At 37.1% G+C, this 67,956-nt stretch overlaps 2 protein-coding genes and 1 long non-coding RNA gene across 4 annotated transcripts in view; 2 read left to right on the top strand and 1 right to left on the bottom strand.

Moving 5' to 3' along the window:
* Positions 1-7,818: 7,818 nt before the first annotated feature.
* On the bottom strand, positions 7,819-27,100 carry LOC135197463 (collagen alpha-5(IV) chain-like). The gene is made up of 2 exons (XM_064224529.1): positions 26,851-27,100; positions 7,819-8,960 (listed from the first exon to the last, which is right to left on the bottom strand). The coding sequence occupies exons 1-2, from the start codon at positions 27,098-27,100 to the stop codon at positions 7,819-7,821; spliced, it is 1,392 nt and encodes a 463-aa protein (XP_064080599.1).
* A 9,481-nt stretch (positions 27,101-36,581) lies between these two features.
* LOC135197594 (uncharacterized) lies at positions 36,582-39,907 on the top strand. Its single transcript, XR_010310620.1, has 3 exons — positions 36,582-36,755; positions 38,524-38,627; positions 39,806-39,907. It is a non-coding gene; the product is annotated as an uncharacterized LOC135197594 (long non-coding RNA).
* An 11,096-nt stretch (positions 39,908-51,003) lies between these two features.
* Positions 51,004-67,956, top strand: part of LOC135197593 (uncharacterized) — a 100,522-nt gene continuing 83,569 nt past the window's right edge. Inside the window, exon 1 of one of the 2 annotated variants that reach the window (XM_064224629.1) lies at positions 51,004-51,516. The gene's annotated coding sequence lies outside the window, so the exon portion shown is untranslated. The remainder of the gene's footprint in view (positions 51,517-67,956) is intronic. The other variant, XM_064224630.1, reaches the window with a different exon arrangement.

Raw genomic sequence — 67,956 nt, 5'->3', positions numbered from 1 at the left:
CACAGTTCCAGACAACCACCTATAGCCAATTGAAACGGCCTTTTTCAATGGTTAAAACAAGGGGAAAATTTGCCTGGGCGGTCCAACGTTCTATTTTGCGCTCATACTTATTCTCTGCATCCTAAGCTACACGATTACGTTCGCGATGAATAAAAAAAAAACATCCCCAGCACGAGTCCTTCGCCAGCAAAGTAGAGTTGAATATCCTTCGGGTCGTAATTGTCGGAAGTATGTCCCTTTTTGTAGTCGATTCCGACAGCCGCCGGAGCGTTCCGCATTAAAACGAGATTAACGACGAGATACGGTGTCGGTCGAAGAAGTCCATGAAATTCCTTTCACATTGTAGGCGGTTGTTACTTGACTGTAGTCATCCGCAGCGACGAACGATTTTTTGAAGTTGCTATGTGAAACTCTCATACTGCAGGATACTGTAACCAGGTTCCATTAATCAGCCTGCAAGTGAAATTATACTTGTCACAAGGGCAAAGTAAATTCAGACGACATCCAAATACAGGGGAGGGGAGAGAGCCATTTAGACCAGACTTAACCCACATGAATTCGCTGATATTTTGGAATTCAAAAGAGTCCGCTGTACAAACTTTTTTATCCATGGCATTAACAATGAGTGAACCTATCCAGGTCTATGATGACTCGTAAAAATATCCATAATTATAAAAAATAAATAGATATCAATACGAATCTCAAAGAAAATTCGATATTACTGGTAGTAAGTTACTAGACAAAGAAGTGGAAAATGGAGCTATTTGTAAGATTGCCAGGCAACATAAGAGTCAAAGAGAAGATTAATCATGATTCTATGTGCCCTAACAAAAGTTTCATATTCAATTTTCTCGTGCGCATCCTCTGAGGTTAACTTTTAAAACATTATTAATAGGTAGGAGATGCAACGAAAAACCCACTATGTAACTAATTTCTATATAAACTTTGGGTTTTTCAAGAAAATGTGACATTTTCCCATGAATGTTTTACTTGAATTGTAATAGGCTAATGTTGCAAGTAAATATTTCATATATACATATCTTGATACTTCTAAATGTCTATGAGGTTCAGAAAAAAAAAATTAATTCATTCTGTTGTTATAGAAATTCTATTCGCTTATATTATTCATCAATTTTAAAATGATTACAAGTCCTTAACTAATTGCATTACACACACGGATAAGAATATGTTATGTGGCCTGTCATGTGACCTATGAACCACATGTGAAGTTCATGAACTAAGCATTCCTCCTTTCTCCAGTCAATCTGCTTTTGCAAGCAGAGATGACACACAGATGAAGCCTGTGTAAGCAGATTATTGAGGTTAAAAGGAACAAATGCTGATACGGCAATGATGACGTCGTCACTTGGCAGGAGATTGCTCTCAGCCAGCTAAGAGTTACGTTACTTGCTGTAAGAGATACGACTTTAGTATTTTCAAATGATATTTTAGTGTTTTAATTCTCCACCCGCATGAGAAGAATGTCTGAAAAAAAAAAACAACAGTACCAAAATTGAACAATATATTAGTTTCATGTTGGCATTATGTTAAATAAATATTCCTTATTCAAACTATATGAAAAAGGTTTCCATACAAATTCTAGATATATATTAGCCCTGTATAAGATTCATATAGGATTATTCCATAGATAACATTTTCACTTCTAGACTTCCTGACTTTAAAATCTCTTTTATTTTATTTTATTTATTTTATTTATTATTAGTTTATTTATTTATTTATTTATTTAATTTTTTTTTCATTGACTACGAATATAAATCACCGGGACAGACAATATGTCAGTAGATTTTGGATATGTGTTTGAACTTTTAGCTTATTTGTCATTACTAAAGCGTTAAGTTAGAGTTCAAATCTTTACGCATATATATTTGGATATTTAATTATCTATGGTTACGTTTTGCTTATTGATCTTATCGTGATTCCTTTTTTATTATAATTTGTAACCCTTCCGACTTCTTACGGAGTGTATTATATTGACTCCACTTGTATCCATATTTATTTTATTTTTTTATATTTATTTATATATATTTTTTTATATATTTGATAAATTAATGGTTGGCTTGAATATGTGGAAAAGTGTTCTAGCGGCGTACCGTATAAGGCTACTTGCGGCATCAATTCTATAGATACAAAGTATATGATGAAAGGTATTTAAAACCGCGAGAACCGCTATAATCCGGTCGGATCCAATATCACGAGTTGTAACTCGTAAGACATTGACACTTCCTATTTAATTATCCGTTATTCTACCAAACCGATTGACTCTGGGTGATCAAATATATTATTGGTTTTTCTTAATGGAAAGGAATTCACACAACGTGTTAAGGAGATTATTATTGATTTACACCACCCGAGTCACAGATTATTATGTGTTGAATTCATATTTACTGATTTAGCACTCATAAATATTCCTAACGCACTCAATTGCGGTGTTTGTTTTTAGTGCTATTAATTCTATATAACGTGTCAAGGAACTATTAACACTAAGAAGTGTTTATTCCCTCTGTCAGCTCGTAATTCTGTTAATAATTCTACGTATATTCTTTCAAGGATTGATTTGGCACAGGATAGGCCCCCTAAACTGACAGGTGTCTTAGTGTATCCCTTGTTTTCATGACACGTGTTACAATTAGTTATGTGCTTTTATATCTGTAAGCATTGTAGGCCAGAAAACAGTGATTTGGCTTTCTGTGAAAAAGGAGGGAACCCTGGATGACGGAATGCAACCAGTTTATGACGATTGGTATGAGAAAGATTATTACTACTACCTGGTCGTTAGTCATCTGCTGTGTTCTTCGGGTTTTCCTCGTCACAGACCTACATAATAATTACATTTGATTACATTATTTTGATACACATACTTTAAATGTACTTTTGCTTTAGGGTTTCTGCTCGAAGTGTTTTATTGTTTTTGCCTAGCCACTGACCCTGTTTCCGTTTTCGAATGTTTAATTGTTTGGTGTTTTATTGCTGCTGACTCTGTTTCCGTTCGAAGTGTTTATTGTTTGGGTTATGTCTGTTGACGCTTGCTTTGTTCAGTTTGTAACAGTTCTGCGCTCCGACCCAGATATTCAATGCTCGCGATCTCTTGGGTTAAGGAATTTTCTTGTTTAGATACGGTTTTAACAATAGGTACGGATGTTTCTATATCTTTTAGTCTAATTAATGGTTCTTTGCAGTATGATGCGGGATTGCGGGATAATGCGTCAGCTATGATAATTGCTTTCCCAGGTAGATATCTTAACTTGGCTCCAAAGACCTGAATGATCATTGTCACCGAGTTTCTTTTGGACTGTGATTAAAGCCTTTGAAAAACTCGGTAAAGGACTCATGTTCAGTAAGGACTTTATCAGGATAGCCATAGATTATGAACTTAAAATGTACTAGTGTTTAAAGATACCTAGCCCTTCCTTGCCTATTACTGCATATTTACTTTCAGAGGGCTTTAGTTTACGTGAATAAAAAGCTATAGGGAAGAACTGTTTATCATATGACTGAAGTAATACCCCTCTTACCCCTTGGTCTGAGGCGTCTGTTGTAATAAAAAAAAATTCCTTATTTAAATCAGGGATTTTTAAGTTAGGTAAGCTGCATTATTTCCGCTTTTAAGATATCGAACGCCTGTTTTGATGCTTTTCAGACCATAATAAATCTACGCTCTTCTTCGTAAGATCTGTTAAAGGAGGTGTCATGATTGAAGAGTTACATATTTACATACGATTGTAATACCCACACTACAGCGCAAAAGTGCTGTATCCCCCTTTTACGTTAATAAGTACCGGAAAGTTATGAATAGCCGACACCTTACCATGGACTACTTTTAAGACCTTGAACCAGACACATAACAAAACCTAGATAAACATGTTCGGTTTTTTAAAAACTAACATTTAGATATTTTACTCTGAGATTATTTGTCTTTGTCTCTGTAGCACTAGCTCTACTTTATGTGAATGTACTTCTAAGGTATTAGAAAAGATTACAAGATCATCCATATAGGCATGTAGGGTATCCCCTAAAAATCTCCAAACACTATATTGTAATTGGGGTGCAACGTAAGCCGGAGGCATACGTAAAAATTGATAATGTCCCCTGAGTGTGCTGAAAAAACGGTGTATGAGGTACAATCACTTAGGTAATGGTATCAGGTAAAAGCCTTTAAGTAAGTCCAAGTTGGTGAAAAAAATTTATTCTAACCTAACAGAGATAAGATGTCGTCGGTACATCACACTGGAAACTATCGGAAGTCGTTTCCTTGTTTAAGCGGACAGAATCTATGCAGATACGCCAAGTCCGATCTTTTATGGCATGACATTTGAGGGAAAAATTATATGGGCTTATTTGATTTCCTAATGGCTCCTATTACTAACATTTTTCAACTTCGTCATTTATCTCTATTTTGAAATTTCATTGAGAGTCTACACGAAGGTACGTAATATAGCTTTATGTTGTCCTTAGACCGTATTTTGTGTTAAATTACATCGTTTTTTCCAGAGATCACTCGCCAGTGGAGAAACTTCCTGGTATGCAGGTAAAAGATAAAAAAAAATTGCTGCTGAATCACCTCTGCTTGAATGACTTTACGGATATTACTTTAGATAGAATTATCAGAGAGATTCATCCACGACTGGTTGGGCGTGATTAAAAATTAGCAACAATAAAAAATGCGATATTTATAACTTCGTAAGCCACGAATATGTATACTTTTAGGGCTTTGTTCGCGGAAATCGTTATATTTCAGTGTCGGGAAGGATTAAAATTTCATTTCCCAGCAAAGTCTTTTTACACGCACTAAGACATTCGAGGGTGCATGCTTCTCGAGATTTTGCGTGCAAAGTACGACTGCGGTTGTGGGAGAATTCTGTTGGGTCATTTGAACAATGTTACGATTTATGAGACAAATGTATAGTTCCTTTATATAAGTTATTATTTGATTAACTGTCTCATTTTTGTTCAAACGGATTTTACTATGTTTGAAGGTTTATAGGATTTTCCTTTGATAAACACGCCTTATTTGCAGGATGTAAGATAATATTTTGTATACCCCTAGATGGATCTTACAATTACACTACATACAGATCAATGTTTTTATAACTATAGAGGTATCTGTAAGCGCTCGCTTATCCGGACTTCTCATTAGGGAAGTTCGAACAACAGACGGTGAGTCCGTAAATACAAGATATTACGTGTATTAAAGAAATAAACAAGATATTCTAATTTTTACGGCGCGTACAGTTGGGCTTAGTCCACCAGTATTTATTATAACTTAATGTATTAAAATTAAAACGAAAAACCTGCTCTGATTACTTATACGGTCGTGTGTTTCATAGGAAAAAATCCTTTTTAATTCAAAAGATATTGTATGAACCAACATCGCTTTTCCCCACTCTGCTAGAGTCGCTTATTGCGTGGAATTTGCTTTGCTTTGAAAACTCGGCAGATTTAACTAACCTTGACCGCTTGACTAGGTGACACAGTAACCGAGTTTGCTTGTTTGATTCTGAAAGGCTACTGTTTCTATTTCTTTTTGTAATAATTAGGATCCTTCTCTTTATTACCATCGGCAACGTATTGTGTGTTTTTAGCTTATGTTGCTGGTTACGTATACAGCAATGATGACGAACTATTAGGAACTGAGCGATTACTAATAAGACAAGTTATCTCTACTGTATTCAATATTAACTGTTTGTACTTCATTCTTTGCTAAAATTTGAAATAGTGAGGGATCCTGGTCAGCGCATTTAGCCTGACGAAAGTTTTTACAGACATGTTATTCCTTGCAATCCAGCCGTATTTTTAAAGTTAAGTTGAGTCATTGAGGTTCGATATTTATATAACTCAAAAAACTCAAGGCTAAAACTGCGATCGGGACTTGCAAACGGAGCATTTATTGTCATGACCCGAAATAGTGTTACCTCTAATTTATATAGATTTGTACGGGTGTTCCACTTGTTTTTTTGTGTGTTTTCTAATCACTACGGTGGCTTAACGACCCTATCCATGCATCTGTATAAATACAGACGTCCACTGCGTAAACGCCATATTCCACTGTTTAATATGATTTGTTACGTAAGGGATTAATAATCACCCAAATGATAAAATTAACATAGTATATGATTATGTATTTCAGTAGAACTTCTGGAAACAGACACTCAAAGATAAAACTCGCAGTAGCGAAATCTCAATGATATAGATAATTTCTGTAAAAAAGTAAGATTAAGAATGTCTCGTAACTTCAGCCACAGGAATAACGAAATTCGACCTGCCAAAGGAACACTCAAGTTACTCCAAATGAAGAAAAAATTGTACTTAGCTTGCTTTTGTGGGAAGTCACGGTGTTCCGATAACGACACACGGCCTTGGTCCTCCTTCTCTATTTAGCGGACGACCTGGTTTGGCTTCAGTTTCCCCCAGTGCGCGTTGTTTCGATGATTCGAGCCCTTTAAAAATCCGATGCTGCAGACGCGTTCGGTTTGTTTCTTGCAGTGCCGGAAACGCTCACTAACGATGTTTTCTTGAATGATTCTAATGAGAGACGAAGCTTCCGTTGCCGTAGGAAAAGGACACGTCGGTTTGTTTCTTGAAGTTATTCACTAACGATGATACTAAGTTGCTTGACGAATCTTGTTGTTTTCTGAAGTCGCTCACTAATGATGATACTAGGTTGCTTGAAGAATCTTGCTGCTTTCGTCGTCGTTGACTTCATGATTTATTATTCTGTTTTTTTTCTTCGTAGGACGTTTTGTTTAGAGTTCTTCTGGTCCGCTGGCCACCAAATATTAGGGCTTGTGCCTTGTATGATAAGGCGCCCTATGAGGTAATGTTAGACTTGCGATAATCTATACGCTAAGTCGGTTGGTATTGCACTTCCATCTTCAATGGAGTGTCTGGGGTTTTGTAGATCACTTACGAAGTCGGTATTATCTTTACGACGATGTGTTAAACTCATGGTTCGGTGAGGTTCTTGTAGAAAACACAAGGTATAAAAATAGTATATTCTTCTGAAGTTTTACATGATGAAGATCAGGTATGATCGTACAAGTCTTCTATGACGATAGCTTGATCGCTTCTGCCAATGATGATGGCTAATCCTATTCCTCTACATGATAAAGCTTAGGTAAAGAGGTACAGGTCTTCTAATGACGATAGCTAACTCTGTTCTGCCTGTCTACCATCTCCGTTACAAGTTATGAAGGAACAGACAGTAGTTCGAACATATGAACATACATACAATGACATAGTTTCATACGAACACACAATCAAATGAGACACGCTACAGATCACGTAGGCGGTAGTTGTCTCAAGCAGGGAGCTTGGACTAATGTTTATAAACAATTGAATGACTACAGGTGACGGCATGTTATCTTAGCCTACTTTTATTGTATACGTCATCTTTAGCGTCTCTAGTCTGATCACATTCCTGCAAGCAATCTGGTTGACCTCTTTAGTTTTAGACTTTTATATATATGGACTAACATTCCATATTTTTATTATGTAAACACTTACAAATAAGAAGTGGGTATTCCCTTATTCCCTCTGCACGTAACATACTTCAGATGTTCAGATATGGATTCCAGTTTGAAGAAAATGTGGCCTCACGAACAGTGATCAGATCTTGTAAATTGAAGAGAAAGTTTTTTATTATCTTGCTTTGTTAATTATTGAAGGATATTGAAATAGTACGAGAATAAATATGATCAAATGTTTCCCAGTCGTTTTATTCATTCCTGGAAGCCCCAGAAAGATGGCAGAAAAACAGAATATCCTAAGAAGGTGACAGGAATCAGGAACCCGAGGAAAACCTTAGGATTTGTGGGAGCTCCAGGAGCAGTCTGAGGAATCAGTGGCATATTCCCGACCTAAAGTTAGGCAGAAGTGTTGAGTGCATAGAAGCACCTCCGAAGGATGCTCTCTCTCTCTTTCTTTCTCTCTCCCAGGCAGGCCCACCAGGGGTCCAGGGACGGTAGGACATGTCCGCCAAGGGTCCCAGGACGGCGTGGTAAATCCGCCACGGGTCTGGGGTGGCGGGGCAGTGCCGGCCTGCCACGGGTTCAGGGTGGCGGGGTGGGGCAGGTCAGGCCCGCCAGGGGTCCCGGGATGGCGTGGCAGGCGCCCGCCAGGGGTCCCGGGATGGCGTGGCAGGCGCCCGCCAGGGGTCCCAGGATGGCATGGCAGGCGCCCGCCAGGGGTCCCGGGATGGCGTGGCAGGCGCCCGCCAGGGGTCCCGGAATGGCGTGGCAGGCGCCCACCAGGGGTCCACACCATCCGGGACCACTGGCAGGCGCCTGCCACCCGCCAGGGGTCCTGGGACAGCATGGCAGACGTCTGCCAGGGGTCCTGGGATGGCATTGCAGGCCTGCCAGGGGTCCCGGGACGGCGTGGCAGGGCAGGCCCACCAGGGGTTCCAGGGACGGTAGGGCAGGCCCACCACGGGTCACAGGATGGCAGGGCAGGCCCACCAGGGTTCCCTGGACGGAATGGCGCCTGCCAGGGGTCCCAAGACCCCTGACAGGCGCCTGCCACACCATCCCAGAACCCCTGGCAGACGCCTGCCGCCTGCCAGGGGTCCTGGGACGGCGTGGCAGGCGTCTGCCAGGGGTCCCGGGATGGCATTGCAGGCCCGCCCGGAGTCCCGGGACGGCGTGGTGGGGCAGGCCCACCAGTGGTCCCGGGACGGCGTGGCGGGGCAGGCCCACCAGGGGTCCCCGGACGGCGTGGCGGGGCAGGCCCACCAGGGGTCCCGGGACGGCAGGGCAGGCCCGCCAGGGTTCCCTGGACGGTGGGGCAGGCCCACCACGGGTCACAGGATGGCAGGGCTAGCCTGCCAGGGGTTCCAGGACAGCGGGACAGGCCCGCCAGGGTTCCCTTGGCGGAATGGCAGGCCTGCCAGGGGTCCCGGGACAGTGTGGCAGGCCAGCCAAGGGTCCCGGGATGGTGGGGCAGGCCTGCCACGGATCCCGGGACGACAGGGCAGGCTCTCTACGGGTCCGGGGAGGGGGGGGGGGGGCAGGCCTGCCACGGGTCCTGGGACACCGGCGCAGGCCCGCCACGGGTCCTGGGACACCGGCGCAGGCCCGCCACGGGTCTGGGGACGGCTGGGCAGTCCTGCCATGTGTCCGATGACTATTACAATTTCATATATATATATATATATATATATATATATATATATAATAACTTGAAACAAACACTGCTTACCCAGGTGTCAATGACCGTTGCAGTCGTGACGTGTGACGTCAGATAACTCTCAATCATTCATACCCCTTACCTTCCTTTATTTTTCAGATCTTTTCAGTTCTTCATCGTTTTAATGGACCAACTTACCTTACACATTCCAGACGGTCACTTTAATTTTTTGCGAATTTTTGTTGGACATGACATGTAATTAAGTTCTTTATACTTCATGCGTCCTGTCAGTGCACTTCTTACGGTGCACTGTAGGCATTTCTTGAGGTTATATGCAACGCACCTTCGGCCCTTACATGCAACCCCTTTCATTCTCTTGTCTGTACCTCCATTCATATACTCCTTCTTCCATCTTAATTTCCATCCTCTCCTAACAATTGTTTCATAGTACAACCGCGAGATTTTCGTCCTGTTACACCTTTCAGTCCTTTATACTCTCAATTTCCCTTTCAGCGCTGATTGACCTTATGGGTCCCAGCTCTTGGCTTTCGTCCTAAATTTTATATTCTATTCCGCTATACTTCATCACATACGAAAGATACACAGGAATATACGTAGCAATTCGGGTGTAAGCCGACTGTATAAGTTATTTATAGGTAGAGCTTTTACCTTTCATCGGTTATTTTGCTGATGCAAGGTTGCCAATTACACATGACAGTGAAATTTCATAAAGAATTAAAATGTCGTTGTTCAGGTCAAACTGCTATAGCGGAAAAGATCATTGTAATCGTCATCTTGCATGACTTTAATTTCAAGTCCAAAGAATGTTAGCAAGCTTAATGAATGTAATTGTCATGACGCCAGTCATTTTGTTGATGGAAGCTACAAGCTACTGGTTGTTAGGAAATCGATCGGTTCACAAGTTGCTTGTGAAATAACATAGTAAGAAAGCTGGGAGAGGAATCATCACATCTGGAACGTAGTGGAATGGAATGGAATATAGAATTTAGACCAAAGTCCAAGCGCTGAGACCTATGAGGTCATTCAGCGCTGAAAGGTAAATTCAGAGTAAGAAGGTTTGAAAGGTGTACAGGAGGAAAACCTCCCAGTTGTACTAAGAAACAATATTGTTAAGAGTGGATAGAAAGCAAGATGGAAGAAAGATAATATGAGCGGAGTTGCAGTTACAAGAATGAAAAGGGTTGCAGCTAAGTACCGAAGGGACGCCACAAAGAATCTGAAGTCAAGCTTACAGTGCACCGCATGAGGTGTACAGACGGCACAACTACCATACGGACATACTTCTGTGTTGTGACATCGGTCATTTCTTTTGCCTCCACGTCCTCTACTTTATCTTTGTACCTCTTCATTGCAACAAGCTTTGTACTAGAAATATTTTCCCGATTATTTCAGCTCCTTACACTGTCTCCTTTGGAGACTGGGACAGCCCAAGATACGAGAACATCAGTTACATGGTCACCGTCAGCTTAATGCTTAGTGTAACCGTATTGCCACAATCAGCGTCAAGAGTTTGTTACGGCGAAGCGCCAACCAAAGTCTTTGTCTCCTTTAAACCGAAATTCATAATTGATGTCTCGTCCTTCTCTCGATCTTAATCGATTTCGTCGCGTGTTTAGTGCTGTAAGAAATTACCTTCAACTATTTTATGACTAGGATATCTCGAAGGCTTAGCATAAAGTTTGTACACCATTTCAAGGCTCGGGTTCTTAAACATATTCCTTTACACATGTTGCTTATCTAATTCCCTGTCTGTAAATGTATGTGTGCATTTCAGCAAACTTCTGTAAAGCCATACATTTATCCTAATATGCAGAGCATATATCAGATATAAAGAACTTACATGCCTAATTTGAACCTAATTCTTTTATTTTTTAAGCGTAAAGAATATTGACTTCTCCATCGATTTCAACAACTCAAATGGCAGCGTGTAATCAGTTCGTCACAAACGTCAGTAAGCTATTTATAGTCACTCAATTGTACTACATCTCAATATTCTTTAAGGTTATGTCGTCATGTCATGACGACCTAATAATTGTTTTATTTTTAAACTCACTTTATTGCATTTCGCTTTTTTTTTTTTCAATTAAATCCACTTAGATTCCAAGGCAATACAAGCCTTCCAGAAATATTTAAGCTCATTAAATTTGTTTTGTCCAGTCACCGTAGGGGGATAGTGCCGTTGGGACACCTCACGCGGTGCACTGTAGGCATTACTTAAGAAGCTTCTTTGCAGTATGCCCTCGACTCCCAGCTAAAACCTCTTACATTCCTTTTACTATATCTCCATTTATAATCTCTTTCTTCCATCTGACTCTCCACCCTCTCCCAACAATTGCTCCCACATTCTTGTCAGCGCTGAATAACGTTATTGGTCTCAGCTCTCGGCCTTTGGCCCTAATTTTACAATCCAATTCCGAGATTTTTCAGTTACATTTACAACCTTTAATTGGTGTATAACTGTAAATTATGTGTTGTTAGGGTATTTCTAGCGATAATTTGCTGGTTCAGCTTTAATGAAGTAGAGTCAGGGTTCACAGATCGTACAATATCTTAACATTTGATCTGGAACTTTGTTACTGGTTTTGTGATTGGTATATTTTAAGCCAAAGGCCAAGCGCCGGACCTTGAGGTCATTCAGCGCTGAAAGAGAAGCTGAAAATACAAAAGGTTTGAAAGGTATAACTTGAGAAAAACCACGCAGTTGCACTATGGAACTATCGTTAGAAGAGGGTGGTAAGTAAGATGGAAGAAAGAGAATATGGACGGAGGTACACTAAAAGGAATGAAGAGGGTTGGTGCCAGGGGCCGAAGGGAAACTGCAAAGAACCCCAAGTAAAACGTACAGCTCACCGCGTGAACGCACTGATGGCACTACCCCTCTACGGGGTATACTGTTTTTGTCTCATCGCTAAGATTTCCTATTGATATCAAGCATGGATGAAACAATACGTATTACTGATGTAAAATGCTACAAGCATGTAAATACGCCTTTGAGTTATATCAAGGCCACTATATGCAACTTATAGTATGTTTGATCGAATGTAAATTCTTTGTTTAAAAAAAATGGTAAAATGATAGCTATACTCTAAATTGACTTTCCACCAGAATAGTATTACGGTGCGCGGGTGTAAATGTGTATTAAACTTAGCGATGAATACAAATAGTTTCATGAATTTATAAGTAGAACACTCACTTCTAGTGTCAGTCTGGGTATTCTGGTTAACGCTGTCTAAAATATTTTATCACGCGTGTAAAAATTAGATGTGGTATCTCAAGGTTTCATTTTTAATATTCATTTTAGACGTTGTTTTATCTCAAGCTTTCTTTTTTAATAATATGCTTCCTAAACGTTAAATCGTTATGTTGCCCATATCCTTCAATGCTAGGAATAATTTTCCTGTATATAATTTTTCATTTTTTTGTTTATGTTCACGATACGATCGAATCGAAAGATATTCGTCTAATCAGTGACTGTCTTACTTTTTATCTAGGTAATTTTCTCTCCACCTCGTTGGACTAGTGGATTTTGCGCTCGGCCACCAATCCGGTGGTCTGAAGCAGAGTCTGGTCAGAAATTCGATTCTCGGCTCGGTGAACGCGGAATCAGAGGAATTTATTTCTGGTGATAGAAATTCGTTTCTCGATATAATGTGGTACGGATCCCACAATAAGCTGTAGGTCCCGTTGCTAGGTAACCAATTGGTTCCTAGCCACGTAAAAATGTTTAATCCTTCGGGCCAGCTCTAGGAGAGCTGTTAATCAGCTCAGGGGTCTGGTAAAACTAAGTTATTCTTACTTTTTTCTCTCCACCTAAGGATCTCTTATGTCTCTTTCTGTGGACACTGTTTTATCCCCCTGTATGAGAGTTCCTCCTCCTCCTCCTCCTCCTCTTAGGCAACATCGTCACACACGTCAGGTTATCACTTCCCTCATTTACTCAGTGGTCATCAGCGGCGTCTCAGCCACTCTACTGTCAAGCTTTAGAATGGTCATTTAGTTTCCGTTGTCCCTTAATCATATAATATTTCGCCCTTCAGTGCCAGTATAGAATGGGCTATATAGAATTGAGGCCAAGGGCTGGAACTTGTGTGGTCATTCAGCATTGAAAGGGGGATTAAGAGTAGGAAATTTGTAAAGGAGTAACTATGAAATAATTGACAGGAGCGGGTGGAAAGAAGGTTGGAAAAAAAGTGACTGTGAGCAGGGGCGCACTAAAAGAAATGAAAGGGGTTGCAGATAGGATCTCTGTCCAGTCGACCCCAGCGTTGAAAAATTAGTATGTAACTTAATGTTGACACAAACTTCCTTTTATAATCAGTATTTTGATACTTCTTTATTTGTAAATGACTTCGAGTACGCTTTGTTGAAGTACCAACTAAATCTTCTAAATCGGTTCTATTCCTTCCAAATGATCCAGAATACAAATATGCAGCATTCATTTCTTTCTTTTTTAACAGGTGTTTCACATAAGGTACCCCGCCCAGTCATTCCCGCCTTATCGTATAGTAAATCACGCTCATTTGCAATAACCTAACTTACCATCGTGGCTAAAAAAAAAGGAAAAAAAAAGAGGAAATAAGTTGACAAACTATTAGCAGGCTTCCCGACGGCCGAGGAAGGGCAATTACCTCGTACGCTCTCGGAAATCACGGAAATTATAAATGAGAATGTTAGGGACAGATGTGATTCATGAGAGATTATCTTCTGTCCTGACTCTCTGTAATTTTGGCCCATAAGTGTGATGGATAAAGCCTTTCATTTTTCGTAATTGTTAGCTATACAAATTAATGCTTTTCCCGTTGGTTCAAGCATGGGCCGGCTTGCAAAGTTTTGCTCTTTGTAAAATGGCATGGTTGTATTTTTTTCACTCAGTGTATGTCTTCGTCTCCTTAATAAAACCTTTGGCCATTAAAATTTTAACGATTCACGTCCCATTCTGTTTCTGTTTCATCTTATACTGCATGCTCCCGAACATGCACACATATATATATATATGTATATATATAATATATATATATACACATACACATACATATACAAGCACTCATATATATATATATATATATATATATAATATATATATATATATAATATTATATGTGTGTATATATGTATACTAAATATATTATGTATATACTATATGTATGTATAAACATATACATCACAGGAACATGTAAAGTTTAAATGTAAAACCCCATCAAGTATGATGAAACTAAGGGTATGATCCTGACCAGTTTGCACTATTCGATATATTTTTCGAAAGCCTGGTAATAAAAGGAATTCACTTTATTCATGTGAGGGTGAAAGTAGAGTGCATACGACTGTATAAACATTTAAAAATGAGGATGCAGCATTATTCGTAAAGAATCTTGTAGTCGCAGGACACCGGATATGCATTATTTATAAACCGCTTGTCGACCAATCCATAACTTAATTAAAATCACCTGTATACTCGAATATGAACGGTGTTATAGTCGATTCACATCAACCGTGCATTTAATGTCTAGGCCAGTCCCTTACGACGCTCCTGATTGGCTGTTGGTAAACCGATCACAGGGCTGGAAACTCTCAGTCTCTCTCGAGAGTTCACATGGGTAGGATGTATTTTCCACCTCTCCTGATGGATACGTTTTTCAAAAGTACCCCTCAGGAGAGGTGGAAGATACATCCTGCCTATGTGAACTCTCGATAGAGGCTGAGAGTTTCCAGTCCTGTGATTGGCTTATCAACAGCCAATCAGGAGCGTCGTAAGGGAACGGCCTAAACATCAAATGTACTGTTGATGTGAATCTACTATAGTAAAACTTGGGGATATGGGAAAGACATAATATTGCATTTTTACTACACCTTTTTTATAAGAGGTTTTTAGCTCATATTTGTAAATCACTTTATGACCGGAGGATTGTAAGGCACGAAGAAAACAATAAACTTGCATTTTTGGATATACTTGTGTCCCGTAACGAGCAGGGCTTCTGTACTTCTATTTCTAGAAAGAAAACATTTACTGGCTTAGGTCAAATTTTTATAGCAGTTGTCATTTTAATTTTAAATTGAATTCCTTAAGTACTCTCTTCCACAGGGCCAATACTTTATCCTCCACTGGGATTGGTTTCCACCAAGAAATCTCATTTCTCCAGAAGTATTTTTTAGAAAATTGGTACTCATCCAAGCTTTTTTTAAAACAATTGTATAATTTTCTTAATCGTAAGTTTGTTTCTGTTTTTAATATTCCTTCTGTACCCAAGTTGGCATTTTACTTCAGTATTCATTTTATTCATGATAGTCCTTTTATGTTCAGTTAAATGACCTTATTCACCGACACCTTCCGGCAGTTAACAGTAGAGTTATACCAAAGAACCCGTTAACCATTGCTTCTCTTTTTAAACATAAAGACAAACTACTATGAGATTCAGGGCCTCTGTAACACGGTTTTTTTGCAATAACTTTTTATCTATGCATTTCATAAATATAACGCTTATTCAGAATACATATTATATCAACACATAAATTTTGAGTGTATTCTGCACTACGTAGGTTGAATAAATTTGGTACTTATAATGTAAAAGTGACCTTTTTTGAAGACGGGCCAATTTACTCAGAGAAAAGGTTTCGAACGCACTCGTTACGTAACTTATGACAGCATTTCTTCCCTCTTTCTCGATGGATGATTGGAACCTCTCCACTGATAATTGTCATAATGAACAAACCAACAAAATATGTTAATAAATACAAAAACACTTCGATTATTAGTCTAACTCCCAAAATAAGTTTCCAAAGAAATTACAGTCTACTTTATAGGTCACAATCAGATTGACAAGATGTAGGGAATAGTTGGTAATTATCAAAAACATAGTAGACAAGCTTGATTTGATAACTGCTATATCCAATGTCAAGCAATTTTTATTTATTGGCTATCTACCTATTTACTGAAAAAAATAGCCGGTTCCGTATATTGGCTTTTTTAAACCTTCACCAATAATTATCGTCAGAATGGTGACTTCATGAGGCTCCACCCACTTTCGCCTCGTTATAATTCAGGATAACACTGAAGGCTACCATGGGCATTGTTGGATTAGAAAATTTAACTTCTGGCTATAAAAACTAATTTCTCGAGTAGTTGTAAGAAGTGCTAAATGATCCTCAAGAATCCCAGCAGTTGGCCTAAACGTTTAATTCATGTATATTACTGCTATACTGTTGTGGCACTACTGCTACAGAGTATTACTACGCTAGCACTGATACCCCACCCACATCTATGTATCGTTCCGCCATTCATAAAGTCTTTGGGTTTCAGAGCCGATGGAATTTCTGTCTGGAGGATGGGCGGGGCAACATTTAGTCAAAAGGCGTTTGTTTACCTTGCTTACGTAATGAATGCTTTTCGACTCTTGGCTCGTAAACATTGGCCATGGCGTCGGCTAAATCATTTTTACTCTATAAAAATTAAAACTATCGGGTTTAGGTTATTGATAATGCTGACAAAATTTGTGTGTGGTTGTAAAATATACATATGTCAACTTTCAGCTACATCCAATGCTTTGACAAGGAGCAAAGTCCAAAAAACCGTGTTACAGAGACCCTGAATCTCATAGTAAGCTCCTTGGTGTCTTCCAATATCGTTTATTTATATACACTTGCCCCAAATGTAAGGTGAGGAAATATGTGGGGGCTTCTCGTCGCCTACTAAAAGTCAGAATTGATTGTCATCGGGGAGTTAGTTACTGAACAGGCAATAAATTAACTAATCCTGAATTTTCTAATGTACGTGATCATGCCGAAAAATGTAAACAACATATTGAATATAAACATTTTAAAATTCTCTCCAGAGCCACTTCACCTCATCAATTAGCAATAACTGAATCTTTATATATTAAGAAGCTTGTTCCCTCTTTAAACAATGAAACTACCTCCACAACACTGTACCTGTCTTGAGTGTGCCCCTGTCTCTGTTTTTGATGTCATTAGGTCCTTGGTTCCCCTCCTGAAAGGTAGCGGTCTGTTTCTTTCATTCTGTCTGTTGAATATTAGTTTTTTTAATTTTTTAATTTTTGCTTAGAGTTTTAATATTTTTTAATTTGTAAATTTCTTATTTCTTAAGTCTTTGTAATATTTTTATATATTATAATTGCGTTTTTCAGCTTTGAAAATGAGGCTGTGTCCTCGAAACGTCAGCATGTGTAATAAACGGACAATTATTACTAGTACATGACGTCTCCTTCAGCTCCTTGTTGTATGTTGGTTGATAGCAACGCTTCCCATATTCATACATATATATATATATATATATATATATATATATATATATATATATATATATATATATATGTGTGTGTGTGTGTGTGTGTGTGTGTGTGTGTGTGTGTGTGTGTGTGTGTGTGTAACCGAAAGAGTAAGATATTCGCAATGTCATACACAAATACCAATTAGAATACCTCAACAGTGTCATCGCCAGCTTGCATCATTAAATGAGGAAATTACGGAACCATCTGGCTTCATTAATGTTCCTCATGAATGTACGTTTAAGTGCCTGTCATTATGTGACTATGAAGAGTAATGACCATTTTCTGTAATAGTTTGGAGATGCCATACCGAAGAAAATTACGTTCTAATTAAAACTAACGCTTTTATAATTTGAAGGAAAATTAATTTAGCAGTTAAAACGTAGTTACAAACTGTAGTAAAATACATAATGAGAAGCGAATGCTTTTTGACTTCATATAATAGAAAATAATCGCAGTCGGAGTAAGAAAATTATTGAAGAAACTTAATGTCACCGCATAGTACTCTTCCACTGCGTCTTCGATTAGTAAATACCTGTTTCATAATTCAGCCTCTACGTGAGAGCCTAGGAATTTGCATTCATTACCACTGGTACAAATTCTCCCTCTTCATGAAGTCATGGTGTTGTGTAGTATTTCAGTGATGAGAGTAAAACTAGCAAAAATTTCGATCCCGTATTATTTTACGAATGTGCCGGTATTTGCATCATCCCTTCGGCCAGCAACTCCACCCAGATTTTAGCCTTTTACTCTACCTCCATTCCCACTCCCATTTTTCAGTCTTGCTGTCCATCCTCTCGAACGACTCACCCCGTACCGCAACTATTGGGGTTTCTCCCAGTCTCACGTTTAAATTCTTGCTCTCAGTCCACTTTGTTTTCTGGATTTCTTTTGCTGTCCAACCTCTCCAACTCCCTCTCTTCAATGTCTGAAGCCCTGAATGCCCGGAAGTGCACAAGTGCTTGATTTTACTGCCTGAATTTCATAAAATCAAACAGTTCGCAGAAACAAGAGCGAACCGAGCACTAAAGGGCGGATGACAATTATATATACTTCCTTATTAAATTTCTCTGTGTCATGGATTATTTCGCGTGTCGTGCTAAGCCTGAGCTCAGCTTCGCATAATGCGTCATTTACGTAATAACTTAATATAGGTAACCAACCAGAGAAAAAAAAATAACTAGGTTAGCGTTCCTCCAGTGTTAATTCTGTGCTATTTGTTGGACTTTTTATCTTGTGATAATGTTAAAATCACACAAACAAACAAATTGCAGTAATTGTCGTTAGGACAATTTCTATCCAAATATAGACTCATTTTGGTTTGTTACAACATAACTGTCAACTGTAGGCTTTAAGTGTATTTCGTGTTTGGTTCTGCAATTAGACTTGTAGATTATGCTGCGTTTGGTTAGTTTGTCTGATGATAAGAGAATTAGAGAGAAAAACTCTCTCTCTCTCTCTCTCTCTCTCTCTCTCAAAACGACGATTACTGCCCAAAGAAGCGAGGTATACCGAAACTGTCCCGTTATGGTCAAGTTGTACCCTAGTTATCATCAATGCGCATCCTTGGTGGCGGTTTGCGGTCTGAACGCTTTTGTTGTAAGCGTCAAGGCAAAAATGTTCCTCAGCTCAACGCCCTTTTGGACAACACCGAAGGTGGCGATTGATATGATTTAGTTTCGTTGAGTAGAAACACTGTCCGTAGTAAGCCTATTGAAAAAAAAATATATCTTACCTAAGATTTTATTTTTATTCCATCCGTTTATTTGTCTCATTGTTAGCGGGAAGACTCGAAAGGTTATATTTACATTCTCACGAAAATCTGACCTGAGGTCGGCATTGGACTGATATTTATATCTACAGTAGAGAAGGGTCAGTTTACTGCTCAGCATCGGCGGATATTTGTGGTGTCTGCACGCTCCTCTTTCCCAAGTCTGATTAATAACCACATCCTCCATGTTCTTTTTTTTAATTAATAAACACATCCACCAGTGAATCATTGGGGTAATCGAGTAGCGCACACTTCAGTCTTAATTTAACGACATAATCTTGCATTATTATCGTATTAAGTAAAGAACCAGCTTGTCAGAACTGTAGGCGTTTGGAGAGGAAGCCTAATAATTACCGGAACTTTAAGGTTGGTAGCTGTAGGGAGGCAAATGTTTCATTAAACTTACATTGAATTAATTAGTCTCAAGACCTGATTTAGCCACTTTCTGTCCATGAATAGAATAACTTACACCACTCGATGCTCCATAGTTAGTGCATCAGAAGAAATAAATATTTGCTTTCTTTCACTCTTTTTCATAATTCCATCAAAAAAATCTTACTTGTCGCAACAGAAGCAATGTTTTGTTATTAGTCTCGTACTGACAAAGCTACATGGCAAATAGTTTATCTCCTTCTTAGCCAGTATGTCCTTCCTGTTTGTCCGTCTGCCTGTCCATCCATAAGCCGTCTGTCGACTTGTCTGCCTCGCTTACCCTTTCATCACAACTGTTACCAGGTTGAGAGGATTCCCGTCCAACTTTGACGATTGAGTGTAGAAGGGAGGTCGTCCCATTTGCCTGTCTTTCTAGGTGTTGCTCTCATCTTGTCAATTCAACTCTTTCAACTTGGATTTCCATAAAGTCGGTAACGGTTAGACATCGCGTGTGTATGTGTATATATATTTAATTATGTACATATATATATATATATATATATATATATATATATATACTATATATATATATATATATATATAAAGATAAATGCCACGAAGGAAAAAATAAACGAAGGAGGTCTACAAGATCTTTCGACTTTAAAAGTCCTTTACTGAGCAGATACTGACATAAATACGAGAAAAGACAATACAAGAAGGTTCGTATAACTGACAGATAGGGATTATAAAGGAATTAGTACCTAGAATCCGACACACCTGGAAGATAAGAAACCTTCCCAAACAAGCATAAACAATGGGTGCAATTAAAGGTTTAAGACAATCATCTCAGATACAATTTCCAGACAATTAAAGGATTATAGGTGACAGCTATTCGGAACTTGGTAAACAAAACCATATTCAACAATACATGACAGACATACATTACAACAAAATTTAATAACTCTAAGGCAACTGATTTTTTATTTAAGTCAGTAATTATATCTTTGAGGTCATTCTTAAACATGTTACAGATACAAGGGTCTAAATGTGATTCAGTAATACACACACACACACACACACACACACACACACACACATATATATATATATATATATATATATATATATATATATATATATATATATATATATATATATATATATATATATATATATATATATATATATATATATATATATATATAACCTTAAACGGACATGTATTTGGGGATCGGTAACGTCAGTCCATGATTCTCTCTCTCTCTCTCTCTTCTCTCTCTCTCTCGTCTCTCCTCTCTCTCTCTCTCTCTCTATATATATATATATAAATATATATATATATATATATATATATATATTATATATATATATATATATATATATATATATATATATATATGAATAACTTTGATACCCGAAATATATAAAACGTGATGCTAGGTATAAATAAAGGTAATGCCACGGAGGAAAATGAAAAACGAGAACTGCCGAGATCTTTCGGTTTAACGACCCTTTACTAGAGGCAATACTTGCCTAAATATATACATATATATATATATATATATATACTATATATATATATATGAGAGGAGAGAGAGAGAGAGAGAGAGAGAGACGAGAGAGAGAGAGATAGAGAGAGAGGAGAGAGAGAGAGAGAGAGAGAGAGAGAGAGAGAGAAAGAAAACGCTGTTTGTGATTAAAGTATCTCCCCAGTCATACTCATGACTAGAAATAATACTATAAATTAAAAACTAAAGAAGGTTATGTTTAATGAAGGTTCTATGAAATATCCCTCCGAATATGGGCTTAAATCACTCATCTATGTTCACTAATAATATTACGAATTTCGCTTTACTTTTGTCCTACATATCATAATTGTAAAAGTACATAAAATGTAAAAATGCCCTTAAATTTATTTTTACGGAATAAATCAAACTTCATCGTATTGAAAAACACCAAGATAAAAGAAAAGAACTGTACATGTAAAACTCATATTTCACTCTAATATTTATTTTAGGATATGCTGAGTGTGATTGATACCAAGCAATATCATAAATACTGATACTGACGTTGGCAATATACTTCGTGTGCAAAAGCTTTCAAGTAAATCTTGAACGAAATCACTTAACAATAAAGTCAGCACTGTTTCTAGTGGCTGTAACTATACCGTCGTCCATTTACATATGAATAATGATTTTCATGCCACACATTTTTTTTCCTCTACTTACGAAGATAATTTATACGCAAAAAATTACTTCATGTTCGTAACCTGGTAATTTCATTATGCTTTAGGACGGTGTCAGTCATCTTCAGAACTGAAGGTAGTTATTGGTTTCATGACTGCTATACAGTTTCGTTAATTTTCTTTATTTTCGAGGTTAAAGTTACGTTGAGATAGAGTTTTAACAAAGTTGAACGTGGTTTTCCATTCTTAATTCAAATACTTTGGCGCATTTCTTTTTACATCTGCCTGCATCCCTTGAGGTCTCTGAAATTATCCGTATTTAGGTCTGTTCTCAATGAACTTTTTTTTTCTTATAGAACATGAAGGTAATCTAACTTGAAATAAGAAGGCTTCTATATATCAGGTGTGCCTTGGTTTTATATTTAGATATTCCTGGAGAACTATTATAGATTGTTCTTTATACAAATTGATTTTCAAGCAATAATTAGGTTAAATTTTTTCAGACTAAATGATCATATGTAATGCACTGACGCAGTACAGTAACAGAAAATAATTTAAAAAAAACGGTAAATTACAGAAAATTAGATAAAATAAAAAAGTTGTTGCGTAAACTCTGGAGAGAATTAGTAGATAAATTACAGAGAGCCTCAGCAAAACTAACATTCACTCGGCATATGATTTGCAATTCAGAGCTGCTTTAGAACACGAAAGAGGAGAATGGACTGAACTCGGAAGGATGACCAACAGTAACTGTCTGACGCCAACGATAAATTAACAGAACTGTGAATAGGGCGGACTAAGCAGGTCAATTATTAGGGGTTGCGTCAGAGACACCAGCGAATAGTTAGCAAAAGCACTGACAAATGTCTCGCATTATAGGAAGCTGCATATTTTATAGTTATGTGGTATTCCACGGACCATAATGCCTCGAATGATGTCTTCGAAGGTCTTTTCCTCGAAGCTTGGAATTTCTAGGCGTCACAGGATCTGGATGGTTACATCTGCGGAACTCTTGTTTTCGTAATGAGATTCCACGGCAAGGTAAGTGCTCTTCAATATTAACGTATGTGTTACGATTCGCTGACCTAGTACGAGTGAAGAGAGTTCGCTTATTTTTCAGTCATCTTCAGCTCTGATGCGTTCGTTAGATTTTGCGTGCTCTGGTTAACGCTAAATTTCATTGGTGTTTCAGGTTGCATGAGGTTACAATTGATTGATTGATTTATTAGAGATTATCTGGCTTCGCAAATGAGGTAACAAGAGAACACAGGAACCTCATTGCCAAACTCTTTTTTGACATAATCGAAATAATAAGTTTCATAGTATGATGTCCTCTCTCTCTCTCTCTCTCTCTCTCTCTCTCTCTCTCTCTCTCTCTCTCTCTCTCTCTCTCTCTCTGTAAGTAAAAATATGTATATAATATATATACATTTATATTCTTAAAAGGTACAATTTTTAAATAAGAATCTCTCTCTCTCTCTCTCTCTCTCTCTCTCTCTCTCTCTCTCTCTCTCTCTCTCTCTCTCCCCCTTCCAGGTTAATCAGACCTGTCGTCACACAGCCTGATAATTGCTTGCGGATTGCTGAGGTATCGTCATTATACAACACGAAAGCACACAAGGGTTCCATTACTCCTGCTAACTATAAACTTAAGAAGCGAAGTACACCATTCTTACTTTGAATTATTATGAATATAGCTAATATTCATTTCGTGCTTTTTATGGATTTTTCTGGCATTCATTTCACGTTTGTGTATGGATGTTCGTAACATTCATTTCATGTTCTTATGGATTTTTCTATACCCCACTTCATGTTTTTATGGATTTTTCTGACATTCATTTCATGTTTTTTATGGATTTTTCAAACATTCCTTTCATGTTTTTTTATGGATTTTTTTTTTATATATAATTCCTTTCATGTTTTTATGGATTTTTATAAAAGTCATTTCTCATTTGTTATGAATTTTTCTAAAACTCATTTTATGTTTTTTATAGATTTTTCTAACATTCGTTTCATGATTTTTATGGATCTTTATAAAATCCATTTCACGTTTTTATGGATTTTTATAGAATTCATTTCACGTTTTTATGGATTTTTATAGAATTCATTTCACGTTTTTATGGATTTTTATAACTCATTTCACGTTTTTTATGACTTTTTCTAAAAATCATTATTTCATGTTTTTGTATGGAATTTTCTAACATTCATTAGTACATGTTTTGTATGGATTTTTCTAAAGTTCATCTCGTGCTTTTGTATGGAATTTTCTAACATTCATTTCAGGGTTATTATGGCGTTTTCAAACATTCATTTCATATGTATTAAATTTTCAAATTTCATTATCATCCATCCCTTTTGAAACAACAGGTAAGCTAATGATTTTCGTAGAGGTATTTTGGTTATATTAAAGACCATAAACCCTGAATGTTCATTTGAATACCTATTTATTTTCGTCTCTGTTTCAATTTTTAAAGAATTATCAATCGTCTATGTATTTAAAGTAATTGCTGAAAGTGAGGGTCATCCTAAAGGTCTCTCTCCTCTCTCTCTCTCTCTCTCTCTCTCTCTCTAAGAAAAAAAAACTTGCACTTTATTCATAAAAAGTACAATTCCTTAAATAAAAGAACCTTTCTCTCTCTCTCTCTCTCCTCTCTCTCTCTCTCTCTCTCTCTCTCTCTCTCTCCTCTCATCTCTCTCTCTCTCTCTCTCTGAGAAGTTTCGAAGTCTTGACTTGCCTGTAGGAAATAGCTACGACTGGATTTTATATGGGGGGGATTAGTTCAGAGCATATTATATGTGTCAGTTATCTTCGTGATATAGAACTACAAAATATGAGTCAAATGCTCCTTCAAAAGACTGATGAAACAGGGTAGCTTGATTGACCAAAGCCAAGCGCAGTGAAAAATAATGCCGCCTTGTACAGACGATTTGTGAAAAAAGATTAATTAGGAATAGTTAGACGCATCTAAAGAAAAAGTCATCATAAAGCTTAGTTTACGATAATCCACTGAAGGAAATCTAGTCAGAGAAATGTGCCTGCAACACGCAAGGCAAAATAGTGTGAAGTGGAAGATGGATTGTAAGTGGACACAGCAGATATGAAAAATTTAAAGGGGGCCTCTTGTATGAACACCCGAAAGTCAGAATCGGTTTATATGGCTCATGAAAGTTAAGAGACGTTGAGAGTACCTCTTCCTGTTTTATTTCTTGATTTTGGCGCATGAAAGGTAAGTAAATTGACTAATAAAGAGAGTAGAGATCTCAGGAATAGTAAATTCAGGAAAAAGAAGTCTCTGTGAAAAATACATCGCTATATTTTAAGATAGCTGGAGCACTCTGGTTCCCGTTTTGCAGCATCTGGGATAGTCATGGGATTTGTGATGTTGGAACAACAACAAAAATAAGTTATTACGAATTCCCTGCATATATATGTATATATATATATATATCATATATAATATATCATAGTAATATGACAATATATGATATACATATATATATATATATATATGTGTGTGTGTGTGTGTGTATGTGTATGTATGTACGTATGTATATACATTCATACATACACATGCTTAAAAAATCACAATAGATGCAGGTGACTTCATGATATAAACGAATACCACAGGAAAAACGATAGGCAGAAATTCGTACCAAGCGCTTTCGTCTTTTAATGAGACATTGTGTCATTAAAGGACGAAAGTGCTCAGTACGAATTTCTGCCTGTTATTTTTCCTGTGGTATTTGCTTATGTACACACACACACATATATATTGAACACATGTTAAGCATGGTGACGTACACAAATCTACCATCCACACTCAACTAAGTAATGAAGCGTAAGTTCGAAATATGTTTATTAGAAATCTTTTTACGAAAGTAATGACAAGAAAGACTCGAAAAGATGTGGGGAATATCCTTGATAATCATCAAATCTGTGAGATGCTGAAGAAACCTGAACGACTAGACTGAAACATGCTAGTGAATTGGGTATAAGTTCTTTATAAGACTTAGCGTGTCTAGGTCAACGCACACATTTAGTTCATAATATAGGAGTGACAGTATTTTCAATATGCAACCCTATTAGAGGTTATTTTGATAACCGCTAATTGTTCTTCGTTAAGAGCAATTTCCTGATAATAAAATAAAAACTGATAAAATTTGCTGAATTACGTGGCCCTCAAAATACTTGATTATCAATAGACACATGATAACAAAACATCGCCCGATTATAGATAGAAGAGCCATAAGGATTATGAATCACAAGGAAAACCATTGAAGAAAAACTTTTGGAGAGATAGTCAGTATTTTATTATTATTATTATTATTATTATTATTATTATTATTATTATTATTATTATTATTATTATTATTATTATTATTATTATTATTATTCAGAAGATGAACCTTTGAACCTTATGTATATGGAACATGCAGAGAGCCCATTGACTTGAAGTTAAAGCTTCCAAAGAGTATGGTGTTCATTAGACAGAAGTAGGTCTTATGGAAGGTAATGGAAAATACAGAAAGAAGAGATCTGTCATTAAAAGAGGAAAAGTAAATTGAATTAATGAATGAATAAAGATATAAGTAAATTATTCAGATATAATGAGAATTGTATTTGGGTAGTAATGAATGAATTGGTTAATTCCATTCGTAAAATTTTTGGAAAATAGCAGTGCACATAATACATCATTTAAGGGAAATGTTACGTAAACCTTAAATATATCATTGGAAACAGTATATAAAGAAACAACCAATGTTACAAATGTCATATTTTCTGTCGCTTTTATCATTAGAAAACAACCGTACGCAGTATTCCACGGGATACAGCAGATGCCTTGAAAGTGGAATATAATTCTGGAAATTATTCAATTATTCAAAAGTTGAACTCCATCGAGAACAGAAATGTCAATGATACAATTATCATAGATTCTACCACCGGGGCACAGCAAGTTCACCAGCTATACTCATGAATGGCTAACAAGGTGACGTGCTGTGTCCCTCGTGAGTGATGGCCGCTCCCAGTAGTGAGTGAGGAGTGTGGCACTCAAGACTTTGGTGGCACTGTGGTACCTAACCCTCCTCCACAGGCTTAACCCGGAACTCCGTAAAATGCATCATTTCCGTGTGAGATATCGTTTGGCAATTCTTGCGTTTGCCCTCGTGAGTTTTTTCCATGGTGTGATATGCTGGAAAAGTGGCCGTTTTCCTCTCGATCCCGCTACCCAGAAAGAGGTGTCGTACCCAGCAGACCCATTGGGAAGAGCGGTGAAGGGAAAAGAGTGGGTCGCGCCCTTCAATGACGGGGAATCCTGGGATGCCAAACATCGCCATATGAGAGCTTACGTCAGCTCTCTCCGTCAGCGCGCCGAGAGAAAGCCAGGAGAGGGTTTTCGGCTGTCTAAGACGCCCGTGCGAAGCCAGACGGTGTCAACGCTCTTACAATGCCCGAATGACAATTGTTCCGCGTCAGAGGATGTCGTTTTGACGAAGCATATTCGTCAGCAGCTGGCACTTCAGCTGATCGCGTTCATTCAGCCAGAACGGCTGCTTTTGGTGACTAACGAGAAAGATAAAGGTATGGCGGCGATCGGATTTTCTGGTTTTTCGCTTACTTGGGGAAGTAAGCCTACAAACTACTTCGCTGTTGTTGTTGTTCTTGTTGAAGGGTAGGAAAGGTCTATGAAAGAGCCTATAAAGGTCTGAAAAAGGTGTTTTGCGTTAAGTTAAAGATGCAGAACTTTTAGAACAGAATATTTATGATTTATTTGTTAGAATGAAGATGTAAAAGAAATAAATTATATGCCTCTTAAAAAATGCGAAAGCATTATTTCCAAGAAAGTATAGTGTATTTATTTTAATTTTCGTTGGTGAAATAAGGCTCTATTTGGCTGTAGATTTTAGCAAAAAAGTTACGAATATAATGTTGACAACTCATGCGTGAGGGGAAAATCTTGCATGTGTCCCGAGTAAGCTGGAGGTCGGAGCATGCCTTTTTTTACCGTTTCCTATTAACACATTAGTACGCTGGTGTATATATATATATATATATATATATATATATATATATATATATATATATATATATATAGGATGGAGAAAAGCCAGCGTAGCATCATACATGTATTTTCCAAATTTTCGAGACTTTGGGTCTCATCATCAGGGCTGTATAATATACAAAATATACAAATTAAAAAAGACTCAGTATTATATATATTAATAAAAATGGAATAACATAAAAGTTAAATATACTAATTTAAAACATGAACTAAAATATATATATATATATATATATATATATATATATATATATATATATATATATATATATATATAAGAAATTAAAAAGTGAGTGACGTTGTCTGGACTCTGGTTTGGAAAGGAGGACGTCCACTATGGTCTCTCTGTTTTGGAGTCGTTAACAATCAAACAGCTTGTGCCCCCAATAAATGGTCAGACTTCTTCCACAGTTCTATATATAGCATAGTTGACTTCCTCCTTTCCAAACCAGACAACGTCACTCAGTTTTTTAACTCCATACAGATAGGTACTAACTTAAGCATTCTTCACTTTTTAATTTCTTATATATATATTTTTAGTTCATGTTTTTAAATTATTATATTTAACTTTTATGTTATTCCATTTTTATTAATATTATATAATACTGAGTCTTTTTTAATTTGTATATTTTGTATATTTTACAGCCCTGATGATGAGACCCAAAGTCTCGAAAATTTGGAAAATACATGTATGATGCTACGCTGGCTTTTCTCCATCCTATCTATATTAAATCTACGGCGTTCCAGATGCCCCAACCTTCCTGTATATACTATATATATATATATATATATATATATATATATATATATATATATATATATATATATATATATATATATATATATATATATGTGTGTGTGTGTGTGTATACACATACACACACTCTCGTGTACATACATGCATATATAAAGGGTCATTTTCCCGCTTTCGTGGTATGAGGTACTCTATTTCGCAGTAGTCCTAACGTTAGAATAGGCAGCAGTGAATATACTTTCTTACTGCTCTATATACAGGAAATAAAAGGTACTTTTAAATGAATTATATAACGTCATCCAAATTAAGCCTAAATAGGAATCGTTGTGTGATTATTGCTTCATTATCTCATACATTTTTTCTTGCCTTTTTTTTATTTTCTCTTGCTTCCTCCCTTTATCTTCTTGGTACTTATTCAAGGTCATTCGTGAGGTTGTCCAAACCAATTACATGAAACTCATTGGCACACTGGAATTTTATTGTTTATTTTGATCGTTTTATTTGTGCATTGGTAAACGGGTTTCATATAATCGTAAGGAAATTATATTAAGACTTTGGAAAGGTTAAAGTAAAGTTTGAAGTTTAGACAGCAAATTTTAATTCTATTGTTTAACCTTCAGCGAATTTTGAGCATGAGGTTTCGAAAAATTTCCATCAAGTGGCTTTAGCTCTCTGAAATGAAGGCTTAAGTGAGGTTTCTAATCAACGTTTAACTGACGTCTTTTTGTATGTCTGCATGTCTCTGGGCATAAACCTTCCATATTTTCGGCACCAGGAACCGCATGATCATTTTGAACCAAACTTGCCTCAGGTGAGTCCTGAAGCTCGCCTTCCAAGGGTGAAAGTGAAAATAATTAAGATAGTTTAAACAGGTGGATTCTTTTAGTAGTTTCTCTAGCCAGCGCTGAATGATCTCATGGGTCCCAGCGCTTGGCCCTTGACCTAGATTCTATATTTCAATCCAATAGTCTCTCTAGAATTCACGGGCTAGATATGACGAAACTTACGTGAAAGCTTCCGTGTGTGATTTTTACTCATGTTTTTACTAACAATATCTTCCCGTCTAAGTAAAAACGCATTTACAAATTGAAATCACGAGCCAATGTAGTTAGAAAGAAACCTTACCCCGTCCACTGTATAGATTACAAAATAATCATCCTCGTAACGCAGCAGAAAACGTAATGAAATATGACTATAATTTTGCCCCGAATACAAGCAAGATTTAGGATGTTACAATCGACAATAATTTTGAATGGCTGAAAACTCATTCTCCTAGATTTGCATCATTTACTGCTACCGTTCCTTTCGTATAACAAATGGTGTTAGTAGTTTAGATCTTAACTTATGGATGCAAAGTATTGGTGAAAGACATCTTTTGCGTTTACCGAGAATCATTCTATTATTAATAATGGACAGTATTTACGTACCAGCTTTTCTTCGTGATCAGAATAAGAATTAAATGAATACGCTCGATTCCTTAGCGTCCACTAAAATATGCATGGTATAGTCAAAATCAAAAGAGGCCGACACCCATTAGTCATTACCATTGCGTGTGCGTGGGTTGGAGTTCTGTCACCCTGGCATGAAAGCAGTGCTTGCTAAAAGCGTCTTTAGTTCTCGGACAAAAAATTCATATATTATGGACAGTACTGAGGTAAGAATATGTGATTGGCTTGCATGTCACACCGAACTAATGAATAAGTGGTACCTTTTTTTTCAGGCATAGACTCAAACTTATACCTTTTCACTCACGGCCTTACAGAGGTTGACTTCTTATAAAGTTAGTAATAATTAGACTTGTTGCTCGTTATAAAGAGAAGGGCTATCAGCAGTAAGGAGTTCTCCATATATCATCCACCATTTCTTTCCTATCACGCACAGATACGTGCTTCTTGAGTGTTAAGACCCAAACAACACACAGACAGTCTTATAAAACAATAGACCCAGCAGCAATGGCTCCCTTGAGGATTTCGTGATCACGAACATCCCAGGAAATTGGAGCAAGACGCCCCCAGGTCATAATTCACAGACAAAAGGCTGACAATGGGAACCAATTGCTCCCTTATAGCATGAATTATCTTTCGGACTCGGAATTTATTGGAACATGTTGCTCCCGTATAACATGAATTATCTGCTTTCAAAGTTGCAATTTATTTTCGAATAATAGTAATTTTATAAAGACATTTTTCAACGTTTTACCAGGAGAGATAATCTCTTGAAAAAAATATAAAAAACCACTGTCTCTTACCTGCCACAACCTAGTGTACGTACCGTAATAGAAAATAAGATAAAAATAAAAAAAACAAAGACATTGAGAACGTGATTGACGAAATATTTTAATAATAATTCGCTTATTTCGCTTTTACATAACAGCCGAGAGGAAAGCATAGTTCATGTTTATGTCCAACTCATCTTTTTAATTATTACTTTTAGAAGATACAAAAATGACCGTTAAGTAGCTTTGAATGGTGTGGGATAACATAAAACAGCAGAAGCCAACCACAGTCTAGCCAGCTTATAAAACATATCCTGAAAAAAAAAAATTATCTATGGGGTTTTTACTAATATTGAAAACGAAACTCAAACGTAAGATGATAGAATTATTAAGTGCGACCCACTTATTTTCGGTAATATTATTATCATTACATTCAGAAGATGAAACCTACTATATGATCTTATGGAACGAGTCCGCAGTGGCCATTGACTAGAAATTCAAGCTTCCAAAGAATATGGAGCTCGTTAGGAAGAAGTAAGACCAGGTAAAAGGAAATACAGACTGAAGGGATCCCACCTATTAAAAAATATTGATAAATTGATAAATTAACTGTTTTCCATTTTCTGCACAGTGACAGTCTACAGTGGTCGAAGAAACTTCAAGTCTTCTTAAAATATGAGTTTCTCTTTATTTATTTTTTTTATGCAAAAGGACAGTCTACAATGGCCGGTGGCACTTCAAGTCCTCTTCCTTCCAGATCTGTGCATCAGAATGGGGCGATTCCTGTACATGTCGAGTACTCCTGCTGCTTGCAAAACCTTCACGAATCTTTACGGATACTACCCAGACGTTATCATCATCGCCAGCGATACGGTAATATAAAAAAATAAATAAACACAAATTGGGAGACAACTATATTTAGAAGTACCCTGTTGTGGAGTGGGGGGGATTGGACGTGTTAGTGCCGTCAGTGCACCTCGTGCTGTGCACTGTAGGCATTACCTAAGGTTCTTTGCAATGTCCCTTCGGTCCCTAGCTGCAACCCCTTTCATTCCTTTTACTGTACCTCCGTTCATATTCTCTTTCTTCCATCTTACTGTCTACCCTCTCTTAACAATTGATTCTTAGTGCAACTGCGAGGTTTTCCTCCTGGTACACCTTTTAAAATTTTTTACTTTCAATTTATTTTTCATCGCCGAATGACCTCATATGTCCCAGCGCTTGGCCTTTGGCCCAAATTCTTATATTCTATTCTATCTGCAGGAGCCCATACAGTTCCGGAATATTAGGGTCCCTCTACAGTGTGGAGACATTAAAATAATAATGTCTCCACACTGAAGACGACACTTGACGCTCCGAAACTGTGTGAGCTCCTGAATATATTTATTCTCCAATAATTTTTTATAAGTTTCTAAGGTCGAAACTGATGTGTCATCATGATACGGTGATGTCCTCAGAGTGTTTATGAGATAAAGTACAGTCAACATTCCTGGGCAGTGGCGGATACTAAAATTCCATTATCTGATTATTTAATGTTTTTGTTGAGTTACGATGATTCATTTTGTCGATCGTAATATAAAATACGTGATTTAGTTGCATGTTCGAGTTTATCTTTTATTTATTTTATTATATCACCAGATTTTAATTTTGTTGATTCGCAATATTTGGTGGATCGCAGTGTATAGATAATTACTGGTGTCCGAGCTAATTGCTCAAAACAGCGAAGTAATAATAAGATTCTTAACGAATTTAATGAAAACTTTCTCCCCTTCGATAAAGTTAACTTTAAAACATTCTTAATAACTTCAATTGAGGATGGGTTGCAAGCTAGTTTTTCAGATCTGTAATTAAATGGCACAACAACTAAATTACAACATTTAAAGAGATTTCAAAGTCATCGAGCTTTATCAACAAAAATATTCAAGTTCGAAATACTTCTGGCCCTAGCTTTCCGCTAGTTTCTTTAGCGTCTTTTTTTTATAATTAGTGGAATTGTATCTAGCTTTCTCAGAAATCTTCGCCCTCGACCATTCAAGAGAATCCCTAACCGGTTCCTTTTTATGATTTGTCGTACGATATTTGTACCATTCATTAGCCATCAACAAAACACCTCTCACATCGTTTACTTTCCCCATAACATTTTACATTGAGCGTATTCCTTCCATTTCCCAACAGGACGACGGGGAAGAAATAAGCAACATGATGATGGTGATAGGGAAGAGAATAACGAGGAACCAGCTGACTGTCAACAACCTCATTGTGTTTCTTCCTTCGTCGAGCACAGTACTTCGTCCTCCGGGTGACAGACTCAATTACTGCGTACTGCAGGCGAAGGTGAGAGCTGTACAGGTCTTCATAGGATCAAGATACTCTTTAGAAACGTATGAATGATTTTGTATCCGTTCTCCAGCACGGTGTTCAGAGTGGTTAGTTACTCTATAAGCATATGATTTATCTTTTTTGTTTTTAGTCAGTGTTCATTTTTTGGAAAGGTCCTTTCTCCACATTTCAAGCTGATGACGTTATTCACTGTTTGTGTTTGTGGGGGGAGGGGTTAGGAGAAATAGGGGCTTAATAAGTAACAAGTAAAAAATGCGCCAAAGTTTCTTTAGTCTAATCGAGTTTTCTGTACAGCGTATAATACTTCTTGAAACTCTCAGCCATGGCCCACGAAACTTCTAGCTGCGGTCCATGAACATTTCAACCACAGCCCAGTGGTGGCCTGCGTGGGCACCTATACGGTCCCAGACTTTAACCTTAAGTAAGATAAAGAAAAAAAACTAGTGAGACTAGAGGATTCCAATTTGGTATGTTTGATGATTGAAGGGTGGATGATCACCATACCAGTTTGCAGCACTCTAGCCTCAATAGTTTTTAAGGTCTGAGGGCGGACAGTTAAAGTGCGGACAGACAGACAAATAGCCATCTCAATAGTTTTCCTTTACAGAAAACTAAAAATCCACAGTTGTGTATAAGAACAAATGTGTCTTTAACAGAATAAAAAATGATGAAAAGGACAGCTGTGCAAGAGATCCAAAGCTCCTTTTTTAATCATTTGTATAGTCTGATAAATATAGACTTGCTCATATGCAAAACTGGTTTTTTACTTAATATTTCCAGTCGCAATATAGTGATATGCCATAGATAAATAAAGTCTTCTTTTATAGGTAATATTTCTGCTACGGGAAAGTGCTTCTTTTTATCCTGTGGCAATATTGACATCCTTAGTATTCTGTTAAGCGACTATTTTGTTTTCCTTCTACCACCAAACTGAATTATCCTCAATCTTCTGCTCTCCTAAGGACGTAAAACTTCTCCTGTCTTCTGCTCCTTATTCCTCCCTTCATCTGTGGGACAGATTAAGCCCTTATGGCACTCAAGTGATAAAAAAAAAGTTCACCGTCATTTCAAGCCTCAAAGTAAAATTGCCTTTGGAAGCAAATTAGCGCAGTCATCTCCAAAGCAGACACAAAGACACCTGAGTTTGTCGTTGCCAAGAAAGAAAATAGATAAAACATTGCTTTTTCAGCAGCTGTCTTACCTGAGTAATGATTCCCAGGAGAGAGAGAGAGAGAGAGAGAGAGAGAGAGAGAGAGAGAGAGAGAGAGAGAGTAATAAGCTATTCAGAACCCAATTGCCTTGAAGCGAATCCGTCAGTCTGCAAACGATGAAAAAAGACAATGATTATAGCTCAGGAAATTTATTGATGTGAAAGAATTCTGGATAGTTCTTCGCTTCCATTTTGGCACCGGTTTGGGAGAGCTGGACTCAACAAATGTACGTACAGTGGCACGACAGGTTTAGGAAATTAGACAGCATTAGGGGTTGGATTAATAATGCTTTTTATTTTTTCCGTAATAGCTGTTAGTCTTCAAATAACCTGCTGGCATATTGAACTTAATCGCTAATGTCTAATTACAATACTATTTGGGGTAATTTTTAGTGCATAAAGTAAAGTAGATTATTAAACATCAAACTATCTAGTAGTTGGAATTCTCGACAAAGAACAGAATCATCTGGCACAGAGAAAAAGAACACACAAAAAATCGGAAAAACAGAAAAAAAGAAGTCCAAAAGAAGTTGCTGCACTATCCATTGTCAATGCATATTCTATAAGATTTCATTAAATAACTATATTATTGCGAGAAATGAGGCTGAAAATGCTATTCAGAAACATGAAAGCAAGCAATCAAGCATTTGCGAATTATATTTACCTCCTAGAAGATATTAAAAAACAGAAATCAGTTAGTCCCACACTATCACCTTGTAGGGTGACATAAGTAACAGACCGCAGCAGAATACAGTGGAGCGATCAGTTCCTTTCTGTCTTGTCCTTGACGTCCATCAAACGCTGGCACTCATTCATAGTTGGATCGAATGATGATGTCAAGTTAGGGATAGACCATGGACCTTGCCAATGCGAGCCGGTTGCTCTACCACTGACCGACTCCATCCACTAATGAGATATTTTAAACGGAATAAAGAAATTATATCAAAGTCTATACAAAGGAAGCTATGGCAGAAGGAGAAATGTTAAAGAGTGGAGTAAAAATACACTAAGCCCTGTCAAAGAGATCATTTTCAGCATTCACTCTTTATATTATTCCGCATCAACTCGCAAAAGGCCGCTTAAGTTTTAAATATAATGGAATTAATAGTAACTATCATATAAACGAATTTCCCGGTTTTAGGCGGATGACACACTCGAAACTTTTTCTTGGTTATTATAGTTAAGGTCCTAGAAATCCTTGTCAGAACAAGTAACATAAAAATTCATTATCTTGGGCTTTTAGTTTTTTGTAAAAAAAAAAAACCTGTTTTGACTGCCCGTCCACACTTTTTCCGACAGCCCTCATATCTTAAAAACTATTAAGGCTAGAGGGTTTCAAATTGTTATGTCGATCATCCACCTTCCAATCATCAAACATGCCAAATTGCAGCCCTCTAGCCTCAGTAATTTTTATTTCATGTAAGTTTAAATTTAGCCATAATCGTGCGTCTGGCAACGATACAGGACATGCCACCTACGGGTCGTGGTTAGAGTTTCATCGGCCGCGGCTCATACAGCACTCTATCGAGACCAACGAAAGATAGATGTGCTTTTGGTGGCCTTGATTAAACGCTGTGCATAAAACACTATTGTTTCTTAGGCCTATTTTTTATTTGCTTTTTTTTTCTTGACTCCACATATTTTTTATTGGTTCTTCATCGAAATTCCAGACATTTGCCAAGTAACCCAAAAAAAAGTGATGAATGCTTGTGATGTATAATGCTTGTGATGTATAATGCACCGAGGGTATGCATCTTGATAGTTCTATCAACCTGAATTCGTGGAAAGAAACTCGTCAATTACACCTTTCTATCGTCAGTTTGTAACCACGACACGGTTGGGGATGATTTATATAGTCTCCTTCGTTAAATGTTTTTGAATGCATTATTTGGATAGTTTTTATACTGCGTCAGTATCTATTGAAGACAGCGGAGTCCTCATACGAGTGGACTTTAGTTATAAAGTGATTAGGAAAAAATTCACCCGAATTATTGAAAAAGGAATATTGACCGCTATAGTTGGAAAGAGACTCCACATCATCACTTCAGTCATTGTTGTTGATGTACACGTGATTTTATAGTTTCTAATGTGTGGTTGTGTTTGTGTCTTCGTTTCTGAGTTTATGATAATCAGCCTAATAAAAGTAGCTAAATTACCGAAAGATATCTTAGAGACCCAACCAAACCCACCACGCCTTCCTTTTCATGATCTGAATTGACCAACAGGGAGGTGGCGTCGAATTCAAGGAGGTGTTTACTTTCGGGCCCGCGTCATCCGTCCCCGCAGAGGAGGTCGTGGGCTGGTGGAGTCCGGGGAGACCGGAGGAAACTCACATCCCCTACAGAGGAGACCTGGCCGTGCCCAGCGATTTCCGGGGCAATGTCGTCAGGATCGTCATTTTAGAGGTATGAGTCTGTGGGGTTTTAAGGAGTTGCCTGCCATGTTTACTTATATTGGTGGATACCTTTATATAATGTTTACTGATATTATCAGTTACAGTTAATATCCATGCAACTCAGTGATCTGATTAAACTGCTAAGTAATAATTAATTAATAATTAATAATTAATAATATATAATAATATAATAATATATATCATATAATATAATTATTATTAATTATTATTATTATTATTATTATTATTATTATTATTATTATTATTATTATTATTATTTACGGTTTTTCGAGAGTCCCTCATGATATTGACTAATATCACTGGAGCTTTACCTGTGATATTTTCTAGTATTACTGAGAGTGACTTGTAATATTTGCTCATATTAGTGGAGAGTTGCCAGCGATATATTAAACGTGTGTTTTGAGAGCTGCTAATATTTACTAATATTGATGTAAAGTTACTATTAATGTTTATTCATATTAGTGGAGAGGTACCTGTAATATCTGCTAATAGTAGTGGAGAGTTCCCTGAATATTTACTGACATTATTCAAGTATTACCAGTAATATTTATTAACACGTTGGAGAGCTACCTGTGATATTTAGTAATGAATGGCAAGTTTCCTCTAATATATTTCAGGATTTTTTACGGGCTGCTCTAGGAGCAAGAGCCCGTGCCAGCACAAGGCTGGCTTAATCTCCAACAACAACAACAGTTTGGGATGCGAGTGTCGACAGTGATATGGTCAACTTCTGATATATTTATTTAATTATCATGTTGTTCTTGACTGAGCTGGCTTTATGCCAGCACGGGCTCTTTCTCATAGAGCAGCCCGCAAGTTTATTATCACAGAATTCTAACAAAACATTGGTTTCCGTGAGCTGAAAAGTAATGTAGGACATCAGAAAAAGAAGAGCATCATTTTACGATTAGTTGTGTTTTCTCACGCCTGAAAAATACCTAATAATTCTTTGTCCAACATGAGAAGTTTTTTCTCATACATATGACTCGAAAGCTTGACAAGTTTTGCATTTGTAGTTGATTCTTGTTTTACAAATAAAATACTGTAATTCCTGAAAATACATAAAAATCACTGACTCAGCCGTCAGTCATCGATTTGCGTTTTCTTGGGCAACCCAACATTGTACGGGGTCGTGGTTTGGTGTTTTGAATGGTGAGCTCCCGGAGGGCCTGACAATATCTTGGTATAAGTGGAGAGTTACCCATGAAATTTGGATTTCTTTATGGTTGTCAGACGCACTGGAATAATCGTGCTTCGTGGATCGCTCACAACTGTCCAGTTCTTGCCTGTAGCCTTCATATCCCCGACAATGTCACTCCTAAGTTCTTTACATACGTAGTTCATTTAATATATGGCTGAATTGAATAAATTTCTAGGCATGTCTTATAAAAATCAGAATAAACACTGCGAGATAAGAAATTTGTCAAATACAAATGTTAAAAATAGGATTTTTCTTGCAATGGTTAACATGCAGAAAATTGGGAGCCATTTGTTTATTTCTTTGCAGCTGTGTTTCAGTTTATAAAACTCGCAACCTCTCAATTCGAACACATTTCTTCCGTGACGCAGCCTTTACAAATAGTGTGGTTGCAGTTTTCACCATGGGAGGAAAAAATCCTTATATGGTTTAAAAGGGAGTGTCTAAGATGCTACCAGAAGATCCCCGCAAACCTTATCAACCGTTAAATTAATTTTAATCTCATCATACATCCAGAGCTAATTTATGCCTGAGATATAATGTCTCTTTCCTTCCACAGATAATGCCTTATATAACTTATAAGAAGACACCGGTGGGAAAGTTGGAAGCTGATGGATATGTTACTGAACTGTGCCTTCTCCTTGCGCAAGAACTGAATTTTACGTAAGGTGTTATGCTATACCTTCACGGGGATCACGTGACTAATGGTCTGCAAGAACCTGAAGGAAATAATAAGCTGCACAAGTACGCCGCTCTTTTGTGCCTTTAATATACGTTTCGTTTCTCCAGGGTACATTTTTGTACCCTGAAGATGTGTATGTTAAATTCACGAAAGCGCAAGGTATTTATGCCTTTTATTATTTCCTCCCGGTTCTTGCAATAAGGAGTTTCACGTTTACACACACAATATATATATGTATATATATATATATATACATATATATATCTATATATATACTATTATTATATACTATATACATACGTATAGATACGAGTATATACGTATACATGTATGGATTGAAATAAGTGTCATCATAATGAATTTCTTCAATTGAATCTTGTATAAAATAAAGTTTTATTAATGCGTTAGATTCGTACAGGCAATCAGATTTATGAAGAAACTTCCCTTTATCTAACAAGTCCTTTGCCTGTAAGAAAGCCTAACTTCTCTTTCGGAAATTTTGAAGTTACTAGAATTGGGTTGAAAAGTAGTTAGGTAAAATCTGTAACTTAATCAGTTCTTTAGCGCTTTAATTAACAAAAGTGGTTGCATAAGAATGATATTGCCTGTTTCTTTCAGAACCTTTTTATAATAATTCTCAAGATTCCTTAACAATTTTGTAGGGCAATTTAGAATTCATCTTAAAGTTCGAATTCTCCAGCTTGTTATTATAGAATGAAATTCTCCTTCTGAAGAAAATTCTCCTTTAAAGGATAGAATCCCCCCTTTGTAGAATAAAATTCTCCTTTACAGGATCGAATCCTTGTATTTTAGACTAAGTTCTCATTTACAGGATCGAATCCTTCCATATAGAATGAAATTCTCCTTTAAGGAATCAAATCCTCCCGTATAGAATAAAATTTTCTTTACGGGATGAAATCCTCCTTTGTACAATTAAATTCTCCTTGATAGGATCAAATCCTTCAGTGTAGAGTAAAATTTGCCATTGCAATATCAAATCTTCCTTTATAGAATAAAAGTATTCTTTATGGGATCTAGTCCTTTATAAAGAATGAGGTTCTCCTTGAATTGATGGAATCCTTCTATATAGAATTGAATTCTCCTTTACAGGATACAGTTCTATAATGTTGTCACTTTAGGATCGCATTCTCTTTTATAGGATCGAGTGGGTCGAGTCCCCCGACGGTGAGTTTGGCATCTCTGACGACAACGGCACCTTCACGGGCGTGGTTGGTGTGTTGCAGCGGAAGGTAGTTTCCTCTGAAGCTCTGTACTCTGTTTATTTCCTTATTTAGTCACTGTTTATTTCCTTATTTAGTCACTGTATGAACATTTTATTAGGTCATGGGGGAGGGTCGGGAGGTTCTTGTTCTGTTTACACATACTGACCGGCTGTATGTCTATCATTTTGTGAATGTCCGGTATACAGTTAGTTCCAATATGTTACTTGGTAGATATAGACCCACTGAACCTCCCATGCTATCACGAGATTTGAAGAAATGTATTTTTCTCAGTTCAGTCGTTTGCCTTTGTATAAACACTTTTTTAAAGGTTGTTTCATCCACTAAGTCATACTTTCCCTTTGTTTTATCTCCGGCGTTCTCCTCTCTCTCTCTCTCTCTCTCTCTCTCTCTCTCTCTCTCTCTATTCCGGCTCATTCTCTCATCTGTTAAAGAGAAGGACGTCGGGACATCAGAACATGAATGTCAGCCTTTTCTTTTTAGACCAAAGCGATTTCTGACCCATCGTGTAGTGCTGATGAGATTAACTGTTGAAATCTGTTGCTTGATTTCTAAAAAAAAAAAAAAAAAAATCTTAATTGGGGCTTATGATGCAAAATTGTAGCTTGATCCCAATTCTTTTAAAGTTCATACACTTATGGCACATTTTCTTCGTCCAAACCCAGTCATACAAGGGATAGCTTTAGGAAGACATAAGTAAATGGCATAAAACTATAAATCATAAATCATAAAACTTGAGTCACCTATCTACTCTATTTTTAAAGTACCTTTTATAGAACGAAGTCCAGAAATCAGCTTTCTAGGATATTTCAGAGCGTCACACTGCTGACCAACTCTTCACTTTTATCACAGGAAGCAGATATCGCAGCTCCTCCACTGAACATCAATCTCAACAGAGCAAAAGAGATTGACTTTTCTCCTCCGATTGACTACGCTTACCTCAAACTCTTGATATACAGAGGCCAGGGAAAGGAGGACATTGACTGGTATACCTATGTTACCGGTTTCCATTGGTGAGTTTACTGTTGCTTCTCTGAGTAGTTTAGGAATCATTCAAGTAACTCCCTTGACGTAGTTATTCACTGTTTTAATACGTCCTTGAAATTGGGATATCCTCAAGATATAGTCGCCAGAGAATGGACTGACAAATTATCCAGAGCCCTAGACACTTGACACAGTCTCTGGTAGAAGGAAGTGTTTTCATGATTTACGGTCCTCATACTTTTCAAAGAAGGAATAGGCACTAAAGGATGCGATAGACTTTAGTGTTTATTTTCCAGAAGACTGATTATAGTTAACAGATATGAATATACGTATATATATATATATATATATATATATATATATATATATATATATACTATTTATTTATATATATATATATGTGTGTGTGTGTGTGTGTGTGTGTGTGTGTGTGTGTGTGTGTGTGTGTGTTTGTGTGTCAGAGACTTTTGCTATTAAATTTTTTTCAAAGCTATTGTAAGCTTAACAGGAAGTACAAGAATAGAATAACCGTCTTGTTAGATTTCATGAAAAATTCCATTAAAACTTGTATATTTTTTTGTGGCTGGTTCTTGTAGCTCTTAAAGAAATGGCGTTCAACCTCGAGACGAAAGCTCTAACAAGGCTCTGATATTCTTGTAAACAGGGCTGTGTGGCTGAGCGTCCTCGGAATATGGTTCCTGATGGCCATTGGACTGGTAGTCGTGGCTGAAAAGGACCTCCAAGTCACCGTCTATAATTATTTGTTCGCTTTCATGGGGGCTCTAGCACAGCAAGGTGAGTCTTTGCTGTTGTCTCAGTATGTTGATCGAGGAGACTTCGTTTATCCAGTGTTTCAGATTCTTTTGGTTGTTAACTTCAGTTACTTCTTTCGAATGAACACCATAGTCTTCGGAAGCGTGAATTTCAAGTCAGTGGCCCCTTTGGTGGGCTTGTTCCGTATGAATAGGGTTCATCTTCTGAATAATAATAATAATAATAATAATAATAATAATAATAATAATAATAATAATAATAATAATAGTCAACATACAAAAAGGCAAAGTAACGAGAACTGAAGGGATAAAGCTACCAGATGGGAGCAACATCAAACACATAGATGAGACAGGATACAAATACCTGGGAATAATGGAAGGAGGGGATATAAAACACCAAGAGATGGACACGACCAGGAAAGAATATATGCAAAGACTCAAGGCGATACTCAAGTCAAAACTCAACGCCGGAAATATGATAAAAGCCATAAACACATGGGCAGTGCCAGTAATCAGATACAGCGCAGGAATAGTGGAATGGACGAAGGCAGAACTCCGCAGCATAGATCAGAAAACCAGGAAACATATGACAATACACAAAGCACTACACCCAAGAGCAAATACGGACAGACTATACATAACACGAAAGGAAGGAGGGAGAGGACTACTAAGTATAGAGGACTGCGTCAACAACGAGAACAGAGCACTGGGGCAATATCTGAAAACCAGTGAAGACGAGTGGCTAAAGAGTGCATGGGAAGAAGGACTAATAAAAGTAGACGAAGACCCAGAAATATACAGAGACAGGAGAATGACAGACAGAACAGAGGAATGGCACAACAAACCAATGCTCGGACAATACACGAGACAGACTAAAGAACTGGCCAGCGATGACACATGGCAATGGCTACAGAGGGGAGAGCTAAAGAAGGAAACTGAAGGAATGATAACAGCGGCACCAGATCAGGCACTAAGAACCAGATATGTTCAAAGAACGATAGACGGAAATAACATCTATCCCATATGTAGGAAGTGCAATACGAAAAATGAAACCATAAACCACATAGCAAGCGAATGCCCGGCACTTGCACAGAACCAGTACAAAAAGAGGCATGATTCAGTGGCAAAAGCCCTCCAATGCAGCCTGTGCAAGAAACATCAGCTACCTTGCAGTAATAAGTGGTACGAGCACCAACCTGAGGGAGTGATAGAAAACGATCAGGCAAAGATCCTCTGGGACTATGGTATCAGAACGGATAGGGTGATACGTGCAAACAGACCAGACGTGACGTTGATTGACAAAGTCAAGAAGAAAGTATCACTCATTGATGTCGCAATACCATGGGACACCAGAGTTGAAGAGAAAGAGGGAAAAAATGGATAAGTATCAAGATCTGAAAATAGAAATAAGGATATGGGATATGCCAGTGGAAATCGTACCCATAATCATAGGAGCACTAGGCACGATCCCAAGATCCTTGAAAAGGAATCTAGAAAAACTAGAGGCTGAAGTAGCTCCAGGACTCATGCAGAAGAGTGTGATCCTAGAAACGGCACACATAGTAAGAAAAGTGATGGACTCCTAAGGAGGCAGGATGCAACCCGGAACCCCACACTATAAATACCACCCAGTCGAATTGGAGGACTGTGATCGAGCAAAAAAAAAAAAAAAAAAAATAGAAAAAAAAAAAACAATAATAATAATAATAATAATAATAATAATAATAATAATAATAATAATGAACCAAACAAAAACTCTTTTCTTTTGAAGAATGAAAAAGAACCCACAAAATCACTGTGTATAACGTGTTTACTTCTAAGTAAAAATTAGAAATGTAAATAACTTAGAAGTAAACACGTTATACACAGTGATTTTGTGGGTTTCTTTTTCAATAATAATAATAATAATAATAATAATAATAATAATAATAATAATAATAATAATATACTAAAGGGCCAGTATGAGTCTCCTGGCAGTCTTTTTTAGTCTTTTTATAAGGAAGAAATCCCCGTAGTACCGTTATTGCACCTCACGCAGCGCACTGTAAGCGTTACTCGAGGTTCTTTTGCACCGTCCCTTTAACCCATAGCTGCAACCCCTCTTATTCCTTTTGCTGTTCCTCCGTTCATATTCTCTTTCTTCTATCTTACTTTCCGCCCTATCCTAATAATGTTTTCATAGTGCAACTGCGAGATCTTCCTTCTGTTACCTATTACAATCATGTTACTGTCAATTTCCCTTTCAGCGCTGAATGGTCTCATAGGCCCTGCGGTTGGGTTTATTATGCATAAATTGTATATTCCAATATAGGGAAGAAATATCCGCTCATTTAAAGGATTTAATCTTGAGATTACTAAATGCTACTAGAAGATACAAAGAAAGTCCAGTTACGGTCTATAGACACTGACCTTAGTTCAACTAATTGTAAGGCTTTAGAGTTTTCCCTTTATTTTTTGCCACATGTCTTTACTCTTTTAATTATTTGACGTTAGTAGACTTGGAAATATTTACCAGATTGATCCGCTTTTCGAAAGTAAAGTGTCACCATGAATTATAAGACAATTCTTACTTGATTCATCCTCTCTTCCAAAGAAAAATGTTACTGTGAATTATAACATAATTTCTATGTAACTTCTTATGAAAAAACGTTCGTTATGGAATAGAAGACAATTCCTGTGAAACCTCTAATAAGTAAAACAAACATGCCAACAGGAACATCCCATGAACCTCAGTGCACAAGAGGCCGTATAGTTTTCCTCTCGTACTGGCTGGGCACTCTGATCATCTTCTCGTCATACACGGCCAGTTTGACCTCCCAGTTGGCCGTGGTTTATACAGTTGACCCTTTCACGACCCTCAAGGAGGCTCTCACTACTGCTGGGTACTCCGTGGCTCTCCAGAAGGGCACTTCTTATTATACAAACGTCCAAGTAAGTTCACTGCAATGCCAGGCTTATAATGATGTATGTAACATAAGATTTTCCTTCATTATTCTCTTACTTGATCGATGAAATAGAAGGTAATAGGAAATTTGGAAAGAAGAGATCAGCTATTAGAAAAAAATCAGTTTGAACTTTTGAGGTTTCAGGCACAGAACTTCCTCAGGGAGGCTGTTCCACTACGTTTTACAGTCTTAATACTCCTACTGAGTATTAAGGTTATCAGACTACAAAACGTTATGTGGAAGTCTCCCTGGGGAAGTTTTGCTCTTGGAACCTCAAGAGTTCAAACGGAGGTGCAATGCATTGCTACCTCAAAGCAATTCCCCCTGTTCTTTAATCAGTGACCTGCCTTTTTAACTATTGATTGATTTATTAATATATTTTTTTTTCTAATGCATTTCACTCCATCGTTCTCCCACCTACTTGTACGTAATTCGTGAAATCTGAAAATCCTTAGAACATGGCCAAGAGAGACGAAACCATGAGGCTGTTCTATCAGCAACTTCTGGACAAGCCTCAGTTAAAAGTGCCAGGCAACGCAGAAGGTGTACAACTAGTACAGCAGGTGGGTTCAGGTAATCTCAAATAAGTGAATGATATTATTATTATATTAGTAGTAATAAAAGTAGTAGTATTGGTGAAGAAATCCACAGTGGTGCAGATGTAAATATATATTTTTACAAATATATATATATATATATATATATATATATATATATATATATATAAATATATATATATTTTCTAGGATGTGAACGGCAGTTTCAGAACAATATATATTATAATATATATATATATATACAAGAAACAATATATTATTATATATATAATATATATACATATTATATAATATATGTATTATTAATATATACATATAATATCATATACATATATATATATATATTTATATATATATGCTAATATATATACATATATATATATATATATATATATATATATATAGCTATATATATATATATATATATATATATATATTCAAGGCCAAATTTTTCTAGTGTTAAACTACATTTTCTAGGAGTGAACGAGCAGTTCAGAACATATATATATATATATATATATATATATATATATATATATGTATATATATATATATATATATATATATATATATATATATTACACAGACACACACATATATATATATATATATATATATATATATATATATATATGTGTGTGTGTGTGTATATATATATATATATTGTTCTGAACTGCTCGTTCACTCCTAGAAAATGTAGTTTAACACTAGAAAAATTTGGCCTTGAATGAAGGAACGAGAGATCACAACAAAGAAAAGAGAAAATAAAACTATGGCAGAAGGCCGATATTACTGAGGAAGAAGGAATTTACATAAAAGCTGGACTTGAGTTTTAAATGCACTATATTTACATCAATTTACGCAGGTCTAGGAACTAATAAGGTGGTTAATTGTTGATCCACCGGAAACACTTGGCGGGGGGCAACCAGACACGGTATTCAGAATTTTGCACAAACGGGTTATTGAAAATGCAAGGCTTACTCCAAGGGTTTCCAATTTCTACCACAATCAGGCACGGTGTTTGTCTGCAAAGAGATGGGATACTGGCATAAGGTGGGGGGCACAAGAAGGCGAGCGTTACACACTACTTTCTTTCAATCAAAAGTTTACAGGCCTCTCGGGGGGGATGAAAATGACTGGGAATTTACACAGAAAGAACTATTTCGTTGCTTGAATTTATTAGGGGATGTTTACTAGTATCACAAGGGGAGTAATCACAGCATTGAACTAAGATGGGGGGGAATGAAAAGCTAAATAAAGGACGGGGGAAGTTGCCTTGAAAAAATGGAAATGAAATACAGACAAAAGGCAAAACAATTCCCTGGCTGAACTGGAATTTACTCTCACAGTACCTGGAAATCCTGGGCTTAGTAGTCTTCTTCTCTGCTGATATTTCTGTGCACTATGGACATATAAAAATACTTGGGACTTCCCCAGAGGAGGCAGGGGGGAGCAGAAAGGGGTGAAGCAGTGTCTGCAGGGCAAGTTAAGGAGCTTCTGAGTGCTCCGAGCTCCAAGGTTCTTCTGAGGGCGAACCGCTGGGTTCCTGCCCTTTTAAGACTTCTCCCGGTAAGCCACGCCCAGTCCCTATGGGGGTTAAATTCCGGAGAGCCAATGGGAGAAGAGATAGCTTTTCTAGAGAATGGAAGCTTTCAGTTCGAAGGGCCAACCTTCATATAGACAAGGATGCATGAAACTTGTTATAAGAGACCTTACTTTCCTTGGTTCTGGCTTAAAATCTTGAACAAATATATATATATATATATATATATATATATATATATATATATATATATATATATATATATACATAAGAGCTTTCGTGCAGGTTCTCGACACCTCTCTTTTGTGTATATGATTCTAAAATAAATATTTACATCTACACCACAGAAGATGTCTTGACCATTTTAGGGACTCATGCTATTATGAGATTTTTATGGATTGTTATTATTATTATTATTATTATTATTATTCTTATTATTATTATTATTATTATTATTATTATTATTAACAGTAGTAGTAGTAGTAGTAGTAGTAGCTAGCAACATTTCTGTTAGGAGTGGTAGTTGTAATTAAGGTAATAGCAACGAATACTGTGAAAGACTGAATATTCCATTTATGAAGTGTTCTTGCCACGTAAACCAATTTTTTGTTTATCACCCATGAAGTTTTTTCCTCAAAAGTACGCCTCTGTATGTAAAAGTGTTCACACGTAGTGCATAAAAAAATATTAGGGCATAAAAAAAGGTCACTGTGGCCATAGAATACATGAAACTGGTGAGTGTGTGACAAGTAGATAGCATGACTGACTGTTGCCATTTTTGTTCTCCTCGTCTCGCAATGCAGGGGAAATACGCCTTTTTCCAAGACACGGTGTCCGCGAACTACGAAATCAAAAACAACTGCTCGTTCTCGTGGCTTGGCCCTCCTTATTTCCCCGAATTCGCTTGTATGGGGTACATGAAGAATCTGTCCTACGCCAACGCTATTTCAGAGTAGTAAGTTTTCCTTGTTTTAATAACACTCTAAAGGTCCCCACTCACGTTCACTTATACCTGCGCAGTTGTGCCTGCACATGCAGCCTGTGCAGGCAAAACTGAACCCATTAACGTTCAGTTTTGCCTGCACAGGCCGACTGTCCAAGCATAACTGCGCAGGTATAAGTGAGCGTTACTGGTGGTCTTTGGGGCTGGTTCTAGCATGTCTGAAAATATGCAATAATGTCGTATTCTTGTCAAGTTGTATAGCTTACCAGACTTGCAAAAGTCTTGTTTCATTGTTGCACTAAAAGTCTGCACGAAGCCTCTCCGAGTACGCTTTGAAAAGCCCCCTTAAGGAGGGGTAATTCCGTCAGTGCACCTCATGCGGTGTACTGTAAGCAATACTTACGGTTCTCTGCATTTTTAGTGCAACTGCGAGGTTTTCCTCCTGTTACATATTTCAAACCATTATACTGTGAATTTCCGTTTCAGTGAAATTTTTAAATCCATATAACCAGTTCCTTAAACGTCAAGCAACTAACCAACTAAATGAAGTTTTCAGAAACCTGCATATCTCCCAATGTCTACATCAGTTCAAAATTAAGTTTTCAAAGACTTGCAGCCCATCCAAAAGACATAGCACTCACTAACATTGGCCTTTTCAAAAACCCGCAGCATCATAAGGGCCACAGATTCGGGAATAGCACGGAAACTCATGAAGAAATGGATGGGGCTAAGAACCGCCTGTGATTCCACGCCTCTCTTGACCCTGGGATTCTCCAAAACGGTCTCTGCGTTCTCTCTCCTTGCGCTCGGAATGCTCCTCGGGACTTCCATCTTGCTGGTCGAAAGATGGGTGCACAGTGGCAGTCCGTTTGGGGCCGGAAATCAGAGACACACCAGAAGAGCGCTCAGCTTGAGTCAGATCAAGTCTCTACCTAGAGATCTCCGTTAAAGAAGTCAAATGAAATGAATGAATACTTTGTTGTTGTTTATAGAATGTGTATTCAGTAAACGGTTTTGGAAAGAATCTCATCGGACTTAGACGATCATGAGTTATTGATATCCGAGAACTAATATCTATTTTTTCCCCGTAGCGAATGGTGTATTTTTTTTTTGAAGTAAATATAATATATATATTATTATATATATATATAATATATATATCAAATATATATATATATATAACATATACATATATATATATATATATACATATATATATATATATATATATAATATATATATATATACGTAAAATATCTTACACCTTCGCGTTTCAAAATTGCTTTAAAAATTGTCTCAACTAAACAAAAAGTTAAATACTCCTTTTAAATTATCTAGTGTGATTTAATGAAAAATTTGTAAAGTATGTAAATACGTAGTTATTTCTTGCTAATGTATATAAAACAGTATTTAGAGACAAAAGCTTTTAATCTTTGTATTTATTGTAACATAGATAACTCGAATAAGTATTGTATTTAAATCCATTTTCTATTTAAAAATTACTTGTTTTAAGAGTCGTATCCAATATTTTCTGTTAGTGTGTATGTAATAAAACTGTATAATACTTCATCTAACAAAGGGCGGCGATTCCGTGTTAAGTGGATATTAGTAAAGACATAAGATTTATTTTAATGTGTGCCTGTACGTATGGTAGTTATGCGTGCAGTTTTATGCACAAATAGCTTATTCGTAGAACATTATCCGGAGAACGAACATACAGTAGGAGCAAGCTATATACTCGTACATATACTTTACATACATACATACATACACTCATTTATGTATGTTATATATATATATATATATATATATATATATATATATATATATACATATATTATCTACATTACAAAAAAACGTATTCACACCTACTCCTTGGGAAACATTTGATGAATGCGTGTTGCTAAGATGGGTACAAAATAGTTGTGTAAAAAGGCATCAGACTCTGATGGTACTCTGTGTAAAATGCTTAAAATAATTCCGTATGGCAGAAGGAAATAGTACAGTACTATTTGGTTACAAGTATGTCATACGGGACTGAAATGAAAACAAATTATTAAGCACTTATTAAGTATTTTCAAAGTTTATAATTTAAATTATATAAATTATATTTATATAGTTGTGTGATCCATGCTTGATACGTGATTAGTGATAATTATCGTACAAATTAAATTATATGAAATTACCAAAAAGTTTTTTTTTTTAACTTAGCCCATTTCTGGAAAGGTATTTAAGATGGTGTGCTCTTTCTAGAAATTATGGTCTAACTTTATGTTTGTCGAGGTGATTGCGTTGATACGTAAATGAAGATTAATGTAGGTTATTTTTGTCGTTTATTCGGCAAATCTTTTGGTTCCTGGTTCTTGGTTCCTAAGCGCTCACTCCGCAAACACTGTTCTGGGCACACAACACTGTTCATGAGGTGCAAAGCTTTATTCCTTTAATTGTTTACTTTACTCATTATTTAGTTTAACTTTTCTTTATGTTACTTCAAAATGTTTTATCTTAATTCATGTCTATTATCCCTTTTTTCCAACCAAATTAACCCCCCAAAATTACAGATATTTCTAAATTAAATTCAATCCAACATTTCTACTTTACTTTTACCCCAACTCCCTTTCATTTCTTCTTTATAACTGAGACAGAGCCGTGCTACTTAGCTTTGACATCCATCGCTTTTCAGGTTAAGAACACTCTTAACTTTGAGGGCTATCCTTACATAACCTCCCAGTTTTCTGTTAAGGGATATCATTGTCCCTAAATTTATATCCTGATCCGATTTTTGGAGCGATTTACACATGAATAAATGTTCGGTGGTGTCCTCCTCCACTCTGCATATTTCACAGACATCCTTAAATTTGCTTCGGAAGTTAGCCTTTAAGTTCAACATATCAGTCTGGCTTTCATAAGATACACGCATGCATTGCATCCTTTGTTTCCAGTTCCCTTACGTACTTGTTTTCCTCGAAGTCAGCTGTGAAACTCAGCTTCTTCATTTCTTTCCTCTTTTCTCTCAAAGTTCTTGGATTTCTTGATTAATTCTTATCTTTGTTTCCTTTTTCAGTGCTGCTTTGGGATATTCTCTTAGTCCATTAATTTCTATATCATATTATCACTGCGATCACAACGTAGTAACGGCGGAAGTTACGTGCATTTCTGAATATTATTGGAACGAGAAGGCGAAAATCCTTGACGGTAGTAACGTCACATTGCACATAGTATCAAAACGCTATTAGTGTTTATGGGTAGTGCTGGTGCTCTTATTTCCCTTTACATATATTTCAATGTGGTGAAAATGTAAGGACTCTTGCAATTATTCTAGTAGGTATTGTTTTCCAGTTGATTTCATTATGTCGTGTGGAAAAAAACAATGGAGTGTTAGGCACGGTTTCCTAACTTGTAAAATATCACTTGCTTGTCTCCAAGATTGCGTAACCTACGGTACCGTCGTAAATAAGCTTATGTAAGATTGCTGTTATCTACGAAAATCGTAAAGTTACTATGCTGAAAACAGACCTTGATTTTTTCAATAATCTTTTGAATTACACAGGCGTAGAATTCTAGGCCAGAATCTGCCTGTAATAGGCTAGACAAGTTGATACAATCAGTCATCCCAGGATGAAGCTATCCTACTTAGCCATACCTCTTCAGGAGCGCCTCAGCGGCGTAGTTGGTATGGTATTAGCGTTCCTCCTCGGTGGTCGCGGGTTCGATTCTCGGCCATTCCGTTGAGGAGTGAGAGATGTGTATTTTTGGTGATAGAAGTTCACTCTCGACGTGGTTCGGAAGTCACGTAAAGCCGTTGGTCCCGTTGCTGAATATAGTAACCACTGGCTCCATGCAACGTAAAAGCACCATAGTACAAACAAACAATAACTCTACAGGTAAGAATAACCAGTTTAATACATAGTCAGCAATGCATGTAGCATATAATGCCAGAGAAAAAGGTTAACATTATAATACTTTTAATTTCTAGCCAAAAACTACATGAACCACATTTTTGTTTACTGCTTCGCTATCGCTCTATTGTTGATGCCAGTAATATGTAGTAGATAAATAAATTTGTCGATGTATACTGACGTTGGGAAATTTTTACTTCAAACGACAGTCGTATTCCAGAGTTAGAAATATGATTTTATAATGGTTTACTGTAGTGTGAGTTTTGAACGTTACTGACGTTCATTTCTGTGGCAGATTAGATTTAGATAGACATATCTTAACAATATGGGCGACCACTGTAGCAAATTGGAGTTTCTGGTTGGGTATAACAGAAAGCAAGTGAAATACCTAATGGGATATGGCCTATTCTGTCATCCACGTGGTACTTCAATAAGTTATAATTCTGAATTCAGAATAAGATAAGGTTTATTGAGTGCATTAAAAGTTACACCACGCACTAGGAAAATAAGGAGATGGCATCATAGGTTAGGGTAGATTAGGCATCAAACATACTAGGTTAGGTTAGCTAAGGGTTCAACCCCATTATTTTTAATTGACAAGTGCCCTGGGTTAGGTTAAGTGTGGGAATCCTCCAACATTCACGAAGCGAGAACGTGCTTCAGACAGTGTTTCAAAGGATTCGGCAGTTTTGGTGATCCCTTTTGTGATGTGGTTAATGTTGTGGGTATTTCTTGTATTTGGGATTCATCTACAATTTATCAGTTTTGAGTGAATGTTGGCACTGATCATTATGTACTTTTTCCTGAGGTCTTCCTTAGCTAGTGAAAACAGGTTTCTTGTTATAATTATAGGCTATATATGTATATACAAATTCGTGTAATTACACACACATATAATGATGTGTATATGTATATGTATATATATATATATATATATATATATATATATATATATATATATATATATATATATATATATATATATATATATATATATATATATATATATATACATACATATAAATATACCTCTTTATATATAATCACGCGTATGTGTGTATGTAATATGTGCATATGTATATCTGTATATATATATATATATATATATATATATATATATATATATATATATATATATATATATATATATATATGTGTGTGTGTGTGTGTGTGTGTATGTATGTATGTATATATGTATATGAACATATATTCATGTTTTGTGTATATTTGTATATATATATATATATATATATATATATATATATATATATAATATACACACACGCACACACATATATATATATATATATATATACACGCACACACACATATATATACATATATATATGTATATATATATATATATATATATATATATATATATATATATATATATATATACGTCTTCAAAACCCTTTAATGAGTACTCAAATGTCATCGGAAATCTGTTCTTAGAGGAAATGCATATTTTACTAAGGCATATATTAACACCATTGAATTAAGTTATGTAAAACATATATTAGTTAAAGTAATGCAGTACGTTTGTATATCATCCTTAATACTTCGTGAAAGAGTAAGTTGAAAAAGTAATCACATAGATTAGACGGTATTCTCGTTTAAAAAAAATCACTTATTTATAAAATGAAGTTCTGAGACTTGCTTATATAGAGTGCTTCGTCTCCTTTTCTTAACCTTCACCCAAGCATCTTTGCTTGTGAAAATGTAGAGTAGCCTCTTGGAATGTCTGTATTTGAGAAATCGCTCCAGAATTAGAATTGACCACCCAAGACACACCCCAACTGTCAGGATCGTAAACGCCAAGATGGTCTTGGAGAAAGTGAGTCGTCTAAAGGCGCCTCCATTGTCGCAGTGTCTTTGATTGTACTGCCACCGTCCCCGAAGCTTATAGGTGATGCCGTAATCAGCTGCTTTGCTGATGCTGCAAGAAAAAAAATAGCTCAGATGACAGATACGTTTAGTAGGAAAACCCTTAATGTCAAGGTGCTCAGGTTTGGTTAATTTTCGTTGCACTAACGAGGGCTTAAGTTGCTAAATTGGTTACAGATATTTACTTAGCAAGCACCATTTACTGGAAAGGTAAGAGACATTTCATACTGATATTTCACCAAGTTATCTACTCTTAGTATGGTTTAACAATTTTCTTTACACTAGCAGCCGTATATTACAGTGTTGCTTCTGTGGCCTAAATACTTCTGTCTACTGAACAAACGCCTATTATAGGAAAGGTAAGATACATTCTGTTTCGATGTATCACCAGATTCTCTACTCCTTTCGTGGCTACAGAATTCCAACTTACTAGTTTGATAAAATGTTGGCATAGGACAAGTTTTTCCTGTATCCGATGTAGACGTATTCGGGAAAGTATTCTGCACCAACCCACTTGTAAGAGCAGCTGCCCTGTAACTCGTAGCCGATCGAGTTCACGTCGAGCATGAACACCACCTTCCTCTGTTGAAGAACAATGAATTTTATAATTATCAGTAAGATATTTTCTTATTAGTCTCAGTCTCAGGGTTCTTCAGTGTTTTTTATGTCTGTGTTTCAGGGATCTCCTCTGTATTATCTGATTAGTCTCAGTCTCGGGTATTTTCAGTATTTTCTGGTAAGTCTCAGAATCAGGGCGCTCTAGTTTTTTCTGATTAGTCTAGGGGCTCCTAAGTATTTTCTGATCAGTCTAATTCTTAGGAATGTTAAGTATTATCTGATTAGTAGTCTCAGTCTCAGGACTCTTCACTATTTTCTGATAAGTCTCAGTCTCAGGGGTCTTTAGTGTTTTCTGATTTTTCTCGTTCTCAGGGCTCTGCAATATTTCTGATAGTCTTACTCTCTGGGGTCTTCAGTATTTTCTGATTAGTCTCAGTCTCGGGGCTCTTTGTATTTTATGATTAGTCTCAGCCTCAGGGCTCTGCAGTATTATCTGATTAATCTCAGTCTCAGGGCTCTGTAGTATTTTATGATTAGTCTCAGTCTCAGGGCTCTTCAGTATTTTCTGTAGTCTCAGTCTCAGGGCTCTTCAGTATTTTCTGATTAGTCTCAGTCTCAGGGCTTCTTCATTGGCTGATTGGGTTCTTCGATTAGTCTCAGTCTCAAGGCACTTCAGTATTTTCTGATTAGTCTCAGTCTCAGGGCTCTTCAGTATTGGCTGATTAGTCTCAGGGCTCTTCGGTATTTTCTGATTAGTCTCAGTCTCAGGGCTCTTCAGTATTTTATGATTAGTCTGAGTCTCATGGCTCTTCAGTATAATCTGATTAGTCTCAGTTCAGGGCTCTTCAGTTTTTTTCTGATTAGTCTTTCTCGGGGCTCTGCAGTATTTTCTGATCAGTCTCGTTCTGAGGGCTCTGCAATATTTCTGATAGTCTTACTCTCTGGGGTCTTCAGTATTTTCTGCTAAGGATCAGGGCTCTTCGCCATTATCTGATTAGTCTCAGTGTAAGGGCTTTTCAGTGTTTCCTGATTAGTCTCAGTTTCAGGGCTCTTCAGTATTTTCTGATTAGTCTCAGTCTCAGGGCTCTCCACTATTTTCTGGTTAGTCTAAGCCTCAGAGGTCTTTAGTGTTTTCCTATTAGTCTCAGTCTTAGGGCTCTTTAGTATTTTCTGATTAGTCTCAGTTTCAGAGCTTTGCAGTATTTTCTGATTAGTCTCAGTTGCAGGGCTCTGCAGTATTTTCTGATTAGTCTCAGTTTCAGGGTTCTTCAGTATTTTCTGATTCGTCTCAGTTTGACAACGTTTCCGATATTCCTCAGTGAAGTTACTTTACCTCTCTGGAGTGAAGAAGCTGGATTCCCTCCTTGGTGGAGTCAACCAGTAAAGAAGGATCAGCCATAAGTTGTTCGTAAGCCTTTCTGAGCCCTTCGTCGCGGGATGTCTGAAAGATATTGAGGCTTATATGCCTTGCTGCCTTGGGGTGAATAGTGAAGGGGAAAAAAAAAGATATTTCCTTTTTCCACATAAGGAGAGGAAAGAGCTTATTGCAAAGCATGATGTGAAAGGTTGTACAGAGATGCTGGTTAGGTAGATTTGGACTCTTTACTTATACATTTCTATTAATAAAACTCCGATTAGCGTACACTTTTAATTCATGTAGGCAATTTAAGAGTAAAATTTCTAATTCGGATAAACAGAGGTGTCATTTTTTTTTCCAATTCAGCGTGCGCGTTATCAATTGTAATGTCTATGCACGATCGAAAAGCTATTCATTTCTTTTGTTTACGTTTTGAGTTCATTAAATGGTAGGCTGTGGGTTTCCATTCCGTTACGTATATCCCTTGATATTTCGTAGTCGAGTGTATATATACACACGTGTGTGTGTATGTATATGTATGTATGTGTATATATATATATATAGATATATATATATATATATATCTATATATATATATAATATATATATATATATATATATATATATATATATCTATATATATATATATATATATATATATATATATATATATATATATATAATATATATGTATTATACACGTATATATACCTCTAGGAATATATATACGTGATATCTAATATATAATATATATATTATATATATATATATATATATATATTATATATCTATAATATATATATGTATAGATATATTTCTATATATGTATATATAATTATATACTATATATATATATATATATATATATATATATATGTATATATATACACATTATATATGCTTCTAGGGATTGCAATGAGATATCAGGTATATCGCATTACTAATTCCGGCAGCGTCTATTTACCTATGCAGTGGATTAGAAACCTGACAACAGTGAACGGTCGCAACAAAGATATCAGGTTAAATTGGTCTTTATTACACGCTTTCTTCATCTCCCTCATATTTTCCATTACCATACTCGTCCTCATAATATATTTAGATACACACATATTCATACAAACATATATATATATATATATATATATATATATATATATATATATAATAATATACACATATATATACACATGTAATATATACATATATGTATATATACATATACACTGTATAAAGGCTCAACTTACGAAAAACTCGAGATACGAAAGCAAATACGAAGATTTTTGTGGCTCTACATACGAAAATTGTTCAAGATACGAATGGTTGTTGCTGTAAAGTCCGAGATTCACCCGGACCACCGATAACAATTTTAAAACTCACGCTCCACCAACTGAGTAGACTCGCCACCATCCTCCCGCTCTCCCATTGGTTCCTGATGCTAGTCACTGCCATAAGATCCTTCTCTCTTATTGGTCAGCATCTCTCCCATGATCCCATGATGCATCTACGTAGCGGCGTACTCTTTCGGCCACTTCGTGGCATCATCGGTATCGTAAGCACACGGAATTCGTTCGTTCTATACGATTTCGTTTATTAACGTAAATTCGTTAGTGATTTCGTTGTTGTATACTTTATCGTGTTGTGTGAGAACTTTACTACATACGTATACTACATAACATAATTACGTACAGTATATACGTAGTCATGGGTCCCAAGAAAGTTGAAGTTCACGTAAAGAAGAGGATGCTTTCTTTGGAGACGAAGATGGAGATAATTAAAAAGTATGAAGCTGGTATGCGATTGAGTGTGATCGCCAAGGAATACGGCTGAAATCCGTCGACAATAGTCACCATCCTTAAGCAGAAGGATGTCATCAAAGCAGCTACACCTTCCAAGGGCGTGACTATTTTATTTTGTCCAGCAAGAGGAGCCACGATGAAATTGAAAGGCTGCTTCTTGTCTGGATAAAAGACAAAGAAATCGCTGGCGATACAATAACAGAGAAGGCAATCTGCCACAAGGCCAGCGCTATTTTCGTCGATTTGATTGCCCAGGCCGAAGACGACGGAGGAGAAGGGACATCAACACCAACCCCAGACTTCAAGGCTTCTCATGGGTGGTTTGAAAAATTTCGTAAAAGGACTGGCATCCATTCGGTGGTGTGGCATGGGGAGGCGGCCAGCTCGGACACAAAAGCGGCCGAAACCTTTATTAAGACGTTCGACAAGATGACTCTCAACAAAGGCTACAGTTCTCAGCAAGTCTTCAACTGTGATGAGACTGGCCTTTTTTGGAAAAAAATGCCTCGTTGGACGTACATCACGCAGGAAGAGAAGAAGCTACCTGGGCATAAGCCTATGAAAGACATGCTTACATTCGCACTTTGTTCAAACGCCAGTGGGGATTGCAAAGTGAAGCCCCTACTTGTGTATCATTCGGAGACTCCTCGAGCCTTCAAGGCCTACAAAGTGCTAAAGGAGAAGCTTCCAGTGATGGAGGGCTAATGCAAAAGCCTTGGTAATGAGACTTTTGTTCACCTAGTGGGTAAATCTGTGTTTCGGCCCGACAGTGAAGAAATTCTTGGAAGAGAAGCGCCTCCCTCTGAAATGTCTGCTGGTGTTGGACAATGCCCCTGCTCACCCTCCTGGCCTCGAGGAAGATATCCTAGCAGAGTATTCGTTTATCAAGGTTCTTTATCTTCCGCCTAACACCACCCCTCTCCTCCAGCCCATGGACCATCAAGTGATATCGAACTTCAAGAAGCTGTATACGAAACATCTTTTCAAGAGATGTTTCGACATCACCGATACCACAAACCTCACCTTGTGTGAACTATGGAAGGAGAATTTCGATGTTGTGATATGCATCAGACACATTGACCAAGCTTGGCAGGAGATTTCGAGCGAACCTTGAATTCCTCGTGGAGGAAACTCTGGCCTGATGCCGTATCTGCCCGAGACTTTGAGGGATTCGACGTGGGCGAAGCTGGTGCTGCAGATTCAGGAACAGTTGACAATCCTGAAACTGTTTCGCAATCAGATCTTGACGAGATCGTTGCACTCGGCAAGTCCATGGGGCTGGTCGTCGACGAGGACAACATCAATGACCTTCTCGAGGAGCAGGAGCACCAAGAGGAGCTTATGACGGATGACCTGAAGGAGTTGGAGGCCATGCAACATAACGTCGTTCAAGAAGAGGAGGAGGACGACGACTCTATGACAATGGCAGAAGTTAAGGATGCTCTAGCTGCTTTTCATAAGGTGCAATCATTCGTACAAAAGAGACACCCCGAAAAGGCTTACACAGGTCGTATGCTTGCACAGTTTGATGACGTTTGCCTGAGTCGTTTCAGGAACATTGTCAAAAGCAGGCAGAAGCAATCTTCCTTGGATAGTTATTTTTTAAAGAGGCCTTTAGAAGGAGTAAGCAAAAAGGAAGAACCAAGTGATACTACGAAAAAACAGAAAGTTGAAAGTGGTGAAGAAGTTGAAATTTTGTAAAAAAGAAAAAAAAAATGTAAAGTATGTATAAAAAAGTTTTTAAAAAGTAAAAATAAAAAAAAGCCAAAAAAAAAATTTAATTTTAAGTTTTTTGTAAAGTTAAGTGTTACAGTTTTGTTAATGTGTTTTGTAAAATTTAGTTTGTTTTCCTGACATGTTTTTATGTGTTTCGTAAAGTTAAATGTACATATCTGCCGTTTGTCCTCCTCCTCTGTTGCCACTTTCGAAGATACCCTCATTTGAAAGGTAAGCTTCCACATTTTACTACATACGTACGTATGTACGTACAGTATTTCTTTTATACCATGTACACTAATACACTTTATTTACAGGTACTATGTAGTACATATTAGCAATACGTATTAAGTTAGGTATTGAATGGTCCAAATTGTTGTAGTATTTCATTGTTTATAGGTCAATTTAGCTATATTATGAAATTTACTGGGGTGTTTTTGGAGGGCTTGGAACGGATTAGCCATTTTACATGTAAAATGCGGTTTAAGATACGAAAAACTCATGATACAAAGGCCGCCTCGGAACGGATAAATTTCGTATCTCGAGGTACCACTGTATATATTATGTATATAATGTGTGTATCTAAATGTATTATGAGGACGAGTAAGGTAATGGAAAATATGAGGGAGATGAAGAAAGCGAGTAGTAAAGACCATTTTAACCTGTTATCTTTGTTGCGACCGTCCACTCGTCAGGTTTCTAATCCACTACATAGGTAAATAGACGCAGCCGGCATCAGTAATGCGATATACCTGATATCTCATTGCAATCCCTAGAGGTAAGATTACTGGATCAGTTTGGGACTAAATTGTGCAAAGGAAAAGGTTGTACGATAACCATTTCTTCCTTAATATCATATCAAATCGCGAACTTCCAAAATTGATAAAATTAGGATTCATGTTTATGAAAGTTAGGCTGCCAAGCCAAGCACAGGGTCGTTTTCGGCCATTCAGCACTCAAAACAGTGAAAAGAGGGAGTTGGAGTGGCTGGACAGCAAGAACTAAAGTTGAACTAGGAGAAAACCCCATAGTTGCACTAAGTTATAGCTGAAGAAAGGACACGGGAATGGAAGTCAAGTAAATGGCAAGAAAGTGGGTGCAGGTGGGACCGAAGGGACACTGCAAATATCCTTTAGTTAATATCTAAAGTGCGCCACGTGAGGTTGACCGATGGCACTACCTTCTTGGGGAAAAGGGGGGCCGGTGGGAGTTGGCGGGGTGCGTGTCGGGGATGAGGTTAATCAAGTCACGTGATCTAGTCTTACTTTCATCTCACTGACGTAGGAGGTCCCTTTCCTTGTCGACAAATAGTATCCGGCCGATGTGATGGCCTCGCTCAGTGTGTGAAAGGGTTGGTGGTCAGGTACAACAGCGAGCTGTGACGTCAGGCAAGCTGTGTACGCAGCATACAATAATACAGATCCCACCCAGAAGAAGAAGACGATGACACGCCCTCTGAAATAGCTGGGAACGGCTGCGCATCCTGACGAAGGAAAACAGAATCATTGCAGATTTTGTAGATCGAGATTGAGGAACCTATGAGCAGCATCGATACATCGTGACAGTCTAATTACAAATTGTCACTTCAACCCTATCTTGAAGGTTATGCTTGGTAAATGTGGTAAGGCCTTAAACATAGAATCTGCCATCTTATTTACCTTGTTGCGCGAGAGCACCGATGAAGTGGAAGAGGTAATTGTATACAGTGACTTCATTGTCTGGTTCGGCTACCTTGGCAATGCCGATGCTCATCGCTAACCATAATGCCACAAGACTTACCCAGACCGACCTGCACAAGGAAATTAAGAAATTTATTGTCATTAACTTAACAGCTAATACGGGGCTTTGGGAAGGTGTAAATATATTGAAACGAGTTCAAAATTTGGTGCTACTGCATATAATGCAGTATTTTAGAATCTCTGTAAAATGCGTTATTAGTTTTCTGAAAAGAAAACTATTGTGTCGGCTTTGTCTGTCCGTCCGGACTTTTTCTGTCCTCCTCCTGCTCTTGAAAACTACCGAGGCTAGAGGGCTGCAAATTGGTTTGAGCCTCAGTAGTTTTTTATTTTTTTTTATTTAAGGTTAACGTTAGCCATAATTGTGCTTCAGGCAACACGACAACACATATCACCACATCCGGCCGAGAGTTCCAGGGGCCGTGACTCATACGGCATTACAGTGGTCCCTCTGTATTTGCAGGGGGTTCTGGTACGCATCCCCCGCGAATAGTGAGAACCTGTGAATAGTTGGAACCCCCCTATAAAAATGCTTAAAATGGACTATTTTGTTAGTTAAAACTCAAGAAAAAACCACTACAAATGTTTATACCCGTTTTTTTAATAGTTTTATCATAAAAAGTGCATTTTATGATGAAATTGATTAAAAAAAGGAATTTGTGGATATTTCTCATGGAAAAATACCGCGAATAGGCGAATTCCCTGCAATTAATGGGGGATGTGTTTCAGTGGGAAATTCGCGAATATATGAGTCCGTGAATACGGGGGCCCCACTGTATACCGAAACCACTTAAAGATTAGATAAATATTTGATGGCCTTGATTATGCACTGTACAGAAACTTCGGTGCGTTTTTTACCTTCATTTTACAGGTACAACATAGAAGGGTTATTTTTGCATATTTGTGCCTTTTGGTCTCAAAATACAACCAAAAGTAGTAGATCCGAGACAAATCTAATTGTCTAAAATATTAGTACTGTTGTTGTTCTTGCAAATCCAGCAAGTGTCCTTCTTCCTAGAGGCCAATGCCATGCCTGTTTTGCATGGGCCATTTCACAACCTTCTTGCCAAAGAAATTTTATAATAACGAAAAACTTTTAAAAATATCCCCGTTCATCAAACTTACCCCTAGTTTATCTTGAAGTTACTCTGGTAAAATATCGACAGATTAGTTCTACTTACCAATGGAATCCTTCTATATAGGTCCCCCAGTCCATTGGGTCATGTTCCAAGTGGTTCTTGATGACCAATCTGACGGCGTCGTGGTCGACAGCAGGTGAGAAATCCATGACTGACAACCTGGGTATAGTCAGGCTCAGTGGGCTGACGGCAACGTCAGCTTCCTGTTAAAAAAAAAGTAACTTCCTTTTACTGTACCTCCGTTCATATTTTTATTCTTCCATCTGACTTTCCATCCTCTCTAACAGTTGTTTCCAAGTGCAATTGCGAGGTTTTCCTCCTGTGACACCTTTCAAACCTTCTATCTGTCAATTTCCCTTTCAAGCGCTGAATGACCTCAGAGGTCCCAATGCTTGGCCTTTGGCCTAAATTCAATATTCTGCCAATCTATCCTGGTGAAAATAGGCAGGAATTATAGTGTGGGGAAGGGGTGTATAAAATTACTATTATTAAATAAGTGTAGTTGTTCACAATGTTCATTTTTCATAGGTGGCCATAAGTCATGTAGAGGAACAACGCCATGTTTCTATTTTTTATTGACTTGCTTGTCTCAGAACCTCATTAAGGCAAGAATAAACCTCTAATCTCACCCTCACACTACACATTGTTAAATGAGTCAATAATACCGACGAGGTGGTTTCAGTGTCATTGACGACCCTTCAAATATTACCTCAGACTATCAATGTTATCGACAATAATGGGAGGATTGTCAATAAAATTGACTAGTGAAGGATGGCCATAAGAAACGATGTGATAGAAGCAAAAATACCTATTTAATCATAAAATTTTGAGTGTCTGCAGTTGTAATTTTGATAATAGAAATGTGCTCTATTGCCTTCAAAGCCCCAAACCCTCTAGCTTTATGCCTTGCGCCTAGGGCGCCCAGTGAAAGTTCCTTTAAATATGCTTTGTATATGGTAGTTTTATCACAACTTCGCACATTTAAGAAAAAAATGTGAAAAAATATGTTCTAATAAAGACCATTTAGTTAGGAGTTAATATATTACCACCTTCATCAGCTAATACCTTCCTGTGCAAGAGTCCAACTAGTCCTGTCCAGGTGCCATTGTCTAGCTGAATTCCATGCTCGTTGTCTGGAGACTGGATCCATTCCAGGCTTGAAATGTGTAGAGGAATTTAGTGTAAGATAAGAAGGAATTTATTTGATTATAATGAATAAATTGGCATTAATTCATATATACGCGTGTGTGTTTTAAACTCTGTAAAGTCGTCAGAAAAATAGCTGTTTATTTACCCATTACTTTAGACAAATAAGACGAGCTGTCATCAGGTATTAGCAGACAAGGGTAAAATTGTCTTCGTATAATAGTATAAGTAAAGAATAAGTTACTAAGGAAGATTCGTGGCTAATTGCTTTTATATTGTAACATGTACTATGAAAATTCAAGTGTTCTAGTGGCTTTCGTTAAATTTCTTCTTGTAACAAAATAGAGGTTTCCTCGTTATTTTTGCATATTGACATTTGAATTATACGAGAATTTTGATGCTGTAAAAAAATGGTGTTTTGTGTAAGCATCCTGCTTTAAAAGTATTTCGTGAAAGATTTGTTAAATGAAAATGTAAAAGTAATTCTAGGCCAAAATTTTGTGAAAAACAATTCATGTATTGAAAGGATTTTCTCCACGCTACTTTCTTATTAAGGAAACACATCACGGAACAAAATACTAACCTGAAATTCAGCTGCTGTGCCAAAACAATCATGAGTTCAGCCAAAAAACCGCTGACTTGCAGTGTCCCATTCACTTCTTGTATGATGACGTGTGGCTCACTCTTTGTAAGCGCGACATGAAAGAAAACGGTTATTTGAGTTTGTTTAAAAGCGTAAACTATCATAAATACATATGTCCACTTTTCTTCACAATCCTTCTGTCACATTGGCATTAGGGGGTGATAGTACTCACATTTTTTTCTTACTAGTAATATGAATATATGCGAATCAATAAAAAATTAATAATGATACTTTGTAAGTAAAACTTTTTCAAAAGGAAACTGTGTACATAAGGTAATTATTTGTAGCCTGTGTTTGTCTCTTAACTTGTCAGTTACTAGAACGAGGTATTTATTGACTTTATGGTTATATTTCATGTTTCAGTAGAGGATTTATTAAATGAAATGGAATTTTATGCCAAGATGTCTATTGGTCACCTAATTATGGGAGAATGGTTCACGTACTAGCATAACATAAACGGTAAGGCATATATTGTATACAGGGCCGTTTCTAGGCACAGGCGACACAGGCGGTCGCCTGGGGCGCCATTTGCTTGGGGGGCGCCAAATTGCCAACCAAAATTAATATATAAATAAATGAGAGAAGTATTATTTTTACGTGAATAATTTAAATAAATAAATACAAGTGTAAACGCGAAAATAAATGAATAATGGAAGTGTTAATACTTGATGCAACGTTGTTTAATGTTTCGGAAAAGTTGGCGACACTGGATAGGTAGATGTCGTCAGTATCAAAGGAACTTTAAAACTAAGACAGCCGCCTGCTCGCGACGCCACCTTAGTTAAGTTCTAAGCATCGTGTTTACTCCAATCTTTACTTCTTTTTTTAAGTCTTCTTAAGTTGTCAACGCAGCTGTCAAGCATTTAAGCTTTTATCAATCATGAAGAGGCAGTCCAAGCTGTCAGGTGCAGCAAACAATAAAAGAAAAAAGGAGGAAGAGGAAAAACGAGCCCAAAGTAGAGGGGAGAAAATCAAAAGAACATGGCTGCCATATTCCAAGAAAAAAGATGGTTTATACTGTTTTTGTTGCAAACTCTTTTCCCAGAAAACATTTAAACTAAACAGAGATGGCTTTAATGACTGGAAAAACTGCAGTGACTCACTCAAAATGCATGAGAACAGTCCAGAACATACAAAGAATATGGGGTCATGGAAAGAACTGGAGAGTCGTATTGAAAAGGGGCAAACAATTGACAAAGTTGAGCTGGCACTAATAAACAATGAACAACGTAGGTGGCGAGAGGTACTTACCAGGTTCGTGGCTATAATTCATAGTCTGGCAGAACGAAATCTTCCTCTCAGAGGGTCCACATACACACTTTACCAGCCCAATAATGGGAACTTTCTGAAAGAAGTTGAACTCATGGCTCAGTTTGACCCTGTTCTCAAAGAACATATTGCGAAGGTGCAAGGAGGTGCCAGTCATACATCCTACCTAGGCAATATTATTCAAAATGAGTTTATTGACTGCATCAGTAAGAGGGTTGTGGAGTGCATGGTAACCGAAAACCGAAATTAGACAATCCAAATACTTTTCAATTATTTTAGATTGCACCCCAGATTTAAGTCACAAGAAGCAATTATCTGTGATAATTCGAATAGTTACAGCTGAAGGCACTGCACAAATTAAGGAATATTTTATCGGGTTCCTTGGGGCCGAGCAGACAACAGGAGAAGACCTCTCAAGACTCATACTAAAAAAACTTGAAGAGCTTAATATCCCCTTTGAAGACTGCAGAGGACAGTCATATGAAAATGGGGCAAATATGAGAGGAAAAAACAAGGGAGTCCAGGCTAGACCTCTTCGGTTAAACCCCAGGGCTTTATTTGTGCCATGTGGAGCACACACTGTTAATCTGGTTGTGTGATGCAGCAAAGAGCTCCTCAGATGCAAGGTGGTCGACCCTAAAAAAACATGTGGACACAACTTTGAAATCCTGGGCAGACACACGGTGGGAGAGTCGAATCAACAGTGTTGAGGTTGTAAGATTCCAGGCTGCAAAAGTGAGAGATGCTCTTTTAGAGGTGAGAGGAAGCACTGCAGATCCAGCTATTAAAATTGAAGCACAAGCCTTAGCAGAAGAGGTGGGATCATACCGGTTCTCTATTTGTACGGTGGTGTGGTATGATATCCTTAAAAAAGTTCAAACTGTGAATAAACTTCTGCAATCATAATGCATGCAACTGGATGTAGCTGTTGACATTCTCAAGAAGGCTGAAACCTCCCTTGTTAGCTACAGAGACACTGGGTTTGCTGATCCCCAGACATCTGCCAAAGAGATATGTGAGGAGATGAATGTGGAAGCTGCTCTAAAGCAGAAAAGACTCAGAACTACTAAAAGGCAGTTTTCCTATGAGGCCCCTGATGAACCTATTACCGATGCCTTGAAAAAAAAATGGAGTTTTCATTTTTCAATGTAGTTGTGGATATGGCCATTGAATCTCTGAGAGAGAGAACTGGAATGATGAGTGATGTTGCAAAGAAATTCAGTGTTCTCATAAACTTCTCTGACCTGACATCTAGTGAGCTAGAAAAGCAGGAAAAAGATTTGTGTAATACACTCACATCTGGGGATCATTCTGATTTAAATTATGATGAACTGATTGTAGAGATGCAGTCATTTCCAAAACAATGCCCAAAACAAAATATGACAACATAGACCTTGTTTTTCTGGAGGAGAAAGGCCTGAAAGAGATCTATCCAAACATGTGGGCATTAAGAATTGCTGTCACTACACCTGTGACTGTGGCATCTGCAGAGAGAAACTTCTCTAAACTTAAGCTCATTAAAACATATTTAAGGTCTACTATGTCACAGGAGCGCCTAAATGGGCTGGCAATAATTAGTATTAATAGAGAAATATCCAAACAGATTTCGTATGATGACACTATAGATGATTTTGCTGCAAGAAAGTCAAGAAGAGTCAGGTTTTAAATATGAAAAATCAGTGAAGAAAACTTGTATATAATAGTTTTAGCATAGCCCTCAACATATATGCATTGAGTTCTATGGTTTTAGATTGGCAAGATTACCTTTTTCAATTTATCTTGGGTAGGATTTGCAATAAAAAAAAGTATAATGGTGTTATTCTATTAAAATTTACAAAAATAGTTTGTATACTTTTGAGTCTATACTTTTCCTTGTTGTGTATACATATACGTGAAGATGATGTATTAATAAAGTATGTTGTTTTGTTGTGGAACTTGGAGGGAAGGGGGGCGCCATAACGAGTTCTTGCCTGGGGCGCCTAATGAACTAGAAACGGCCCTGATTGTATACACATCTATTTCCTTATGTATGCCGTTTGATTTTGACATTTTTAACGAATGCTCTCTTCATTATATCTCTTGGTAATACACATACATGGGGTGCACACCGCTTGGGTATTTTGCGAAGTTTTTTTAATGTGTGTAGATATCTGATTTTATTTTCGAATTATTAACGTAAAATAAAAATCAGACACGCTTCCGCGTCATACCTTGGGACCTAAAAGGCTTGCACTTAAGTCAGTACCTGGATGATAGCCACCCTAACGACGTTTTGTCTGAAGTCCTTCGGAGCAAGGATCTCAGACCTGTGTGGGAGTTTTTTCCTTCTATCTCCTGGTGACCACAATCCTACCAATTCCTCTGCAGGCTTGGTGGTGTTGGGGCCGTAAGTGAATACCTCGCGGAACTCCACTACTTTTTCCTGTGAGAGAAAACTTTGATAATGGTGAATATTTATACAACTTTTTAAGTTGTAAACTTTACCTTAACCTTCTAGAGATGCCAACAAGGAATCGGAGGAATTCATTTCTATTGATAGAATTCCATTTTTCGATGAGGTCGGGATCCGACAATAAGCTGTAGGTCCTGTTGCTGAGTAATCAATTGATTCCTAGCCACGTAAAAATATCTAATCCTTCGGGCCAGCCCTATGAGGGCTGTTAATCAGCTCAGTGGTCTGGTTAAACTAAAATATACTTAAACTTAACCTTCTAGAGAAACATGACAGTGGTCGCTGCCTCATTGGTGTTTTAATGGTGAATCGTAAATATAGAGAAAATCCACGACATATGCCACTTCATTTATAACCAAGAGCAATACCATGACAGTTTATTGCTATGAAAGAAAATGTGCTGTGAAAACGTTTTCTTTATTGTGTTTAATATGTACCTTGAGTTGCACTGCGCAATAGTTCAGCCAGCTGGGGGGTTGTTTTAAACTAGTAACTGACGATGGCATCAACACCACCACGTCAGACACTTGGATCTCCCCGACATCTATCCTCGATGATATTCCCGTCAGGTCGTCGCTTATATCCTGTCCGCCGTCCTGTCAGGTTTAAAAGAACTTGTCACTGCAGTTTTAAGTTTATCTTTGTTCAATACCAATTTCAGTTATTATTATTATTCAGAAGATAACCCCTTATTCATATGGAGCAAGTTTGCAGTTGGAAGAAGTT

This window comes from Macrobrachium nipponense, chromosome 21, assembly GCF_015104395.2.
Source record: "Macrobrachium nipponense isolate FS-2020 chromosome 21, ASM1510439v2, whole genome shotgun sequence".
NCBI lineage: Eukaryota > Metazoa > Arthropoda > Malacostraca > Decapoda > Palaemonidae > Macrobrachium > Macrobrachium nipponense.
This window is presented reverse-complemented; position numbering and strand designations above follow the sequence as displayed.

What these genes read in the sequence shown, in the direction of transcription:
- LOC135197463 (XM_064224529.1), bottom strand. Translation starts at nt 27,100, where the DNA reads ATGTTTGGCATCCCAGGATTCCCCGTCATTGAAGGGCGCGACCCACTC. An exon ending in GGTTAAGCCTGTGGAGGAGG is followed by an intron (nt 8,961 to 26,850) that starts GTTAGGTACCAC and finishes GATCCGTGGCAG; the next exon opens with GCCTGCCCCACCATCCCGGG.